Below are 64,874 nucleotides of genomic sequence, written 5' to 3'. Positions count from 1 at the left end.
GCATTATATATGGATGAATACGACGTTAGGTGATAACCATGGTTATGGATGACTTTGAGAGGGAATTGTAAGAATTGGATAATGGCTAACTTAACAAAGTTTATTGATTATGATATTGTGGGTGTATTGTTGATGTTTGGGAGTTGTTATATTATATGGAGAAGGTTGTAGAAACAAAGGAAGTGCTGCCCAATTTCTATCACCTTTAATCGCTTTAACTTAAGTTTAAGTATGTTATCGATTATCTAATCTTAACACGAATTCCCTTGAATGTAGAATTACGAACTTGGAAGGAAGCGTTTAGTCGGCAAGTTAGAAAGGCGAAAAGGTATGTGAGGCTAATCCCTTCTAAGGCATGATTCCTATAATATGATCTCCTTTATCTTTCCATGACTTTCTCATATTCCGGAAATTATAATCCTATGACTTTTAAGAACTACTCATGAGACAAAGATAAGGGATATGTTATGAATACGATAATAATGATGATGAGTCTAAGTCTAGAGATTCTAAAGCTAATGATATGATATTCCTACGAAGCTAATGATCCTTATATTATCCTTTGATGTTATTCATTGTTGCTAGACTCACCTTATGATGCTAGTTCCTTCAAGGTGAGATATGATGATCACAACTACTTCATAATGGAATCGGGGGTTCTCGACCTTACGTCACCCCGATAGAGTTGTAGCATTTAATTGATTTTAATGCATGCTTTGTGATAAGTATACAATGATGAGATTACACCGTGCCTAGATGGCCGGGCATGACACCGCTAAGGCGGGCGGCTTATGAATACACCGTGCCTAGGTGGCCGGGCATGGCACCGCTAAGGCGGGCGACTTAAGATAACACCATGCCTAGATGGCCGGACATGACACCACTAGTGGGTGGTGCGTGATAGTTACCCGGACGCGGGTTAACGATGATTGTATATGCATAACATGTGTTTCCCTTTAAAAGCTAAACAGGTTACACCTTCGCCTTATGTTTCATTGTTTCTTTATTATGTTAGTATTATTCATGCCTTACATACTCAGTACACTTTTCATACTGACGTCCTTTTCTTTTTGGATACTGTGTTAATGCCCACAGGTAGACAGGGAGACGGTGCAGACCCGTAGGAGCTTATCTTATCAGCGGATTCACAGGAGCACTCCACTACTCCGGAGGTGCTACTTATGGTCATACTATTTTGTGTATATATTTGGGTATGACGGTGTCCTGTCCCGTCTTTATGTCATAGTTCTCTAGTAGAGGCTCGTAGATACGGATGCGTGGGTAGTTGATGTCTTATGGATACATCAATGTATATTCTTGTATATCATTTTTGCAGCCATGAGGGCTTACGTATATTTATGTATTACCTTGGAGATTATATGTGTCCAGAATGAGTATGATGATTAGCGTAATGAGTGGTGCTCGGTAGTCAGCTCCGGGTACCCGTCATGGCCTCTAGTCGTGTCGTGACAGTATTATTGCATTTTCATTACATTCATCTCATATTTATTGTTCGCATTACTTTGGACTTGTTGATTGATTTTTGGTGATACGTGTACTTGATAGTAGTTCTTGAGATGGTGTTTTGGACTTATAGTGGACTTTGAGGTGATTTACTAGACTTGGAGATTTGGTACTGGATTCGATATTTGGACTGTGTTGAGTTTTATCTGATTGTGAGAATGCCTACTTTTTCAGTCTTTTTCTTATATATATGATTCTCTAACTGTTGTCGGCCTATGATGCCTACTCAACACGTGTTGTTGTACTGATTCTACCTTGCTGCATTCTTTCTGAGTGCAGAGTTTGTGACCGGATCGACTTCTGTGCCCCGTAACTGAGTCCTAAGGCCGTCTGACGAGTATTCCAGGGTGAGCACTTGGATGGATTCGCTGCTCGGATGCCTCTTCTTAGCTACTTGTCTTATTTTGATATTCTGAGACAATATTCCATTATCAGACATGTATTCATATTCAGACTTGTAGTATTTGTAGTAGTGGCTCTTGTACGGCCTTAGACCAGATTCCTTGGGATTGTTGTATTATTTTTCCGCACTTATTCACTTATCCTTATTATTATCTACGTTTGAGACTTACATTGATTGCCTTGATTATTTTACTGTGGTTGAATGAATGATTTGGGAAAGGGTTCGCCTATCGAGGTGGGAAATGGTAGATGCCCGCACGTTTCCCCTAGTTGGGGCGTGACAGTTATACTTCCGCATCTGTTTATATTACTTCAACTATTATTCAGTGTTTCCAATAAACTTAATTTTCGCACTTGGTGTTCTTAAAAAGAGTAAATGATTTGGGAATGGTTCGCCTACCAGGGGAATAGTGTAGATGCCACCACGACCCGCGATTTGGGTCGTGACATAAGGCATGTATTTCACACTTCTAAACTAGGACGAAATTATCAACTACACACTTAAGCTATGTGAGAGTTCTATTACCCCCCTGAACTTATTTTTTTCGTATTATTTACCCCCTTGAACTTATTTTTTCATATTATTTACCCTCTTCACTAATTACCTTGTAGGGAAAACAAGTAAAAACGAAGCATACGCTTATTCCATATACTTAAAAAATGGGTCTTAATGTCTTTTGGACCCTGCATGTTTTGATGATAGACAAGACGACTATACTCAATGAACCTGGTTCATTTTGTTACGTGTTCGATTCTAGAGTTCAGATGTGAAAAAACTCTTTAAATAAAGAGATCTCGAGATACAGACATAGCGGGTAAGATCTAGGAATCCTTGGAAGAATTATCTGGGATAAACTTTGGACCCTCATCAGGCATATCACAAGCGGTGCGATGGCAAAGAAGTTGCCTTCATCTCAAACACCATCTCTCTTCAAGGTCCTTATCTAAGAAAGTGTTTGTGACCAACCCGTTTGCTACTCACAGGCCGCTATATAAATATAAATGCAAGTCTTCTACTGAAGAAGGTTATGCACTTACATAGAGAGAAAAACATAAGTCAAGCAAATAAGTGGGAGCATATTTGAGAGACTTCTGATTGGCTACTGGTATTCTTCCTAATACGAAGGACCACATTGAAGACCCTATTTCATAGTCTTGTGCTTTACAGTTTTCAAGTCTAGTTGTTTTGTATTAGGAATGTTATCGAGTTGTACCTATTTCGAGCTTTCCTAGAAGCATTGTTTTGGGCAAAAACATTTGTCAAATGCATCTCCAAGTTGAGGGAAACTTGGAGTGGATTCAACAGTCTAAGTAGATTGTTGTATGAGGGATTAAAGTTAGTTCCTAGGTTGAAATTCTTGAGATATGAATTTGTTGAGACTCATAGATTTAGTGAGGTTTGAAACAAATCCTGCAGAGGTGTAGTCGTCGTTTTTCACCCTTGTGAGCCGGGTGCTTTCCACGTAAAAGTACTATGTTTTTACTTTACTATTTTTTATTATTCCGCAAGCTAATTGGAGGAACGAATAAAGTAACCTGGTCCATCACATAGGCAAAAATTAGGTATAAACCAATTCAGCCTCTCTTGTGTTATTTAATCGTGCAAAATATCAATTGGTAGCAGAGCAGGTTATCTTCAAGAGGCTAAAACCTTAAGAAAATATCAAAATGAATGTTGCACCACCAATTCGACACAGTGGATGTCAATCAACCCACAACCCTCCATCATTTAATGGAAAGTACTATGCCTGGTGGAAAGCTCACATGGAGGACTATCTACAAGCTGATGACTATGAGTTATAGGATAGGTCGTTGATGGACAAAATATCCTATGAAAAAGGATGCTGAGGGAAATGATGTAAAGAAGGAAAAGAGTGAGTTTGATAAGAATGACTATAAGATGCTTGGGAAAAATTTTGAGGCCAAAAACTTCCTTATCTTTTTTACACCCTTGACTAATTACCTAGTAAAGAAAATAAGTAAAAATGTCGCACGCACTTATGCTAGACTTTAAAAAAGGTCTTAATGTCTTTTTTCATTTGATTCTTTCAAACTCAAATGACTGGACCCTCATCCTCTGTCAAGCCCTTAGTTCTCCTTCTTTCACTGTTACGATCTCCATGTTTTTTTTTCTAATCTGAATAACCTGATGAGGGTTCGGTCATTTGGGTTTGAACGAATCAAATGAAAAAAAAGATATAAAAATCCTTTTTTTTTAGGTTAGAATAAGCATGTATTTGCACATGATACATTTTAATATTTTTTATTTACTAGCTAGGTCATTAGTGAACGGGATAAATAATGCGAAAAAATAAATCCAATGGGGTAAATAATACGAAAAAATAAGTTCGACTCCTGCATAGTTTAGATGTGTAGCTGCAATTTCGCCATATTTTGCGGGTATTTCTATATCTTATCCCTTTGTTTTATATTCTAAATTCTTATCTTTAAAATTAATTAATATTTTCAAGCAAGATGAATTTACTGGCTTTCACATGAGCAAGAGATACCTTTTAATTAACCATCTTGCATTTGCTGATAATATAATTTTCTTTTCTAGTGGTTACAAGAAATCTTTACGCTTGTCTCGTCACCAAGGTCTTATTTCAGGATAGCTTGTTAACAAAAGTAAATCTTGTGTTGTCCTTGCTCTAATTCAACTACAAAAGCAATATCCAGAATTGAGAGGATAACTAGAATGGAGCATAGAGATCTTCCCATTAAATATTTTTGGTGCCTCTTATTCATAGGCTAGGATCATGAATTTTTAGCCTTATTTCACATCTTTGTTAATTAAATGTTAATTGTACTTGAGCTATGATGTAGTATTTTACACTCATTATGTGTGTTTTCTTGTGTAGGACTTGTTCCCGAGTAAACGAGCATTTTTAGAGCTTAAATGGAGATTTTAGGACTTCAAACTCTGAGTAGAAGTCCAACAAATAAATTGGGAAGAGTTCGGGATTCAAGGACCGATTATGCATGCTAAAGAGTGAAGAAAATAGACAAAAAAATGAGGCTGCAGAATATTTGGCGGCGGTAGGCCAATTTCGGGTTATTTTATTTTTCAATTTTTTTAACGGTATTTTGGTCCGAGCACTTTTGGGGTATTCGTAACGAGTTTTTGAATGGACTTTTGATTTTTGACTGCTACATCTTAGGAGACAGCTTAGAGTTTTAGAGAAGACTTTGCTACTTTCTACAATCGATTCAATACGAAAGTTTGGATCGAAAGTTGGTTGTAATGACTTCTAGTTTACTTTCTTCTACTATTATGTTTACTTTTGCTATTATGGAGTAGTTTATCTTAGGGTTTTGACGGACATGGTGTCTTGAGACTTATTTATGGATTAACTTCGTTCTTGTTGGAATTCTCATTTGGAGTTTTGAACGTTATGCATATGTTTTACTTCTTTTAGTTAATCGAAAGAGAACTACTTTATTGAATATTTATGCTAGTATATTGTTGTTGAAATGAAAGTCTTTTGAGTAATCATAAGAGCTTCTTTGAATTGTTCTTGAATCAAGATAGGAAGATATTCGAGAGAAGTTTTCCTTTTATTAAATCCATTCGATAATTCTAGCATATGCTCTTGAGTTTTAAATTAGTCTATTTTGGAAGATATTTAGTTCATTCGAAAGAAGAGTTTAAATATTACATGTAGACTAATCATTCGTTGAAATCGAAAGAATCAGCGAACCTTCGAAAAAAAAAACCTTGAACGCTTATTAATCCTGAATATTTCTTTTGCACCTGTCTTGTCATTCGCCCTTAACTCTCCTATTGATAGTAATCCTTGATCAATTTCTAAGTTTTCATTATTATTTTAATTCAATAGTAAATTTATTACTCGTGGTTTATGATACGCTCAAATTACACCTATTAATGGTATAACGCGGACGTTGTCAAATATAGTAACCCAACAAGGTTGGGGTCGAATCCCACAGGGAATATGGTGCGAAAAGGTTACTAAAGTAGTGGAATGCTAAATTTAGGTCCAATGTCTTAATCCGATGATTTTGGTAAAAGTTGATGTTTCTATGACTAATTGCTATCTACTTGTTTTGGTGGAAATTAATGGTAAAAGAAACTAAGGTTGTGTCTCCGTTAGATAGAGTATATGATCATGGGTATTAATCTTGATATACTTCTAATGGATCATTATATGAATGCACTAAATTTCTATATGAATCTCTACTATTTCCCAATAAATAAAGATTATCTCTTTCTATGATTTTCCCAAATATAAGAAAGTAACTATGAAGAACGATTAATCATGCCAAGTAAATTCTTCTTATTCCTAAGTGAATTTATTAAACAAAGTTTAAAGCTTTGAGTCATTGTTATTTATTCTTACCAACCCTAATTATTTTTCCAAATAAATCAAGGTTTATGGCTTTAATCAATGTTTGCAACCATTAATTATGAATGAAGAATGAAGAATAAATAAACCCTAATAATCCATTATGTGTATATCAATCACAAACCCAATCACAAAACACCCATCATTGGGTTCACAACCCTAGTAAGGGAATTTGGCTACTCATAACAAAGAACAAGAAATAAGAAATTGAAGAATTCATAGTTGCTTACTTTGGAAGAAAAGAGGAATTGATAATACTTGAATTGATGTTTGAACCTTCAAAAACTAGAGAGTATTTAATGTTCTAAGTCAAGAGACAAAAATATAATAACTGATAACTATTAAAACCCTACAATGACTATTTATAGGTTCTGAAAACGTGAAAGTTGCAGATTTGCACTTTGGTCCCCGTCGATACGAAATACGGTCCGTAAAGTGAAATACGGACCGTAAACCAGTTTACGATAAGGTATTGTTTCCAGTTTTGAGCAACTTCAATCTCTTGAAATACGGACCGTAAATCAATTTACGGTCCGTAAACTGCCAAGTCGTCTTTCAACTTCCAAAACTTCGACTTTCTGCCAGATGCTTGAATGGTTAAATACGCTTTGAAATATGGACCGTAAAGTGGAATACGGTCCGTAAAATTTGTTCGTAGATCACCATTTCTTAGTCTGCCTTTCTGGTTCTGCTTATTCTTTAATACGCCCATGGAATACGGCCCGTATTTGGGAATACGGTCCGTAAACTGAGTTTACGGCCACTTCTGCACTTTTAACTGTTTTCATTCCAAATCTGTTCCGTTACCTGAAAAACACTAAAAACACATTAAATAGACACCAACTTGCTTAAAAACAAGTAAAACTTCTCGTAAGAAGGCCTCGAATGTGCCATAAATTCCCGACACATTAGTTTACACCACAAAAACTCAAAAGATTTGCTTTCCTGAATAATACTGAGAGAGACTTTGTTTGACTTATTAATAACACCAATCCCTATGGAGATGATCTTAAACTATATTATTTTTTACTAGCGAAGCGCTTAAGAAAATTATATTGTGTTTTGCGCTTGTCGCCTCTGTATGTAGACTGGAATGTGGGGGCATGGCTTGTATGCTACATAGCCTGGGGCCGTCAACCTTGATTTGATTGAGGGCAAGTGAAGTTGTAGGCTGGGGGATCGTCTAGAGTGGGTCATGTAGGTTATGTGTTGGACCGTTCTTCGAATTATGTCAGGGGATCATGTGTCCGGGGCATGCTCAGGGCACCGTATAATTTTTGCCACTACATAGGCCATCAAAGCATTTATGATGAATAAATTAAATATGCGTTCAAGTTTAAGATTACAGTTTATGATCAAGCTTAAAAGTCCTTATATTTATGTTTTGTATAGAAGAAACATAGAAATCATAGAGATTGTACTATTCACAATATTTTAAATAAAATACTATATTTATTATAATATTCTCCAATCTGGATATTTTCTCATGAGTGAAATTTATTATTTATAATAACATAAATAGGGGGATTTAATGCTTCTAATTGTCGGAGACATGTTCTTGGGGTTATAAGATTGATTCTATAAATTTTTGGAGGTTACACATTTGAGTGTCATTTGGACATCCACTAATATTAACTAGGGATATTGATACCTATATAGAACCTCCAATCGATATCGATATTTGCTTAGCTAAAGAATATATTTCACAACTGAAGCTCAAAAAGCTTACCATTGTATAGTCGTATCAAGCGAAATCAATTAGATAGGAGATTCAAAAGATTCTCCTCCTAATTTCACTCTTGAAATATATATCCCTTCCAAAAATTAACATAGCCCTTTTCATCTCAAATCAGAGAAACCAAAAGCAAAAATCAAGAGTAAAAAGCATATTTGAACATTATTTTCTTCTTGGGTGAGAGTGGGTAGTGTAGGAATTGGTTGGAAACACCAGCCCATATACAAAATTAAAGAAGATTACAAGTGATTTGGACTTTTTTCAAGTAATATGTCAAACCTATCCTTTGCAATGTGTGTATATCACATTGTACATAGTGTATATCTAAGTATATCATACAAGATTGTAATGGTCCTTATCCATATATCGTGTTGTATGTTCTGTATATCAGTGTATATATCACACAATTTTTCATGAATTTGCACAAATATACATGAGATGAACGGATATACAGTGTTAATATAAATTGATATACATGTGATACAATGGGGATACACAAATGGATTCTTCTTTAACCTCGAGTTTTCAATTTGAAATAGGATTTAAATCTGCTGAAAATCCTCTCCAATTACTTCCAATATTGATATTCATGCTCTCTAAGATATTTTCAACAAAACTCAATATCACCTAAATGAGACAAATCACAAACACGCAGATCGAAAAAATTGAACACATCTTCCATCCAACAAAACTCAACACCACCTAAATTAAGATGATCTTTAATGGTGTTTTCGGATCCTTACGTTCAAAAAGTCGATGGAGAACCCAAAAAATGAGCAAATATTCCATCCAACAACGAAGTTGATGAAGAACCTGAAAAATAATGGAAAACTTGCACTGCAATACGAAATCGATGAAGAACTAATAAAGATTTCTTAGCCAAAATAAGGAAATACAGAGTTATGGAAGAAAATATTGAAAATTTTGGCTGAAACTGCTATGAAAAAGAGGGAGGGTAGTAAATACTTTTTATTATTTTTGGGTGCAATTCTTTTAGATAAATTTAAATTTAGACTATCGAGTTACCAAAAAATAAAATCTTTTATGTCAAATATTGAACATACTTGTCATATAGTGCCAATTTGTCTGTTATTTATGGGAAAACTACGTTTTCCTTATTTACACAACATAACGATATTTTACTGGCTTGTGACGGATTTTCATATATTTTTTGTTTTTTAATTTTATTTTCAGAAAATAATTTTTTTTAAAAAAATATTTTTATTTTTAAAAATTATTTTAAACTTAAAAAAAATTGATATTTTTAAAAAAATTTACTTTTAAGATTTTTTTTTTTTTTTGGCTAAAAGGCTACCTCAAATTTTTGTGTATGAAAAATATATGAAATGTCTATGTGTAAGCAAAATTTTTAATATATTTTTTCATACACAAAATGTGAATGAAATTCTAAGTCTTGAGAGAGATATACACATTTCATACCATTCTCATACATAAAATTTTGAGCGTAATGTTTAAGCCTTGATCGAGATATACACATTTCATACACAAAATTTGAGCGAATTTTTTAAGCCTTGAGCAAGATATACACATTTCATACACAAAAATTTAAGCAATTATTTTAAGTCTTGAATGTTGTATCAAAGTTGTATACAATATTGTTGTAGTTGTATTAGTTATAGAGAAATCTAACATGAACTTTATACATGAAAATGTGAGTGAAATTCTAAGCCTTGAGCGAGATACAAATTTCATACCATTTTTATACATACAGTTTTGAGGTGATTTTTTAAGCCTTGAAGAAGATATATACATTTCATACAGTTTTCATACCGTTTTCATACACTAAATTTTGAGCGAACTTTTTAAGCCTTAAGCAAGATATACGCATTTCATACATCAATTTTTGAGCGAAAAAATAAAAAATAAAAAAATATTTTTAAAAAAAATATATATTTGTTTTAAAAGGTATGTTTGTTATAGGGTTTGTAATGTTATCTTTTGTAAATAGAAAACTATCGTCATGTTTCGTAAATATTTCTCCTTAATATATATATATATATACGTAATTTACCTATTATTTATTATAGCAATATTGCACTTTTTCATCTAGCGGAAAATTCCTAATAACCTGGTCGCATGGTTGGGAAGGTATTGGGCCTTGACACCCTCGAAGAGCCCTCTCCACGCACCAATATTTGGGCAATTTGCACGACTGTCCTTCTTTGGGGGTGATCTTTAATTTTTGTCTCTCAAATTGCTGGTCTTTAATTTAGGCCCTTCACCTAAAATATTTTAGAGGTTCTGGGTTCGAATCTCGATTTAGTCATAAAAATAAAATAAAAATTCGTAAGGCAAGTGGCCGCAAAAAAGCTCGCTTATGCGGCAGAACTTTGCGCTTAAAGATAACTAAAAGTACGTAGCTTATAAGTATACGTAATATCCGAAAGACTTTTCGATATGCATTAAGGCAACATCTACCGCATAAGGCACACTTTAGTTATGCCTTAATGCAAACTCTGCCGCATAAGGCAGACTTTTTGCAAAATCATACCTTTCAATTTTTTTTTTTTTTACTGAGCGGGGATTTGAACCCAGAACCTCGAAATATTTTCAGCCACTTTTTTAAGCGAAGGGAAAAAAAATTAAATACCAGTTCCTTTGAAGGACAATCCGCGCAAATAATTGGCAATATTTCAGATCCGAAATAGGGGAATAGAATGGGTCATTTGCAGTACTTTTGTCCCTGTTTTGCATTGATCTTTAATTTTTGTTTCTCAATGCACACAATCTTTTTGGGAGACATAGATTTATATTTTTGTATGTAATATTTCATAAATTATGTCTCACACTCTTAAAGAATTTATGCCTAACTAGGCAGAGTGGCGGATCAGAACTCTCATCAAGGAGACCAAAATACAAAGAAGTCAAGAGAATTCAACATCTACCGTATATATAAAAAAAAAAAAATTTACTCTTATATATATAATGTAATTTTTTGCCGAAAAAGATTCAGATGAACCCTCTGCCCCTAACTAAACATATGCTCGATTGCAATTAAAAACCACCCCATTTGAAGGCAAAATTACAAGGCAGCCCATTTGAAAGGCAAACCGTGCAATTTCTTCCAATAGAATAATTGAGAAAACTGAAGTGGCTCTAGAATTGTCCCACTCAATATAAAAGCCTAACACGTATGATGCAACGTGTTAATTCTCCATGCACCACGTAACTTCTCATGCCAACACTAACCTTCTTTGGACAAATGTCATCAAATCCCTTTACTCCTCATCAGCCTTCCCTATTTATTTTCCCCATCCAACAAAAAATCATCCATACCAATCTAAAACAAGAACTTAGAAATTTCACAAAGGGCGAAAAATGGCAAATGCAAGTGATGAGTTCAGGCTAGTGTCACCAAACATAAATCATGAAGGAAAATTACCAAGAAAATACACAGATGAAGGTCAAGGTGCTCAAAAGAAAATGTCACCACCATTAGAATGGTACAATTTACCAGAAGGGACTAAGAGTTTGTCACTAGTGGTACAAGATATTGATGCACCTGACCCAGATGGACCTATTGTACCATGGGTTATTTGGGTTGTGACAAATATTCCACCAACTTTGAAGGGTTTGCCTGAAGGATTTTCTGGTAAGGGAGAGGAATTAGGTGGAGATTATGCTCGTATTAAAGAAGGAAATAATGACGAAAAAGTCCCTGGATGGCGTGGACCTACAATGCCAAGTCATGGTCATAGATTTGAGTTTAGGCTTTTTGCTTTGGATGATGAGCTTAATCTTGGAAACAAGGTATATCCTACAATTTGTAATACTTTAATACTTCATCTCTTTTTTAATCTGTTGTTTATGGTTTTGGGCACATCCATTATAAAATTATGCGAAGGCACCCATTATCGGGTAGCTTAATTTTTTTATATGAGTATTAATTAATGATAAAGGGTGGAATTGCAAAAAATGATAATTGCAGTCTTGGTTTAATTTCTCAAGAGAAAAATATGTTGGGACCAATTTTTTATAGCTAAAGAGAGCAGAGGATCAGGAGAGTTCTTCTGAACTGGGAAGTTGGACAAGTTCCTACAAATAGGATGAAATATCACTCTTTTGTATGACCCCTAACCAGATATCTTTACATCGTACAATTATATGAAAATCTTTCTGAAAATGTTAGGATCGGATGTCTTGTGGAGCCACCAATTTTCCCCTTATTCAACAACTTGTGAACGTAGTATCCTCTGTATTATGTCAGATTAATTTGATCTAGTGAAACGACATGCTCCATTTTTGAGTCAATTCCTCATATGGTCACCCAATTAAGGAAGGAAATTACCTAGTAAAGTCACTTATCCCCCTTTTTTTTTTTTTTTTGATTCAAGTTTATACATTAAATATTTAAGAACCTCAAGTGGTTGACTCGCACACCTACAGACAAATAACGTAATGTGGTTTCTTGGATGCTTGGCAGGTGACAAAGGATAAGCTACTGGAAGCTGTTGAGGGTCATGTTCTTGGAGAGGCTGTTTTAATTGCCATATCTTGAATGTATATATAGCAGTTGCTATTTTCCAGATGTGACGATATTTTCATGCCGCTTTATGGCATGAACTTGAACTAGCTAGTGTAATAAACAAGATAATTAACCAGTGACAAGAGTTGTTCCTGCGTCTTTTTTTATTTTTACTCGTAAATTGTGTTTTGATAATGTCGTGTCATAATTCCGAGAATTTGTATACTGCTGTTTGAATGTGTGAGATATGTTTTGGTTGTGTTGTTTCCATTGTTGAGAATTTGTTGGGCACGATTGGTTGCTCACTAACTTGAATTTTATTATTCATTTGCAAGGTAAGTATCAGTTTCAATTTTACACTTCTTATGCTATTTCTTGCATTCACACTTTTAGCAGCTTCTATTGTTGCTCTTTCGCATTTCCCACTTGATCATTCACTAAACACACATGTTTTGGTTGTGCTGTTTCCATTGTTGAGAATTTGTTGGGCACGATTGGTTGCTCACTAACTTGAATTTTATTATTTATTTGCAAGGTAAGAATCAGTTTCAATTTTACACTTCTTATGCTATTTCTTGCATTCACACTTTTAGCAGCTTCTATTGTTGCTCTTTCGTATTTCTCACTTGATCATTCACTAACTGCTTGCTTCAACAACGTTCTTTACTTAAGACATTCACTCATGTGGTGTGCACACTTTCTTGTCTTGATTATATATACACTCCTTAATTGTGCACTCACTCTCTATTTGAGTATGCATACGAATCTTGATGGAAAGATTTATATTAAGAATATTTGCCACTAAATATTTTTAGTTATCTTTTGCTAGAATCACTTCAGAATTTTCATTCTAAATTTCCACTCTTTATTCTCTACAATTCTTTGGACATTCAAGATTGTTCATTCAAATATTGTAGATATCAATTAAGTTGGTGGTGGATTTTTAATATTGCCTCTTAATTGGATTTTTCTTTCATCCATTGTGAGTGATTCTTGAGATCCTCCAAACATCATGATGTAAGCCTTTTGCAGATCTCTCTCTTCGATTACTACTTGAAGTTTCTTCAAAGGTATAGCCTCTTTAAAACTTTGAGCAGCTCAATTAACGCTGCATCTATATTATATACTCGCTCCGTTCACTTTACACACTTCTTAGAAATAATACTTGATGTAATAATACTTGAAGTGCATATTTTTAACCTTTATTAGTTAATGTATAGTTGCATTGGACTTGGAAAATAATTTGGAATGAGTAATTAATGTTAATTGTAAAATAGGAAAAATAAATTATTTTTCTCTTGATATGGAAAGTGAACATAATAAAAGTGAAAATTAAAATAGTGGATAAGTAAAAGTGAACGGAGAGAGTACTTAGGACTTGTACGGCTATGAGAATTTTCGCCTTTTCCTGAAAATCTTCTCTCTCTATTTGAGAATCAGACATAAAAATTCAAATACAATTTGAAGTTGTATTTAAAATTTGAAAAACATTCAAAATTATATATTATTTTTTTTTCATTTTTAGTACATTCAAATAATTAAATATTCGTTGCAAAAAAATATAATCAAACACAACTCCCTGCTCAACTTCAAAATTTCAAATAAAATGAAAAATATTTGGTTTTCATGCCTAACGCTTACTTAGCGTTTAGATGTTGTGTAGACTATGTTTGGATGTTGTGTAGACCTCTTTTAACTGCAGTTGTGGCGTTTCTTTTGGATTTTTTCTTGCAACACTTCTGAAGTTTCACATATGAGCTTGCCATGAACTTATATTTTTCTTTTGTGGAGATACTTTTGGTGTGATTTGCTAGTGCTCAAGTAAGCAAGCAGCGTGAAGCGTGAGAGCATTATGACCTTTTCAATTTAAGCATTTCATCATTCTCGTAAGAGGAATGAGTGCACTTTAAGACTAAACAAGTTGTTCCCTCCCTGACAGCGCTGTCTTTGTTGTTAAGTTTGAATTTGTCATATGAAATTTGAGCTCTTCTACTTTATATTTATTTAATATGAATATTTCTTATAGAAATTTTGAGAAAATCTTATTTCAGATTCTGAAACTTATTTATGAATTCTGCTTCTTTTTGCTGCTCGACATTATTTTGTGGTGTAGGGTTTGAGTAGTCAATAATAATTTCTAATTGAAAAAATAATATTGTATCTGGGCTGTAATTGGAGAGATCTGAGTAAAGTACGCCAAGTTTTTATATATTATGCTTAAATTAAAATTAAATTATATCCTTGGATGAATTCTCAAGAATAATCACACTTCTTCCCTAAATGACGCTGTCATGACTCACTCATGCATGCACTAATATTGCAAAGAACATCATAATCTATAATTATAACACAAAAGATAAGCTCCTCCTTTCCTCCATTAACAAGGTTCTAAGCTCAGAGGAAGAACAAGGAATCAACGAGGTAAAAGAATGTTTTGTCGGCAAAGGAAAGAGACTGGACAATTATATTTAACCGGGCCAAAGCAGTTGGGCCTAGTGAATTAGTGACATAGGAGAAGCCCAATTGACAAGTATTCAGCCGACTAAGCCCAAATGAAAATGATTCCTGAAATAGCTAATATTTGTTGGGGTAAAGGACAAAACTAGCCATCCGGCCCAAACTATTGGCAACCGGATGGCCCAAATTTCCCCAAATCCATTTTGTAACCTTAAACTAATCCCAGACGCTAGCTGATACTTATTTATGTACCTTATTTAATCACTGCAAGTCACCTAATATAATAACCTGTCTTCTAGAAACAAGGACTCCCCGCACGAATATATATATATATATATATATATATATATATATATATATATATATATATATTTTTTTTTTTTTTCATTTCATTTCATTTCCTTGTTAATAATTGACTCACTCTTTTGCAACAAGTATGTGAAATTGAACATATGTTTTCATATAAAAATGTCAAAAGCAATTAGTCACCAGCCTCACACCCGCCGCCCTCCTTCCCCTCACCTCGAAACAAATAAAGGTACTTATTTATGTACCTTCTTTTCCAGTTTGAGTTTGATTGTCCATTTTCTGCTTCTTTTCATGTACATCAAAATGGAAAAAAAAACAGCAGAATAAAGGAAATAAAAAATATATAATATATATATCCTTATTTTCAAGTAGTTTACAATAATTCACATAATTAGATAAAGGAGGGCTTAGTGTCTTGTGCATCTCTATAAAATAAATATTTTTGTTTTAATACTTAGGTTTTCATTTTCTTTTGGTTAGTTTCAAGGCTTTCTAAGGTTTTTTCTTTTGTAATAATTTCCTCTTTTTCCCCCCTTTTTGGTCAATGATAACTTTTAGATTTTTTTTCTTTTTCAGAATATGTATACAAATTGTATCCTTGTAGTATAGAATATGTATCACTATTGTATGTGTATAGAAACTGTATCATACATATAGAAATCGTATCATTGATATATAGAATATGTATTCAGTATTATATAAATTGTATCATTGTTATATATAATATGTATCAATATTGTATATGTATAGAAACTGTATCATACATGTAAAACTGTATCATTGATGTATAGAATATGTATCCCTATAGTATGTGTATAGAAATTGTATCATTATTTTATATAATATGTATCAATAATGTATAGAAATTGTATCATTATTGTATATAATATGTATCAATACAGTATATGTATAGAAACTGTATCATTAATGTATAGAATATATATCTATACAGTATGTGTATAGAAATTATATCATTGTTGTATATAATATGTATCAATACTGTATGAGTATAGAAACTGTATCATACATATAGAAACTGTATCATTGATGTATAGAATATGTATCCCTACAGTTTGTGTATAGAAATTGTATCATTGTTGTATATATAATATGTATCAATACTGTATATGTATAGAAACTGTATCATAGATATAGAAGCTGTATCATTGATGTATAAAATATGTATCCCTACAGCATGTGTATAGAAATTGTATCATTATTGTATATAATATGTATCAATTGTATAGAAATTGTATCATTATTGTATATAATATGTATCAATACAGTATATGTATAGAAACTGTATCATTGTTGTATAGAATACGTATCCCTTTAGAATATGTATAGAAAATGTATCATGGGCCATTTAACTATAGGTGACTCTTAAGTCTTTTTATTGAGTGGAGGTGACTCAAGTTTTAATTATTGAGTGGAGGTGATGTTTTTTGATTAGTGATTAAGAGGTTTTGACCTTGCCCAAAAGTTTTTATTTTGATACTTTGACCCTTAACTTTATTTTTAATACTTTGCCCTCAAGTTTTATTTTTAACACTTTGACCCAGCCAATATAAGCCCTAAAATACCAAAATGGGTCCAAAAAAAAAAAGGGCGCCAATAGTCGCACCCGTTTTTGCTCTTTTCCCTCCACTGTTCTTCTTCTCCTTCCTCGGTTCATTCTTTCTCCTTCTTCTTCTTCTTCTTCTTCTTCTTCTTTTCCATCCGCCTGTTCTCATTCTTTTTCTCCCTCCATTCTTCTTCCTCATCTTCCATTGCTGCTTCCCCTGCTTCTTCTTCATCCATTGCTGTGCCATTTTGAAGAATCTGCTCAACAAAAGAAAAAACTAAACCACCAGATTTGTAATTTTTTTGGCTGGATTTCGTTAGTGTCTACATGGGCATTACTTCATAAGTATTGCTGCTTCCCTTGCTTCTTCTTCTTCCATTGGTGCGGCATTTTGAAGAATTTGTCAATAAAATAAAAAAAAAAAAACGAAACCAAACATTTTTGCAATTTTTTGGTAGGCATTACTTCAGAAGTAATTTCCGCTCATTTGGTAAGTAAAATATTGCTGTTTTGTTTCAATTATTTATCTGGGTTTTGCTGCTGATTTTCCAACAATTTACAGTAGCAATTGTACTTGTTGCAACAAGTGCTAAAGCTGCTGTATAAGAGCTTCTAAATTTTTGCAACAATCGTTGTAGTTTTAAGTATTTTATAGTTTATGCAACGATTATTGTAATTCTTTGCCACAATTACAACAGATTATGTAGTTATTGCAACTTCTATACTAATTGTTGTTAAATACGTAGTATGAATAAGTTGCAACAGATTTGTGTGTTGTTACAAGTAGTGTACTACCTGTTGCAACAGGTATCTTACTTGTTGCAACAACTCACTGATCCGTTGGATTCAGCTTCAGTCCAACAGAACCCAAAAACTAGACCTAAAAAACTGTAGCTGACTCCAACAGATTAGTTAGTTGCTGGAACAAGTGTATTACCTGTTGCAATAAGTAATATACTTGTTGCAACATTGCAACAACTCACTAATCTGTTGGACATCTTCAACTGTCTTTGGATTAAACAAAACTCAAAAAACTGAAGTGACTCAAACAGATTAGTTAGTTGGTGCAACAAGGATAGTACTTGTTGCAACAGGTAATCCACTTGTTGCAACACCTGATTCATCTATTCCAACAAGTCATTAAGTTATTGTATTTTATTACTATATTGTCATGACCTTTTTTAAAAAAATATATATATATTCAGGTAGCATTAATGGGGGACTCAATAACAATAGGTGTTGATTGCCATGGTGAATGGATCGAGAAAAACAATCGATATATTTGGCGATGGAAGGGTAGTCACATGTTAGAGACGATAGCGATGAGTGTCCAAAGAGATGTTGTGTTTGATGATTTTGTGAACTTAATCATCACCTGTTGTGAATAAACGATCTTGCCATCACTTACATGCATAGCTCTTTTGAAAACCAGAGGGTTTTGCCTTTTAAAATAACCGATCAGGATCGTTTGCGTACTTATTTGAATGATGTAGCTAGGCCCATTTTAAGGGTATACGTGGTTGGAAGCCCGGTAGAGAACCATAATTTAGGTAAGACCAACAAGATGTGTTAATTGATAAATTGGATGGGGTGGATATGGATATGGATATTCCAGATAATGGAAGTGGGGTGAGCCGATTCCTACACACGAAGTTGCGAGCAATACACCGTGTTCTACACAATCTTCACAGTGCAGCCATGTTCAAGATGATGAAACAGGCTTTTATAAAGGAATGTCATTCAAGAACAAGGAACAACTAGCAACTATGTTGAAACTTGCTTGCGTGAAGAAAGATTTTACACTCAAGAAGGTGATTAATTCGCGTACTGTGTATTGTTTTAGATGTGTACATCGGAGTGCAAGTGGTGGTGAGGGCTATGAAGCTTTTAAGTTCGACGAGATTTTGTATTACAACCTACGTAAAGTATCACACATGTGGTTAAGCATATTACTAGCCATAATCCACACGCCACAACGAAAGTCATTAGTGAATACTTCAAATATAGATTTCCCGACAGTAAAGGCCCATCTACAAAAGATATGAGCCAATCATTCCGCGTAATTGGGTTGTAAGGTAAGTTATTGGAAGGTCTGTAAGGGCATGGAGATTGCAAAATCTTTGACAAGGGGGACACATGAGCACGGGTATGCAGTGCTTGATGCGTACCGTTATATGCTTCGTTCCGCAAATCCAGGAAGTAAGACGACATTGAAGGTTGATGCTAATGGGAAGTTCAAGTACTTTTTTGTAGCCTACAAGGCTTGGATGCTTGGTTTTGCGCAAATGAGAAAAGTCATAGCTGTCGATGGGACATTCTTGAAGAGCAAGTACGAAGGAGTGTTGTTGTCAGCCGTGGCGCAAGATGCGGAGAATCATGTTTTTCTTGTGGCATTTTGTGTAGTGGACAAGGAGTGTGATGCCTCATACAAATATTTTTTGAACAAATGAGAAGCTTTGTAGATGATACCAAAGAGTTGTGCATAATTTCTGATAGGCATCCAAGTATCAAAAAGGCGATTTCAATTGTCTTCCCTTTATCTCATTATGGTTGTTGCATGAAGCACCTTGGGAAAATCTCCGACCACTTTCACAATACGAAGGTCGTATCTCGAGTTTTATAAAGCGGTAAAATCGTACAATATAGATGAGTTCAATGACCATTTCAATCAAATCGGAGATATACCGTCCCCCGGAGCCGCCGAACATCTTGAACGTGTTGGATTCCACGGATGGAGCGGGTATTAACCCGAAAATAGGTATTCATACATTACTTTTCCAACAAGTAACACATCTGTTGGAACAACTACCTCACTTGTTGCAATAGGTAATTTAGTTGTTCCAACAACTCACAATTAGTTGTTGCATTTTGTTATGACACGGAGATAATAAGCGAAGCTCTCTCCAACAAGTAACACATGCTTTTCCAACAACTACCTCAACTTTCAAACAAATTTAGTTGTTCCAACAACTCACTTAGTTGTTGCATTTTGTATACACAGACAATAATCAAGCTCTCTCCAACAAGTAACACATCGTTGAACAACTAACTTAACTTGTTACAACGTTAATTTAGTTGTTCCAACAACTCACTTAGTTGTTGTATTTTGTTATGACACAGAGACAATAACTGAAGCTCTTTCCAACAAGTAACACATCTGTTGGAACAACTACCTCACTTGTTGCAACAGGTAATTTAGTTGTTCCAACAACTCACTTAGTTGTTGCATTTTGTTATGACACAGAGACAATAACTGAAGCTCTCTCAACAAGTAACACATACGATTGGAACAACTACTCACTTGTTGTAACAGTAATTTAGTTGTTCCAACAACTCACTTAGTTGTTGCATTTTTGTTATGACACGAGACAATAATCGAAGCTCTTTCCAACAAGTAACACATCGTTGGAATAACTAACTCACTTGTTCTAACAGTGTCACTTAGTTGTTGCAACATATTTCCTAAAGTAACACATATTTAATGTTTGATATTTTCCAACAGCTATAATCGTTTGTACGTTAAGGATTACGTTATTGTTTATTTTCACAGTATAATCTTATGACGTCAAACATTGCTTTGAGTCGGTGAACTCAATGTTCAATGTTGAAAGAGAATTTCCATTCTTGCTTTATTTGATGCCATAAACAGGAGATTTGCAGAAAAATTTCATGAGAGGCGTATGGAGTTCATCGACTCACCAAACATCTTTGTTCCTTCAGTTGATTTTTTTTTTCAAAATTTGTCAACTTGGGGAACAAGTTATTAGCCCATCAAATAGCCAACTACAAGTTCAGCGTCATCGGTCACGGTGTAGTTGCGACAGTCGATCAAGCAAAGTAGATCTTATACTTGTAGAGTTTTTGACCTGGACAAAATACCTTGTCCACATGCAATGGCAGCGCTTCGTGTCCAATATGGTGACGACTTTGGAAGGCGGATTTATGACTACTCATCTCCATATTATAAGGTGGAGAATTACATAATTGCATATTGTGAGGAAATTTGTCCTGTGCCTTCTGAAGAATCTTGGGAAGTTCCTTTGGAGATTTTAGAGAGAGATACCTCCTCCATATGTTGATCCAAGCAAACCCGGAAGAAGGCGGACAAAGAGGAGGCGTGGAATCGGGGAATCATTTTCAACGAGGAAAAATAAATGCTCCTTATGCAAAACAGCTGGCGACAAAAAACCAACATGTCCAAGCCTAAATGCTCCATAGTTGTAAATTGCATTATGCTTTAATAATAGTTATCTGTTGAACTTTATGACATTTTAATGTTATTGTTTCTTAGCATGGTAATTTATGTTTAACTTGTTCAAATCACAAATGTGTGTATTTGTTAATAAATTATTGAATAGTTTCCGATCTTGTTAAATCAAAACAACTAAGTTACATGTTGTGTATTTTTGCAACTAAGTTATCTGTTACAACTTGTGTTTTATCCAACAAGAGTTAGGATTTGTTCAACAACTTACTCACTTGTTGGGTTTTATCAACAAGTAACGTGCGTTAGTAACTTGTTGCATTATCGGATACAAGAGTAATGGATTTGTTCAACAACTTACTTTGTTGCAACGATAAGTTGTTGAACATATTACAAAAAATTGGAGTTTTAATAGATTATCAAATCTTTGCTGCAACTAAGTAAGATGTTGGGGGTTTTTAACTAACTTACTTGGTTCACCCATATTTAGTGACTTGTGTTTTATCCAACAAGAGTTAGGATATTTAGTGATAAACAATGGAATACTTAATCAATTTTATATATTTTGAGTCAGCAAAGAGGATCTCCTAAGTCAGTATGCACTAAATCGAGTGATCATTAGAGTGAATTGATGTGAACTACCCGATTCACCCATATTTAGTGATAAATAAAGGAAATCAACCATATTTAGTGATAAACAATGGAATACTTAATCAATTTGATGTATTTTGAGTCGGACTCTAAGTCAATGCACCCATATTTAATTGATGTGAACTTCTTGATTCACCCATATTTAGTGATAAACTAAGAAAATCAACGATATTTAGTGATCAATGTTTAATACTTAAATCAATTTGATGTATTTTGAGTCAGCAAAGATGATCTACTAAGTCAGTATGCACTAAATCGAGTGATCATTAAATATGAATTGATGTGAACTTCTTGATTCACCCATATTTAGTGATAAACTAAGGAAATCAACGATATTTAGTGATCAATGTTTAATACTTAATCAATTTGATGTATTTTGAGTCAGCAAAGAGGATCTCCTAAGTCAGCATGCACTAAATCGAGTGATCATTAGAGTGAATTGATGTGAACTACTTGATTCACCCATATTTAGTGATAAACAAAGGAAATCAACCATATTTAGTGATAAACAATGTTTAATACTTAATCAATTTGATGTATTTTGAGTCGGAAAGATGATCTACTAAGTCAGCATGCACTAAATCGAGTGATCATTAGAGTGAATTGATGTGAACTACTCGATTCACCCATATTTAGTGATAAACAAAGGAAATCAACCATATTTAGTGATAAACAATGGAATACTTAATCAATTTGATGTATTTTGAGTCAGCAAAGATGATTTCCTAAGTCAGTATGCACTAAATCGAGTGATCATTAGAGTGAATTGATGTGAACTACCCGATTCACCCATAGTTAGTGATAAAATAAGGAAATCAACAATATTTAGTGATAAAAAATGGAATACTTATCAATCATATTTGTTGATAAACTAAGTAAATACTTGCAAGTCACATATGTTCAAGAACTTTATTGTTGCAACAACTAAGTAAATTGATGTAAAAGAAGATTCATATGTTCCAACAAATTCATTACTTGTTGCAACATCTTCAGATGGTTCCGGATTATTTGCATTTCCATATGTTCCAAGATCCATATAAATTCCAAAGATTCATATATTCCAATGATTCCTTACTTGTTGCAACATCTTCGAATTCTTTGGATTATTTGCAATAGAAGATCTATATGTTCCAACAGATTCGATATCTGGTGTTGTAACAACTAAGTAAATTGTTGCAACTTAGCTCCAACTTTTTTGCAACATCTTCACATCGCAATGTTTGCACTAGTTGTTTTATTTTTACCAACATATTAGGTATTTGTTCCAACATATTTGTGACTTGCGTAAAACTACTGAAACAACTTAAACAATATATAAGGGTACTGAGCATAGAATATATATTTAACAAAATTACATAAGACAAATTGTTTAATGCAAACATAGTTTAAGAGAAATTATTTGTCAAATTAGGGCTCCAACACCTTATCAATAATTCCATAAGCCCACCTCCATTGCATCTTCTCCACAGTATTGTCACTCAATAAGGTATCGGGCTTGGTCATATTCGTTTGGGTACGTAAAGCGTCAACAAAAGCAAGTGACCAGGAAGCACATGCCTTATTGGTCTCATTGCGGGGGATATTCTTCTTCCGATCAAACTTTCATGATTCATTCAGCAACTTTTCAGGCAAGTATGAGAACATGTCACTATGCTTTAGCAACTTAGGGAACAAATCCAATAACGGCTGCATGTGACAGAAGAAAGCACTATCTTCATTACATGGGATGTTGCAATCATAAGCATTTATGATACTCTCCTTAATGATGATCACAATAGTGACAAAATGGTTGTCATTAATATTCATGATAGATATGATCTTTTTGGTACCAATCCACTCGCAGCCACCTGGGTAGGGTACACTACCTCTGGGATAAGCGAGACCATCATCATCCCTCCTAAAGAGAGCAAGTCTTTGCTCATAGGGCACGGCACCCCCATGTGTAGACTCATCGGCCAACTCTAAGTACCTATTGCGAATGTGATGGTAGAAGTTGAGTTCCATGATTCTATCAGAGGAATCATAGTGCTCAGGGAAATTGAGTTGCTTCATACACATCAGCAACAAGATTTCATCCACATACTGCAGTAAAATTATCAAAACAGTCAGTCACTTGCTGCAACAAGTAATTAACTTGTTGGAACAACTAGTTAACTTGCTGCAACAGGTAGTTAACTTGTTGGAACAACTAGTTAACTTGCTGCAACAAGTTAGTAACTTATTGTAACAACTAGTTAACTTGGTGCAACAAGTTCATCGAATTACATGACTTGTTCAAACAACATACTGAATTATATACATATATATAAGTGTTGAAACTTACCCAATCCTCCCACCATTCGTGTATGTTTGTCATAACCTTGAAGTCTTCGGCCCCAAATTCATGCATTGAGTATAGTGCTCTCCCACTCTTTTTGGATTTGATCAAGGTTTCAAGCTTTTTCTTTTTTTGGGGATTTACACGCTTGAAAATATCTACTTTTTTTAGCACTTGTGGCACAACTTCAGCAGGAGGAGTAGCAATAGACTTCTATGGAGTACTTATTTTCCTTGCTCTACAATTATCAAGTGCCTTAGAAATTGTTTTGGCCCTCTTGAGAATCCCAATAGGAGCATAGGGTGAGCTAAGCTTTTTGGATGAATTGACACCCCTTTTAGACATCAAACTCTTTATAGCAGAATTTGTATCTTTTTGTGCCTGAACCAACTCTTCAATCTTGTTTATCAAACCATCCATTTTCAGGTTGCAAGTACTGCATTCACAAGCACAAGAAGACGCCTTGGAGGAACCGGCACCAACTGAAGAATATCTACCCAACCTATATGGGATATCTGTGGTCTGCCCACCACCACCACTTTAGGGAGTATATCCACCAACTCCATCACCACCATTATCATCATCTCTTCTTTTATCAGCAAGACCTTCCACTACTTGTCTTGCAACATCAACAAAAGTATTAATATCAACACCATCCCCAACACCATCACCATCACCATCACCAACAGCATCACCAACATCAATATCAACATCACCATCACCATCATCACCATTAACTATACCAGCCCTTGTGATGGTTGTGGCTCCAGTCAATTCTTCTTTTATCTGATCAATCAATTGATCAGGCACAGATTCCCCAAGCCTTAAACTAACAAGACATGGCATGTGCAACACTCGTTTTGTCGGGATAAGACGTGGGTGCACAACCTACATATATATCAACCAAAAAGTGTTGTAATAGGTTGAACAAGTTAACATATTTTCAAATAACTTCTGTTGTTGTCAAACATGTTCAATATGTTCTTAGCCGTGTGTAAAAACTAAACAACCTCCTAGGTTGTTTGCGGCCTATTTTCTTCATTGAAAAATCAAAATAATTAGCCTTCCCTCTGAATCGTTTTGATATTTTCCAATAGATTGTGAAGTTGTTGCAACAAGTTAGTAAGTTGTTCCAACATCTTAGGAGTTGTTGCAACATATTCACTATCTCGGAAAATATCGAATAGTTGATTCTTTGCAACTTCCTTAGAATCGTTTTGATTTTTCCAACATATTCTAAGGTTGTTGCGAACGGATAAATGTATCTATTGCAATAAGTAGTTACTTGTTATAAAACTATTCAGGGATATTTTCCAACAGATTCTGACTTACTGCTTCCTTGGGGGAGTTAAAAGGATCAAGATTCATTTTTTGTTGCTATTTTTGACAGTCAACCATCTGAGGATCCTTGGAAAACAAGTTTTTTCTGAGTAGTCCCTGACTTGACTCGGGAGGTGAGGAACGGCTTCAAAAGCCCAAGCCTGAAAAAAGTTATGCCCCCAAAAATCAGAATAATCAATGAAGGAAAAGAATTAAAAACATAAAACATTGAAGAAAGAAAGTTTACCATGAAGGCTACCATGAAGGCCCAAGGGAAGCCATAGATGTTGGAAGTCTTCACATTAGGGTTCCAAGCTTTCGACAAATATTCAACAGTCAACTTAAAACTTTTATGACCCCATGGATAGTTATTGAATGCCTCATGATCCTCCGAGATTTTAATCAAACCAAGTTGTATATTATTCTTTACATCCCTTGCCCAAATAATAAAATGCACAAACCAAACTAAGCGTAATGAGTCCTTGTGCTTTCTTGACATTTTTTTTGACTTCACGTCTTGTAGCAAATTCTCTACCTTGTAGCTCTTTCCAACAAGATCCATTAAATCCAAATCACCATCAACCTTGCTGTGCTTTTCTTGCCTTTCTTAGCTGCATTGGATGACTTGGGTGTCTTGGCTCCTTTCTTTAATGTAATTGTAGGAAGAGGCTGAGAAGGAGCATGACACCTCAGTCCGGTGATTATGGCAAACTCTTTGATGCCAAAACAAACTAGCATGCCGTAGTATTTTATCCATATCTCATCAGTTTTGCTGCAAATAATTCTTCGTTTGAGAAAACCTTACACAATGGTCATTTAAAACCTTGCATTGTTGTCCTCAGGAAAATCTAGGTATATCCCAAAACATTTGGCCCTGAAGAAATCCTCCAAGTCCTCCTCTTGAAGTATCTTCCTAAAATAATCAAAGGGCTTGCCCATGACTGATTTTACAACAAGATCACCATTCAAATCACCTAGTTTATCCATCGGCATCTGCACACGGAAATTTTCAATACTGAAAGTTTTGACAACTTCATCAGTGGAAGGTCTCACAATATCGATCCAATAGAAGAATCTCGAAATTCGATCGCCGACCTTTCAAAAGATGCGCTTTTATCCTCTTCATTGTCTTCATTATTTACATCATTGTCATCATTATTTTCATCATGTTCTTCTTCTTCTTCTTCTTCTTCTTCTTCTTCTTCTTCTTCTTCTTCTTCTTCTTCTTCTTCTTCTTCTTCTTCTACTTGATCTTCTTTACTTTCTTGGCCAGAAACTCCTACTTGAGAGGTTTCTTGTTCAACAATTTGTTCAGAAAGAATATTTGCCTGTTCAGCAAGATCATCTAATAATGCCCCGTTGGCTCTTTTACTAACTGTAGATGATTCCTCCCCTTTTCTTTTTTGTGGAGACATTTTATCTGCACAAAGGAGATAAACAAAAACACTTTCAATTGATTTGTGCATCATTCAAAGTAAACAAATAATGAATTTTTACAACGGCTAAAGCATATGTTGCAACAAGTGTGTAATACATTGGAATAACTCCATCATATGTTCCAATAACTTCATCAGTTGTGGGAACAGATTAGATATTTGTTGGAAAATATCAATACTGATTCTTGCTGCAAACTTCCTCAACAATCGTATTGATTATTTCCAACAGATGGATAATCTATTGCAACAACTGGTGAAGTTGTTGGAACATATGATGGAGTTGTTCCAACAGACTAATCTGTTGGAAACCATCATAATAGTTGCTGCAGCTTCCTTAGCAACTATTCTAACAATTTCCAACAGATTCACTTGCTGCAACAACCTCAGCAACTGTTTGCGTTTTTACCAACAGATTAGCAATCTGTTGCAACAGATTACTCAGTTGTTGGGTAAAAACAAAAAATAAGGCAAGGCCCTTTTTCCTAAGCCTTACAAGGACAACAACATGACAACAACATTTATTTCACTATCAGCAATATCAATGTATTACAAACACACAACAGTCAAAAATTGAACAAAATACACACCATTGAAGAGACACCCTACCCATGTTCTTCCCCTTCTTCTTTAACCAAAATTAATCATTTTCATACTTTTATTTCAAAACCCTAACTTTTGAACAATAAAAAACATTTGTTTCAATACAAACACACAACCATCACAAGTTAAACAAAATAAACCAACCTCAATCGTCAAACAAGTGCTGAAGTTGCTGCAACAACTTACTCAGTTGTTGAAAAAAATTCAAACCCTTTTTTCGAAACCCCAAGGAGAACAAGAACACAAACAGTACCAAAAACTATAATTTCACAACCACATACACTATTTAACAACACAGAAACCCCAACAAGTTGAACAAATAGAGCAAATAAGGGTTTTGTCAAGCCCAACAAGCCCTTTTTTTGAACTCCTAAGGAGAACGAGAACACAAACAACACCAAAAACCAGAATTTCACAACCACATACACTATTTACAAACACACAAACCCCAACAACTCGAACAAATACAACAAATAAGGGTTTCTCAAGCATTGAACAACAAAATAAACAACATTGCAGACAAACCCATGTTATTCTTCTTCTTCTCTGACCAAAATCATCATTTTCGTACTTTGATTTCAAAACCCTAACTTTTAAAAGAAGAAAAAGTTGAGCGATTTTACTCCGAGAGAAATGGAGAGCAGCAAAGAAGAACGGAGAGGCTTATGAAAGAGGTTGACGACGGTTTGACATTTAGCTTTTGAGATGGGTTTGAACTTGAAAGTTTCAGAAGGAGTGATTGAGATTAGTTCGTGTGTTTGAAGGAGAAGTTCGATGTGTTTTGATATGGACCGATGTTGAGTTTGAAATAAATGGGGGTTGGATTAAATGGTTTGGGGTCTTTTTTGTATTTTATAAAAGATTAACAAGTTTGGCAAAATATATTTTCAACCCCAATTTTCTTAATCCCAAATTTAATTGGATTTTGACTTAATGTGGTCCCTACAAGTCACCTCTAGTAATTTCCAAACTTAAAAGTCACCTAGAGTTAAATTTTTGATGTATCATTGTTGAATAATTTATGTGTAATAAATATAAAATCAACGTATACTTACTAATTATACAAATATACAATTATTATACAATATTATACAAGTCCTTAACCATAGTTCATAGCGTTATTGGAAAGTAAGAATTCCTTACTTGATCTAATTTAAATAGCTTAGTTTATGTCCAAAGAAGCATGCATGGGGGCATGTCAATATGATCAAATGATTTCTAAAAGTTGTTGACAAGCAGAAGCAAATTAACTTTCACGATTTGGTACTTTCATTCGATTACTACAAGATCCCATTCGCTTACAGTTTGTTCCTTAGATCTGTATCTGCTTATTACAATTTGTACACAAAATTGCAAGCAAATCCAATGGAAACTGGATTGAACTCAAACAACAAAGAGATCAGAATAAAAAACCCCAAACTAATAAAAGAAGCTGGAAGGAGATAAAACCGTGCTTGTACAGAAATCAATTGGAAAATGTAGCAAAATTGATGAAAATTTTAGTACGAAGGAACTGCTTGGTTTGAATTTGATTTAATTTCAGGTTTAGCTTCTTACGGAGACCGGAAGTACCAGGCTTCTGGCCTTCAAATGGCGTGGTTTCAACCGAAGATGGGTATACCAAGAAACACAGGTGGGGGAGGAGGATTATTAGTGGGTATTGATATGTTAAGTGAAAGAGCAGCAATGATGAGATTGGGCTTTTGGACGGTGGGCTATTTGTGTCAATAGTTTGGACTTAAAGTTTAATTCGGGGGTATTTGGGTAAAAGTTGGGCCATTAAAATTTGTGATGGCTACACAGTGTCCTTTTCCCTATTTGTTAGGCATATGCACGTATTTGTACTAGCTGTATCGTTCTTTATTATGTACTTCCTTAGTTAGTTAGTTTGTCATAGAATTAGCTACTAGAAATAGGACAAGTGTATAGGTAGGAAGGATTCTATTCCATTCTTTAGTTGTGTATAAATACATGTACAAAATGAGTAAACATCATCAAGTAATTTTTTCGACAATCTTCTCTAAATTATAATATGATATCGGAGCTTTAGGATACAGATCCAAGCTTAATTTTTTTTTTTCAATCTCAGTTTCTTTCTAGCAATCTCTTTGGGTGATCCAACAAACTCGACCACCCCTATCATTCCTGCTGCTCAAACAACTGATGAACAGTCTTCTGCTGGGAAGAGTGTGATTAACTCAATTCATCCTTTCTTCAATCATCCTTCTGACTTACTTGGAATGTCACTAGTGAATTCAATGTTCACCAAAAAGGGTTATGGACGCTGGAGAAGAGTTGTTCTTATGGCCCTCTCAACCAAAAATATATTGGCTTCATAGATGAAATTGTTTCTCAACTTGATGCCACCATTGATATTTTCAAATCTTGAAACTGATGTAATGCTATGGTGATATCATGATTTTGTACTCACTCTCAAAGGAAATTGATGAGAATGTGCTCTATTTCAAGAATGCGAAGGAGATCTGACTTGGTCAAAGTAATGGGCCTCAACTCTATCAGGTGCAAAAGAAATCAATGAGTTAGCACAGTCAAATCTAAACATTGCAGGATACTACAAAAAGGCGAAAAGGCTTTGGGATGAATTAGACAATGTAGATAAGTGCCAGCACTGTACTTTTCAATGGGAGTATGGAGGAAAAACCAAGGTAATGAAATCTCAACAGTGATACTGCTCGCGACCCAAGATTCTATTTTATCATCAATCCAATTCCCGTCACGTTTTTTTTTAATCAATGAATATATATCTTTACTTGTATGACTTAGATGTCTCATATTTTTTGAAAAAGTGATTCGATTGATAGGCTCATTCAATTCCTGATGGTATTGAAAGATGCTTACTCAGGTTCTAGAAGCAACCTACTCATGGCCTCACCTCTGCCTTCAGTCAACTATGCTTACTCCCTTCTCATTAGGGATGAAAAATAGAGGGAGGTTCAGATTTCACCACATCCAGGAGAGAGTGATTTTATGGATCCTAAGCCACAAAACGCAGGATACAAATTCACCTATGACAAGAGAGTAGTACCACATCCAAAGAAAAACAATCTATTATGCACTTATTGCACAAAAACAAACCACATGGTGAAAAACGCCTACAGACTAATTGGTTTTCCAGCTAACTTCAAGTTTGCTAAAACCAAAGGTACTCTACTGATGCAGAAAGTAATGCAGTGCTTTCAAGGGAATAGAATGCAAGACAATCCAGCAATGTAGGGGACAAGCCTATGACTTTGGAGCTATACCACATATCAGTTGATTCAGCATGTTAAGATTGGAACCCAGAGTGAGCAAGTTACTGATGATATTGCTGAACCTAATTGTGTCAGTATCCCAATTTCTGTTTTTTCTCCCCTACTTCTTTACATATCTCTTTGAATTCTATTTTGTGGATCTTATATAATGGTGCATCTGAGCATATGACATCAGATTTATCTCCACTCTTCAATATTTCAAATCTTTCTAGACATTTCTGCTACTTTACTAACTTCTCTGAAAGTTTCAGTTTACAATTTAGGTTTTATTCATCTTATGCGTGGTTTCACTCGTGCAAATGTGTTTTCTATTCCTAGTTTCAAATACAATTTGTCTGTGCACAAATTATGCATTCAATTCAACTCTTTTCAAACTTTCACTTCTTTTGGTGCATTGTTTCAGGCACCTTCAATGAAGTGGCCAATGGTCCTTGGTAGGGTTCATCAAGAAGTCTATTTGATGCAAAGTTCCAACTCAAATCAAGTCAAGCCTAAATCTACTACTAGCACTAGTGATAGGATTTTCATTCAGTCTTTATGTAATCAAGTTATTAAGAATTGCAGTTCCAATTCTAGTTTGTGTCTAGGTTCAATACTTTCAGATGTTACTTTGTGGCACAAAAGGTTGGGACATCTTCCCATTTTCAGTAGGAATAAAGTTTCTTCTGTTCCTATATCTACTGTAAATTCAAAGTATTTTCCTTGTAATATTTGTGCTAAAGCTAGGCAAATAATGACCTTATCCTTCTATTTCAATCACTTCAACTTATGTTTTTTATCTAATTCATGTTGATACTTGGAGACCTTATAAAACTCAAACTCATGATGATTTTAAATATTTTCTCACCATTGTAGATGACTATGGTAGAGCTACATGAACTTTTCTATTAAGCACTAAATCCAATGCTTTTAATATTTTCAAACAATTTTTGCCATGACTAAAAGACAATTCAACACCTCTGTCAAAATTCTTAGATCAGACAATGCACCAGAGTTAGGATCTAGTAACATCACTTCAGATTATCTTACTTCTACAGGTATCATACATTATACTATTTGTGGTTTCTCTCCTTAACAAAATGGTGTTGTTGGGAGAAAACGTAGGTATCTTCTTGAAGTATGTAGAGCATATCTGGGGGGAACGTTTGTTAACTGCTATCCATTTAATCAATAGGTTTTGTTCTACAGTTTGAAAACTTAAAACACCATATAAGGTACTGTTTGGGACTAAACCTTTATATTTGCATCTAAAAGCGTCTGGGTGTCTTGGTTATGCCACCACTCTTCCTGCCCACAGAAGCAAACTAGATTCTAGATCTATCAAATGCATTCTTTTGGGTTATCCTCCTGGGAAGAAAGAATATAAACTACTTTCATTAGAATTAAAATAGATTCTAATTTCTAGAAACGTCATTTTTATGAGAATATATTTCCATTACATCAACGACCTAGTCCTTCTTTCTTTCCTTTTGTTCCTCCTCCTATCTCCCCTTCTATTTTTCTGATGTTTCTTCTCAACTCTCATTTTTTCCTACCTCTTCTCCTTTTATTCCTCCTCTTTCACCCCATTCTCCTCACTAATCTTAGTTTCTTCCTACATCTTTTTCTTTCCTATTCCTATAGACATATTCCTTCCCATGCATCTCCTCCTCCTCACAATCCTATTCTAGCTCTTATACCTCCTATTGTTCTACTTTCTCCTAGTATTGCCCCTGTTACTACTAGAAAATCCAACAGATCATCTTATCAACCTAGATATTTGGATGATTACATTTGCAATTTAGTGTGTTTAACAAAAGTAACTATTGATTTCTTTTCTTCTCCTATTTTGGCACCTATTATGCCTTTTTCTGGTCTTTCCACTTCTAACCAGTCTCTTCTCAAGTCAATTTCTTACATTACTGAACCTACCATATTTTCTCAAGCTTCACTTCACCCAGGCTGGAAAGAAGCAATGTCGAAAGAACTTGCAACACTGGATACCAACAAAACTTGGGAGGTTGTGGTATTACCTCCAGGTTAGAAAGCTTTACCCTTTAAATGGTTTTACAAAGTTAAATACAAACAGGATGGTTCAGTTGAAAAGTTCAAATCAAGGTTGGCCATTAGGGGGCACATACAAATAGAGGGGATTGATTTTCATGAAACATATTTCATGTTGTCAAAATGACCACAATAAGATGTTTGTTGTCCATTGCAGTGAAGAAAAATTGAAATGTGTCTCAATGATATGTTAATAATGCCTTCTTGCATGGTGACTTGCAAGAAGAAGTATATATGAAATTTCCTGCAGGTTTTTCACCCCTACCCCTTTTCATGTTTGTAATCTCAAAAAATCCCTCGATGGTCTTAAGGCAGGCTTCTAGGGAGTGGTATTCTAGGCTATCTACAACTCTTAATTTTAAAGGGCACTCTCACTCATTCAATGACTATTCATTATTTTTTAAACATTCAGCAGATCAATTATTGCAGTTTATGTGGATGATATTCTCCTAACTGGAGATGATCCACTTGAACTTAATTTAGAAAAAGCTTTTCTACATTCTGAATTTCAAATTAAGCACCTAGGTGATGCTCATTACTTTCTTGGCATGGAAAGTTTATGGGAATCTCAGGAAATTATTTTGAGTCCAAGAAAGTTTACCATGGATCTTTTATTTGAGTATGATTGCCTGGATCTCAAGCCTACTTCTGCTCCTCTTGATCCCCCAAACAAACTTCTAGTGAAAGATGGACCTTTGCTATCAGATACTACTATCTTCAGAAGACTCTTAGGAAAATTGAATTTTCTTACTCACACACGCTCTGACCTCTCCTTTGTGGTTCAAAATCTAAGTCAATTCATCCAAGCACCTTGACAACCTCATTTTGATGCAGCTTTGAGATATCTTAGATACTTGCTACTTGATCCAGGTTTGAGAATTTTTCTTTCTTCCACTCCATCCCTCACCCTCTTAGCTCTCTGTGACTCTGATTGGGGTTTTTGGCCCAATACTCGTCGGTCCATTAGTGGCTATTTTATCACCCTAGGTGGCTCTCCCTTCTTCCGGGAGTCAAAGAAACAATCTTTGATTTCCTTATCATCTGCAGAAACGAAATATAGGTACATGTGTCATGTTACTACTGAAATTACATGGTTGGTTCGTCTTCTCCATGATCTTTTTATTTCACCCTCTCCTAGTACCGATTCACTCAGACAGCCAGACTGTGATTCATTTCGCCAATAACCAGGTCTTTCACGAGCGTACAGAGCATGTGGACTTGGACTGCCACTTAGTACGCCAGCAATACCAAGCCGGATTCATTTCTCTGAATTTGTTCCCTCGAATTCTCAACTTGCAGACATCTTCACTAAACCTCTGGTCCGCACCATCAATCAAATCTGGGCAAATTGGGGCTTGCTTTTTTGCCACCCTCCAATTTGAGGGTGGTGTTGGAGATAAGCTCCTTCTTTCCTCCAGCAACAAGGTTCTAAGCTCAGAGGAAAAAGGAGGAGTTAACGAGGTAAAAGGTTGTGTTGGTTGACAAAGGAAAGTGACTGGAAAATTATATTCATCCTGGCCAAATGCAGTTGGGCCTATGCGAAGTAATGACACAGGAGCAGCCCAATTCACAAGTTTTCAGTCGACCAAGCCCAAAGAAAAATGATTCCAAAAACAGCTAATATTCCTTGGGCATATGCACGTATTTGTACCGGCTGTAAATTCATATTTGTTTTTTATTTTGTATTTCCCTAGTTAGTTTGTTATAGGATTAGCTACTAGAAATAGGACAAGTGTATAGGTAGGAAGGTTCTATTCCATTCTTTAGTTGTGTATAAATACATGTACAGAATGAATATACATCATCAAGAAATTCAACAATCTTCTCTAAAGTCTAATATTTTGTCCGCAAAAAGAACTCGACTCCAAACGTTTACGGGAGGACATATTATCAGACGTTTTGCAATGCAAAATCGAAGATTAATGAAATACTGAGGAAGAGAAAGACAGAGTGGAGAATGAAACAAAACCAACGTTTGTAATGAGACAGAGTGGAGAATGAAACAAGACCAAAGTTTGTAATGATCGAGGTTCCGTGTGTAAAAAAATATGACGGAAAAACCAAAATGGTCTTTTGACGTTTACTTTTAAGGAACCAGTTATTGTTGCTCAACATTTCAAATGTTGGATACAACTTAAAAACCTTGTCGAAAACATACTAGCCCACGAAATTTCGACAAATAACCATATGATCCTTTCTTCTTTTAGTAAGTAGCAAAGTTCATAACATCATCAACTTTGTTGTTGATGACTACTTTTGAAACATATAGATCATCTCTTCGACTTATTCATGATGTATAAGTAATTTATTTTTCACAAGAAATTCAAAAAGAAACATAAAAATAAAAAACGTGCACCCAAAGCTAGCAACTGTCCTTCGTGTTAAGGGTGAATTGCAATTGACTAAAATCAGGAAGATATTCAGAAAATGAAGGAGGCTCTTGATAAATGATGGATGCTGCATGAATCAAAATGCTTGCTGTCAATCCGGCAATGCGGAAAATTTCTGGCTTCGACGATTCATATTCAAATATGTGACATACATATTTCCATATTCCATACTCCTTTTCCACACGTCTGTGATTCTCTTCCTGTATAGTAAAAAAGAAAAAAATTAAGTTATATAGAGTCAGTGGCAGAGTCAGAATTTTCTATGGGGTTCAAAATATAAAGAAGTAAATCCATGAAGAAGCCAAAGGGTGTAGATCTATCATATATATACACATAAAAAAATATTTTTACATAGCTACATAGCGTAGGCTTCGCCACTGTATACAGTTATATACTGATATTGTAATTGTTTTACATCATAGGTGTAATTTAATTTATAATATAATACCAGTTATTCCCTCCGTCCCAATTTATGTGTAGGTGTTTGATTGGGCACGGCGTTTAAGATAAAAAGAAAGATTTTTGAAACTTGTGGTCTAAAACAAGCCTAAGAAATGTTACTAGGTGTTATTCATTTTGGGGCGGACTTAAAAGCCAAAATGTCACATAAATTGGAATGGAAGGAGTATCATTTTAACTAGATTAAAGACCAATTAATGTATTCCAGAGATTTATATATAATTATCCTAGCTATTAATAACCTATAACAATATTAATTACATCTAAGTCACAAAAAGTCGGAATCGGCTATATGAATCATCATTGAACTTATTGCTTTGTTTAAATCCATCTCATGCCAACAAAATACATAACAAAATAAAAATTACTAAAAGTTTCTATTTTTTTAACTGACGATTACCTTTACCTGATAAGTGATTAAATTAACAAGAAAAATTACCTCAATTTATCTATCATGATTTCTAAAAATGATTATCTCAAATTATTTGTTGTTTCAGAAGTTCAAGACTAAATAAATTCAAAATAAATTATCTTTTCCCCATTTCACCTTTAGTATATTGTTCCTGAAGACTACAAACACCTCAATTATGAGGTGATGTTATGATTGTTCAAATATCAATGAAGGGTAAAATAGATTTTTAAGAAACCCCTTCTAATTATTACTCCCTCCGGATAAAAAAAAAAGGTCCACTTAGCCATTTGCACATCCCTTAAGAAAATACTAACTCCTAGATAAAAGTAGGTAATTTGACTAAACTACCCCTAATTAAATAAGCATTGAGATTTGATCATATAACACTTAATAGGGGCAAATCTGGAAAAATAAGGTTAATTCTTTCTTGATTTGATAAGTGAACACTTATTTTTACCTAAGAAAAAAAGACTAAGTGAACTCTTTTGTTAATCCGGAGGAAGTATTTTTTAAGGGCGCACAAAAGAGAATCATGATTCAATTCAATAAGGAGGAAGTATATCGCTAGTACATAAAACTTAAATCCTAAAATAGAAGAGCATTAATTACATAAATACCTTGAGAAACATATCCAAGGGTACATCAAAAATAGCATCAACTTCGTCGGCATTAAGTACGGGCTTAAATTCTTCTATTCTAGACAATAGCCCCACTACTGGCACAACCGTAAGTAGATGCTGCAATAATAAAAATTGTACTTATGGTCAATGCTTTTCAGTAACCAATTATTTGTCTACTTTAAAGTAGAAATGAATTTCGAATAGAAATTGTTAACTTATAAGGAAGTGAAATTAAATTATAGAAATATTTCAAAAAAGAACATGTAGTACCAATGATATGAATGGTTCAAGATTGGTAATGACTTGAACAAGACTTGATTTCAAACCAATCTCCTCCTTTGCTTCTCTTAGAGCAGTGGCAGAATCATCTAAATCTTCATCATCCATTTTTCCACCAGGCAATGCTACCTCTCCTTAATAATAAGAAATATCATATTATAATGTGTCAATTCCCTATTTGATTAATAACCATTAAATTAAACAAAGGGTTCATATGTGTTTTTTGGACAAAACTTAGTGAGCTTGACATGAAATTTTTGCAGCTAAAAGTGGATGTTCTCATGTTAGATCCCCTGTAAGATGCCGTAAGATATAAGTAAGAGTTTAACTTCTAGATGTGCACATGTAATGTATAATTTGTTTACATCTAATTAAAGTAATTCTCTATATAATCCTAACTTGATAACATAGAAAGCAACATAGAAAATTTGTTATAACAAATTAAAATACATGGAGAATGTACAAACTAATTCCAGTGTCAGTGAACATAACTTGAACCCCACATAAAATTTCACATTTCAACAAATATATGCCTACGTTCAATCTGTGAAAAAAATTGATTTTGTATAACATATTTGGAACTTGACAGACATTTTCTGTTCCAAGAAATAAAAGTAAAGGGATAAAAATTAATTGGCCATCTTTACAAATTCAAAAGTAAGATTAGCTTTATCAACAACTAATCCAAGATTAAATTAACCACATAGGGGCTAATGATACTTTACTTACTTTGAAGACCTATGCTATAGATGAGACTGATATTCAAATCGGATACTTTTCACTCCACAAATGTACTCAACATCATTACTAGTTAGAGATATTACCTGGATGAGTAGAAAGTTTCATGGATCTTTTGGTGAGAATTACACGAAGTTCACCTTCAAGGCCTTCAAAAAGGCATATTAAAACGGCTGCTCTTTTCTCTCTGGAAATGACCTTAGATAAATGAAGATTCCTATTTGTTATGTACTCTTTGATCCCAACAATGTAAGAATTTTCATGCAAATTATCAGTGTATTCAGTAATTTCTTCATCCTCAGTGGACGAAAAATTGATGATTGGTTGAAGTTTTTTAGTGAGTTTCTGATCAGCCTTGCAATTCATCAACTCTGAAGGAGCAATGCAAGCCATTTTATTTTGGGGGAGAATGTGTTTTGGTTGGAAAATGTGTAGAAAGTAAGTAGTGGATATAGTAGTACTTATTTTGAGTTGTATAAAGGTGCACTAGAGGAATGCCCAATTGGTTTAATTCTTGATTAGGAGATGCTACCTTTTTAAAAAAAAATTATCGTACATGTATTACTGCCCAACTTCTGCGTAGAGATTCTTTAAATGTACCATTCTCCTTTTTAGAGTTGGCAGATGGGTACTGATTGGGTAAAAGCTGGACTATTAAATGGTTACGATTCAACTCGTTCGAAGTTTACTTGAATTAAAATGGATTGGACTAATATGAATCAACTAATATGTAGAATTAATTGAGGTGGCCAACCAACTGAAGTACTACAATTCACCACTAAAGAATATGGTACAACGGATGAGACTGGTCTTTTCTTAACCAAAGGTTTTGGATTCGAACCTTGGGTATGGAAAAATTCTTAGTAAGGAGCGCTTCCCCAGAATAGGCCTACGCAGCGCGAATTTGGAATAGTCGGGCTCTAATGCGAAAAACATTTAACAAAAAAAAAAAAAAAAAAAAAAAAAAAACCTACAATTCATCCCCAACAAGACCTAATCTCCCATCCTCTTCTTTTTTGTTTTCTTTTTTAAAAAAATGAAGTGAAGGTGAATATGCTTTCCTAAAATTATTAAGTTATTTCAAATTTATGCATAATTTTCAATCTTCAGATTTCATTAAGTATTTGGGTGCGGTTACATTTTGACCCGCTAGATTACGCTATTTTGATCAAATAGTTCAAGGGACATTTCAGGTTCAACTTGTTAGTCCAGTCAACAATATATTCCAATCAATTTGAATATGGACACGTTACTAAAAGTCGGTTACTTTTACTACGTCTACTTCCTTTGTACTGCACTACTTTGTAGTCTGCATGAATGGGAGTCGTTTTTAGTAGTATAGGGTAGTCATTTTCAAATTGCGTAAACAAATATTCGTGGTTAGTTAGTAGGCGTTTGGCCATCAATTTTGAAATTTCAAACCAGCGTTTGGCCATCAATTTTCAGTCATGGTTTGAAACCATGGTTTGAACCCAAATCATCCAAAAAAGCATGGTTTGGGTTTGAAAACCACTGGTTTCAACTTTTTTAAATACAAAATTTAACCCATAAGTTAATATTTTGTAAAAAAAAAAACCCATAAGTTGGTAAATATTTTTAACAATTACCCCCAATCAATCATTTACCAATCTCATTAACTTCCACCAACCTTTATTTATGTCTACCAACCTTTAATTTATGTGGGAAGATTATATTAAATAGTAGTTACATTACTATTCATGTTAAATTTTCGATTTTATTGAAGTAAAGTTTGATTAATTGATGTTGCATTTTTTAGAAAAGCCTTCTAGTAGTGTACTAATTTTGTTATAAACTATGATTTGCTCATTTGGTAAGATTGTATAAGAATTGAGAATGTTTTGATAGTTTCGCGATTTGTGGGGTTTTTATGCTTTCAAACTACGTCCAAACGGGGCCTTAATCTTGAAATTAAAGGAGGGGCGAAAGAAAAGAAAATAGAGAATATATGAAGTGAAAAGTTAATCTCCATATCTCAAACTGGGAGGACATACATGCGAAGTAAAAAAGTTAAGTTCTAATTTTCTATCGTGTAAAAATTAGAATAATCTAATGGGTGGTCTTATAGATGCTAACCACACAAGGGAAGAACGGTAACTTGCATCCTTATTCTATAGTTTTCGAAAAAGGTTTTTTGGATGGTTTGAGCTTTAAAGTCGAAAAGTAAATACTATTTCATCTTTGCCATTTTATGTTCTGTAATTTGAAGTACAAAGATCAAGACATCTAATTTTCGATGTAATTTGAACATAGTTTTCTGAAACAAAATTAAAATATTTAAAAATTACATGAAAAAGCATCCTAACTCGACATAGTTAATAATTTTAAAAAATAAAATATAGTAAAAGAGAAAACAGTTTGACTTCAAACATAGTAATAACAGAACGTAAAATCGGATAGAGAAATTATAGTCTTTCTGTGCTTTTCACGGTTTGAATACTATACACTGTAATAATTAAATGTGGCCCCTTTTCTAGACAAATAATGTGCCTAAACAAGATTATAACATGTTGCTTTATATTTAGTATTTTCAGAATCCCACAAGCTCACCATGTAGGGATAATTCCAAATATACTACTATGTATTTTTGTAGAAATATCTTCTAAATAGGAAGAGGATTTTAGTACCACAATATTTTCACATGCTTGTGCGTTGATATTTTTGCTTTTACATGTCCTACATGTGACATGAAGGTTTATCAGACTTACTTATGTCTCTGTCTTGAAGACATTCTTTCTTGGGCACGATCTTATAATTGGTTGCCGCTATAGTACATTGGCCCTTAATAACAACCACCTAATGCTTACATAAATAACTATCACTACTAGAAAATCATGATTTTCCGATAGCTATTGTAGTCAGAATGTAGTTGGCATATAAGGATTTCCGACGCCCTAATGACCTTTTTCAGGTAGTCGAAAAATGGATGGTCGGAAAATGTTTTCCGACTTTCCTACAGCAGTAGTCGGCCGATGTAAAATAAGAGGCGACTATAGAAATTTAAACATCCGGACTATAGTAGTCGGAACAATAATAAAATAATTATTTAATAAATGTATATCTTCTGACTACGGTAGTCAAAATATTTAAATTATTAAATATTTGTTTTATTAATATTCCGACCACTGTAGTCAGAATATTTAGATTATTAATTAATATTCCGACTATTACAATCAGAAGTTTTAAATTTCTATAAATATTATTATGTAGCTTCCGACTACAGTAGTCGAAAATCTTAATTTTCTGGAATTTATTTTTGTAATTTTCTGACTACTGGAGTCAGAATTTCCCATTCTTTTTACAGCAAATTGTTGTTTATTAATTAGCTGCAGCTGCTTACAAACACAACACTATAGAACCTAAGAATCCAACCAAACAACTATAACAATTGAAGCAACCAATCAAACATGAAGAAATAGTCTAAACATTCAAATATTTGAAACATCCCAAACAAACATCAATTCGAAATACTTTAAACATCCCAAACCACAACGAAGAGAAATTTCAAGCCTAAAAAGTCTAAACATCACAATTAAAAACAATAATAAGCAACTACAATCTAATTGTCATCGGATTCGGTCTCTTCCTCATCATCAGATATTTGAGGCATGTGCTTCATCATAAACTTCTCGATTTTAGCAAGCTTAGCATCAGAAGTTTCACACTTTTGCTTCAGCTCTGCAATTTCCCTTCGCAAGCTTCCATTTCTTCTATATTTTATGAAGTAGAAGCATTGGACAACAACGGCGAATGCCTAGGCGAGGACCGCAGAACTCCAAGCCCGTAGACTCTACCTTTGCTTGGACCACTTGCCACATGTGTCCATATTGAAGTCATATACATGGGCGATGGTCGGACTGAGGTACCATCCTCCGAAGTAAGCTGGGTCTGACGCCAATCTTCCAAACCTTTTTGAAATCCTTCCTGAAAAAAATCATTATATAAAAACATTTTCTTAAGTTACTTACACTAAAGGCAAAATGAAGGCTGCAGAAATTAAATAGATTTTCTTAAGTTTCTTATGTGTGACAAAAGAAATATCAAGTAGAATAGCTAAATAAGCAACTAACATTTTCAAATTCTATACCAGCAATAATAAATAAGTAGCAGCGATTTGATAGAGCACCAACAGACTTCTTCATGAACTTTATAAAGAAATGCAGTGAGGATAACTGATTATACATTAATATGTTGTTCTCTTTTTGATATATATTTAATCCAAGATATAATTAAGGCAGCAGTATTTAAACAAAAAAGTTACCAGTATCATTTATAATAATAATAATAATAATAATAATAATAATAACCAAACAGGGAGACCAAAGAATTTCCCTTTACCAATGTATAAGTACCCGTTTCTTCATTCACTTAATAAGCAAAATGTGGACACTTGTATTCATTCATACAGAAGAGAAAACAAAATTGGAACCTTAGGCATTTAGACTCTGGTTAATTGTTTAATATGTATGAACCACCCTAGTAAATTCAGCTTAGTTTAAGAGTAAACCATGAACCTAACTTGAGTTTATGAATTGGATTGCCATTTTGTTTATAAGTATGGTGCCTTAGGGGCTGTTGTAGATTCTCATAAACTTTCTGAGTGTGCTTACCTAAGTTTTTCTCTTAAAATCATAGATACTAACATGAAGTTAAAAATATTGTAAGGGAACTTTTTGATGCCTTTGATCTTCCAGATTACGTTACACGTGTCATTGGTGTGCTGACTCCATCAGAAGCTTATTCAAAATATACTCAGAATGTTGGGTTTTAGTTTTCCAACAAAAATGGGCAATTTAAACTCAGAAGCCTATCTTTATTTTTTCTGGTGTCACGACCCAACCCGCCATGACTAGCACCCAACTAAATCCTAGTGAGCGAACCAACACACAAGACATCTATCCATTCAAATCCGATTTTATATTAACCAAGCTAATCAGTTATTACTCATTCAAACATCAAATGAACAAATAAGTCATGCCATAAAATACTGAAATAAGTGCGGAAGTTCTAACTATTACAAAATCCCCAAAATTCGAAAGTCATCGTACAAGACTCTAATCTAAAACATCTCTAAGGAATGAAATCTGACTAATAAATCCATGATGTCCAGAATAAGAAAAGACATCATAAGAAGAAGATCTTCGAGCGGCTTGGCATGGGAAGAAGCTCACCCTAAATCTATCAGCAAAAGAATGCAACAAGGTAGTATCAGTACAAACACTATGTACCAGTAGATATCATAGGCCGACTAAGATTAGTATCATGCACATTTCATAAAATCATTAGAATAAACAAGCCAGTCAACATACATGAATATCAATAAACTACAGCAAGTCAACCAAGGGTAATCACAATCAAATCACCAAGAATGTCAAGAATCACAATCACGTAAGCCACAACGAAAATAAGTTACCCCGATGACCACACTCACTGTACACACATGCTAACTAGTGTCATTGCTCAGTAGTCATGACCTGCAGGGGACTCATGGTGTCCATGTACCACTCGTTCCGGAATACTCCTCGGACCCGAGTACAAACCTCCGCTCAAGAACAAGCCTCATACGCGGGACATATCAACAAATCGCTCATTTTTGGAACTAAACTCGAACCACGAGCCCATGATCTAGGTCACATATGTGCCTTTCCATACCTCTTAAAAAACAATATTTCTTACCTTCTCAATATCAATACTCAAATCATCATTCCATGTCACAATACCCTCGAGAAGATCATATTAGCTTCTCATCACAATACATTCACTGCAGAATCAAACACACAGGAATAGTGGCACGAAGCCTACACATAATCACATAGGAATTTAGCCACACAATATCACGCATGAAAACTGGACATGCTTTCTTCTAGAGAATTCACAAACATACAATCAACTAACCAAAGTCTAACTCAAGTAGACCGTAACCTACCTCAATGTTGAGCTGAGACAACGCAAGTCTCTCCGCTACAACTTTCCCTTTCCTTAAAGCCTCAGAATTCTCAAAGTCTAGAAATAAAAGGTTCACTGAGTCACAATTACTCAAATTACAAGTACCAATACAAGAATACCCTTCCCTTTACCCCATTCCAAGGGGTGGATGATTTTCTTGGTGATAAACAACCTATCAAGGGCATTGGTAATCATTAATCGTCAAATTATAACAACATTCTATCAATATTACCATTACAACATTCTATCCTTAGCACGTGGCTCGACCCAACCTTCTCTTGTACCGTCCCCTTCTTCTTCTTATGTGTATATTCGAAGACCTCAAAAAGAGGCACAGTGTCTCCCCCGTTTAACTTTCGCTGCAAAATTAAAAAATAACAGTTGGATAAAACTTTAATCGTATTTAGACAATTTAAAAGAAGGAAAAATTATTAGCTAAATTACCAGTCTTCGTCGGGGCCCTGCGAAACTCATGGAACCTCCGGGGTGCAACGAGCCACCCTTTTGAGATGCTTGGGATTTGTTTGCTTTTTCACTCTTCTTCTTAAATTCAGGAGTGTCCCAATACACCAAAAAATTAGCTCACACATCAGCCCGCAGTCATTTAGGCTTTTTATTGAGATCTCTGCACTATATAAGTGTTCTTTAATTCGCAAAGTTACTTTCTTCTCGAAAATGGTATTTATTTCATTTTCATAACGAAGCTACCATGTACACTTTATCTGCAAAATACACTTTGGTCAGTTAGGTACCAGTCACCAACAAAAGATTCGAAGTAGGGGCCAGAACGGAAGAAGAAAGAGCATTTCTATAAGTCATATTTGCATAATACATCATGTTCTTTCTAATGTCAAGTGCGATGAAGAATCTTAAACTGTTTCTTTTAAATTCCTACTTCGCATTTAGGTACACTTGTCACAACCCATACCGGAGGGACATGATGGGCACCCGGGCCTTACCTCCTAGCACCGCTAATCATACATTCATATCATAATCTTAAACAAGAGTTGACCCCGAGGGTCATCAGATGGAGATCTGCTAAATCATAATGGGGATGAGCCTGAAAAGACATACTATACAACTATGCTGGACAAAAACGTATTGCAAGCCGACAAGGCCATCATGGAATAATATACAGCAAAAATATAGGCCGAGGGGTCCATACAACGTCTAACTATACCATGATTGTCTACAAGCCTCTACTAGAGTATATGACATAACAAGGTCGGGACAGGGCCCTGCCATACTCATATGTACATAAAAAGTATAACGTACCAAAAACACAACAGCAACTCCGAAACAAGAGGAGTGCTCCAATATCAGTTGAACAACAACCTACAGGGGTGGATCGTCAACCTATCTACCTGAACATGCGGGCATGAAACGCAGCGGCCCCAGAAAAGAGACGTCAGTACGGACAAAGTGTCACGACCCATTTTAGATAACTCGCGCGGGCACATACCTTTTCCACTTCGGTAGGCGAACCCTTATCCTAACCTTCACAAACATAAATAAAGTAGAAGAAAATAGAAATAATGTAAGTCTCACAATAATAATATAAAGTGTGAAAAGTAGTGAAATAAAACCCCAGTATCGTGGTTTGGTCATATAAGAGCTCTACTAAACTATAAGTCTGAATAATACATTAAAGTCTCAATTCATGTCTCGAAATAGGAAGTAAGACATAAGCAATAAAGGGGAGTCCTCGGGCAGCGAAGGTAATCATGCTCGCCTTCAATGGACTCGCTAGCAAACTCAAAAATTAGCCATGAGGATATGAAGTGAAACCTTGCAAGTACTCTGTATCCATAAAAGAATGTAGCAAGTGTAGGTTAGTACAAACAACAAGTGCTGGTAGTTATCATAGGCCGACTAAGAATAGCTACTGTATATGAAGACAATAAAGTAAGAATAACACGTAAACAGTAAAGTACAAGCCATTATTAGGCAAGTATCCACAATACCAATCACAACCTATGTTATAGCTTCTAAGCCCAAATGTACCAAGCTTTAGAATAATCACCCAAGACCAAACTGTCACTACAGTATCCCGTCCCCATTTAGTCTTTTTGGCATTTTCGCCCTTTTTCGGGCTTGGTTAGCTCACTTTTGACCCGAGGGAATAGTTGGCACATTTCTCAAGTTGTCTAGATCGGATTCGGGTAACTTTTTGTGAAATATGGGCTTAAACTGAAAAAGAGTTGACCCAAATTTGACTTTCAGGTAAATAGACCTCTTTAAAAAATTCATCGATTTTGAGAGGTCTGGATGGTCGTTTAGAACTTGTGTGTATATCTCATTCGGTTCCCAATGCACTCGGATGCATTTTGGGAATTGGGTTGGGAAATTAGAATTAAGGTATCAGGGGTTGACTCGATTAACGAGACATCCTTTAGGAATTCCGAGCCCACGAGTGTGTTCGTAGCGTATTTTTATGTGTGTCTATGTGTGTGGTATGTGAGCAGATGGCCTCGGGAATTAGTCGAAAAATCGAATTGAATTGTGAAACTTGGGTGGATTTCTGGTGTTTGGTGCCCGCTTTGGCTGCACTAGCACCGCAGCAGCTGTACCCCTGGAGAGGTTATGCTGCCGCTGATGCAGTTCAAGCCAATTGGGCTTGACTGCTGTAGCGGTCATGGCACCGTTGAAGCAGCACCGCTGGAGTGGCCTAGGTGCCGCGGAAGCGGGTGACGGGCAGTGAGTTCATTTAATGAAGTGTTAAAAGCCTTTAGTCCCTTATTTAATACCATTATTAAAATAGAGCTCTTGGATGTTATTGGTATAGATTCTTGGTGGTAAATTTTCCTAATCCTCTTTACTAATTCCTTGTTCCTAATCATCATAGATTTCTCTTTCCTTTGTAATTCCCTATTAATGGAAGATAAAAGTGGAGTTAAGGGATGTTCTATCTAGGCTTATTAATGATGAAATTGATGGAGTTTATGCTAGATTTTGATGAATCTAAGGTTGTTAATCATTTATCTTCCATTGTTAGAGTTGAATTTTTGAATCAAAGAGTTAGGGTTTATACCCAAAATTGGGGATTTTGCTTCAATTTCGAAATTAAGGGATTCCATGAGTATAATTAGCAATTAGTAGTTGGGTTATGACCACCTAGTGCTTAATTTGATATTTTACTCTCGAATTTCCCGTTTTGACCTTATGGGACCCGCTTTCCCAAATTCTAAGGTTGGATTTGACCTAAATTGAATGATAGAAATATTAGTATCATTCTTCATGATTTCTAATCTAGATTTCGAATATGTCTTGACTTTATTGATCTTGAGGCTCAGCGGAAGGGGAAGGCGAAAAAATGATTTGTCTGTGTTTGCTGTTCGGCAACCAGATAGGTTATGGCTTACCCTTGGTGAGACTTCGTATAGCGAAGCATATATTTAGATTATATCATCGGAGAAAGTATGTAAACCTTCGGGTGTGAAGTTCGGTTGGATATTGTCTTAGGTTGGGCCCTGTTTATTCTATTATGTTGGCTTGATGCCACATGTTGTTAGTAGATATTGGAATCTGTTGTTCCATCTTGATTATGATATTGTTGGCGTACCCACTGTTGGTACTTGTGACACTGATATATTGTTGGCGTACCCATTGTTGGTACTTGTGATATTGAGCATGATTATTGATGTTGATACATGCATTGCACGCACTCTCATTCTTCATGATATACTGTAGAGACATTGTTGGTACTTGATGAAACACTGTGATGAGCTGGGCTCGATTTTAAAATGAGAGTGACGTGAGAGTCCGATATCCGATGTTAGTTTCGAAATCGTGAATTGAGTGAGTGCATGGACTCCGCGGGTCCCCCAGGGTAGTGCCGGTGAAAACCCCATGTGGGCAAAGATTCGGGGTCTCATTTGTCTGATGCACAAAGATCCGGGATGAGTGGCACTTAGACTTCGCAAGTCACCTTGGGTTGTGCTACCGAGATATCAATATTTTTGTCCGGAGTACATGTGTACACAGCATTTGCATGGCATTGCATTGCATCCATACATTATTGCATTGCATCATGGCTTACATTGATATGATTTGGTGTTGTACTTGTGATGTTAGATTCAGATTTGATAAATTGAGACTTGGCACATTTGCGATTAGATGCTCTACTTACACGATGACGTGTACTTGGCTTCGATTATCTTTGACTTATGTTTGTTGTTTTATCTACCTATCTTGATTTATTGTTTGAATTATGTTAGCTATACTTAGTCGGCCGATGATACCTATAAGTACTGTTGTTTTTTACTGACTTGCACTTGCTGCATTCCTTTATGAATGCAGAGTATCAGGTTTGGTCCTTTCTATCTCTCGTGGCTGATCGTCGTCATCAGCATTGTTGTGAGTTTTCAGGGTGAGCACGGACATTCGCTGCCTTGAAAACTCTTCCTATTTTATGTCTTACTATTGCTATTCTGAAACATAGACAGATTTTGGTAATATTATTCCAGACTTGTATAATTTTCATTAAATGCTCTTTTATGACTTAGACTAGACCCTGGGGGTATTTTCCTTATTCCGTACTATTTTTATTATATATTATTGTAAGACTTACGTATATATTCTTTTTCGCTTGCTTGACCTATTTATTCACGTCTTTACTTATCGTTGGGTTGAGGGTTCACTTACCGAGGTGGGAAGAGTAAGTGCCTGCACGACTTAGTCCAGATGGGTCATGACAAGTTGGTATCAGAGCCCTAGGTCACTCAGTCTATAATACAAGAGTGTGTCTAGTAGAGTTTCGCGGATCGATACGATGAGCTCCGTAATTATCTACCAGAGGCTATAGCACATTTAGAAAATCTCACTTTCTTTCATTTTTTCGTGCTACTTTATTCTAATTGGTATCTGGAAAGATCAAATTGGTATCTGACTCTTATCTCTTCTCTCGCAGATGGTGAGGACTCGAGCTACTATGGCCGGAGTATGGTGCCAGAGCCCGCAGCTACAGCTGGCACTCGAGGGCGAGCGGGCGCCCGCAGGATGTGGCGTAATCCAGAGGCGTGGGTTGCCGCGACCGTGTGGGCAGGATCTTGCGGTAGACACGCGCGAGAGAGATCTCCGTCTCCCGTAGCCCGAGGATATGGCTCGACGCACACAGCCCCGAGTTACTGGCCGTGCCGTGGAGATATTATGGCCAGGGTCATACTTCATCTTGATGCCCAGCAGGCTACCACCGGTGTTACTACTCCTGGCGGGGGTTCACATTCCAGAGTTGGGGAGCAGACCCCTGAGCAGGGACCTACACGGGTAGCACACCCCGCTGCAGCTATGCCTCCCCACATTGATGAGATACCCACTCTTGGTGATGATCTTAGGCCCATGGAGGGCGCTATTATGGTCGTGTTCGATCAGGACCTTGTTGGAAGATTCAGGAAGTTAGAGCTGCTGAGGTTTTCTGGTACTTCTTTTGAGGATGCTTATGAGATTATCCTGGATATGCCTGAGTTGCTGCACCGTATAGGGATCGTGGCGACCCACGGGCTTGACTATGTGTCCTACCAATTTCGCGGCGATGCGAAGACTTGGTTGAGGTATTTTGTGGTTTGCAGACCTAAGGGTTCCCCTTCCCTGACTTGGACTCAGTTCTACCGAGCCTTCCTTGAGAAGTATGTGCCCCGGTCTTTGAGAGAGGTGCGTAGGGAAGAGTTTCTACACCTTGAGCAGAGGGGTATGTCTTTGGAGACCTATGTGACCCGCTTTCTATATCTGGCTTGTTATTCCACTCCTTTGATCCCTATTGAGACCGACAAGATCAGGCATTTTGTTGGTAGGCTAGTAGGCTCTTTACAGGTTCCTTGCCTTCAGATGGAGGCTATGAGGGCTTCCTTCCAGTCCATTATCGAGCATGATTTTATGGTTGAGGGCGCTAAGTCCTGTGCATTTAGTGGTGGTGACAAGAGACCGTGTCAGACTGGGTGTTATGATGGTTGTAGTTCGAGGGGCGCCAGTTGGTCTTCTAGGCCGCATCAGCCATATTTCGGCCGTCCTGCGCATTCGGCCTTTACGTGCCCCCGCGAGCCACCCGTACGCAGAGCTCTTGAGAGTTCATTTTCAAGACGAGTAGACAGGGTTGCTTCATCTGGGTCCTCTACTTCAGTGTATCAACCTTCGTTTCCTTTTACCCGTTATTCTTGTGGAGAGGTTGGGCATGTTTCTAAGAGATGTCCCCAACCCAGACGAGCTTATCAGCCACCGAGGACTCCGACATAACTGGCGATCGGCCGGGTACTTTCGGGCGGCGACGCCGGTCAAAGCCGCGCGCGGTTCTCGGGCGTTCCCAGGGTGGAACCTAGGAAGTTATAGGAGGGTCCCGCAGGCACAAGAGGGGATCTCGGACCGACACGGCGAGGCCTATTGTTACTCATTTTCGGGGTCGGCTCCGAGCGCAGGCCCTCGGCTTATTATTTCAGGTACCATTTCTGTCCGTCATAAAGCAACATCTGTGTTATTTGATCCTGGATCCACCTATTCGTATGTATCTGCATTTCATGCCGTTGGTTGGGATTTACCTTGTGATAGCATAGATAAACCTGTTCATGTGTTTACTCCGCCGGGAGATTCCGTGATTGTTGATGGGTTAGCCGGTCTTGTTTGGTTACTTTGCAAGGGGTATGACACTTGGGTAGGGATGATTCTCGACATGATGGACTTTGATATTATATCGGGGATGTCCTCGCTTTATCATGCGATTTTGGTGTCCGTCACGCCAAGACAGCTTTACCTTAGCCATCAAATTCTTAGGCTTGAGTGGAGGGGTTCTCCTAGTCCCGCTCCGAAGAAGATCATTTCCTTCCTGCAGGCGAAGAAGTTGGTCAATAAGGGATGTTTATCATATTTGGCTCATGTTTATGATACGACTGTTGCATCTCTAGCCCTTGAGTCTATTTCTATCGTGAGCGAGTTCGTGGAGGTATTCCGGTCGGACCAACCGGGTATGCCACCCGATCGTGATATTGATTTCTGTATCGACTTAGATCCGGGCACTCGCCCTATTTCTATTCCACCATATCAGATGGCATCTACTGAGTTGAGGGAGCTTAAGGAGCAGTTACAAGATTCATTGAGCAAGGGGTTCATTAGACCGAGTGTCTCCTCTTGGGGTGCTCTTGTGTTATTTGTGAAGAAGAAAGATGAGACCATGATAATGTGCACTGATTATCGTCAGCTGAATAAAGTTACTATTCGGAACAAGTGCCCTATGCCTTATATTGATAATCTGTTTAACCAGCTTCAGGGTGCTTTAGTGTTTTCAAAGATTGATTTGCGTTCAGGCTACCACAAGTTGAAGATCAGGGAAAAGGATATTCCGAAGATAGCCTTTTTGACAAGATATGGACACTATGAGTTTCTGGTGATGTATTTTGGGCTTACCATGCCCTGGCTGCATTTATGACTTTGATGAATGGCATCTTTAGGCAATTCCTTGATTCCTTCGATTGTGTTCATTGATGATATCTTGGTCTATTAAGAGCAGAGAGCACTGAGAGCCATCTTTCGTTCGTTCACAAGTTGTTAAGAACAGCCTCGTTTGCTAAGTTTTCTAAGTGTGAGTTACAGTTAGTCCGTAGCATTTGGTAGCGTTGGTGTCTAAGGACGGGATTACAGTCGACCCTGAAGACCGAGGCCGTGGCGGGTCGGGACGAGGCCCACTACTATTACTGAGATTTGTAGCTTTGTGTTATATCCCGTGTTTGGTACATTGGGACAATCCGAGTTAACCATGATAAGTTAAGGACAAGACTATTCCGGGAGACGAAGTGGAGACTTTTAACTACGATTTTGTTTTAAGACATGAGTTGCTTATTGTCACGACCCAACCCCGTGGGCCGTGACTGGTGTCCTACTTGGACACCCATACGTACCGCTAACCGCGTATCCGACATACCAAATGTTGTTCCGTTTAAACATACATAAATCCGCGCGTATATAAGGTGCGTGCGCATGAACATACATAACACATATACATACCGAAACCGTACGGGGGGGGCGCTAGGGCTATTATATCGTACAAAATCACATATCGCACGCGCGCGTCGGATCCGAATCGGTCAAGACAGATTCCGCCCGCACATCCGTGGGGGGCGGGGTGAACAATGCAACAGGTGCACGAATCACGTACACAGCGGGCGCGTTGAAGGAAGCATTATCGAGACATCCCGACGATATCCATGAGAAACCATATACATACGTACCGAAGCACTGCGTACGTAATCAAACCGAAGTAGTTCGGAAGATAAGTCGAGATCGATTAAAGTGGATCATACACGAGCCGTAGTATCGAGAATGAATCGTTGCAAGAGGTCGAATAATATTCAGATTCGAAAGACAACCGGTCATAATGCTCATTGGTTAGCGGACGAACATAATTAAAAAGTTATCTACGAAAAACGGGGTATTGCAACGTATCGACTTGGACACTTACCCAAGTTTCGAGGCATTGTGGGCTCCACCTCGGACCCAATCATAATAAAGTACGTAATTTATAGATAATGAACCATGAAAATTAGTCCATAATCATTTTAGAGTGTTTCGACTCCATTTATGAGGGAAGTTGCATACTTATAGGTCGATACGAAGGGAAATTGGGTTCAATCTTATTGAATGGTTTGGCGCTATTTTCAATCTTGATTCCGAGAAGTGTAAATACATTAGGGCTCGCTTTCAAGCTTTGTTAGACTCGAGAACATGCCAAAGAATAAAGGCGAAGGCTTTACATACCTGGATTGCGCTCACGCCCTCAAATCTCAATTCCCGTTTCGTCCAAAAAACTGCAAATGGTCATTCTTACTAATTACTATTCATGCAAGCTAATATTTCAACTCGGGGTTATTCTTGGCTACCAAATTCCTAAGAAGCACTTTACTATAATTAGGACACCCCCGAGATTCAACCTCGGCTCTCAAAACAATCAACAACCAACAACAACATCAACAAACCCAATAAAACGCAATATGACCTATTTGGTCATCTTTCCAACATAAGGTTACAACTTCCGTTTCCAACTTCGTATTTCCAATTCAATCTCAACATATTAATCAAGATCATTACAATTCCATTCGAAAACATATCATAACATTTCTACCACGCATATACAAAATATACATAAAATATACAAAGCATACAAACTTTCACCAAACCACAATTTATTCAAAACTTCCAACTTCCAACATAAACTCCCATGACATATTTTTATCTTTCAATTCCATGAACAACTATCCATAATTGCATCTTACAACTTCATTTCCATAATTACATAAACAATAATAAAATCGCATACTTTCCGCAACAACTTAACAACCAATTCTTCAAGTTAACTTAAACCATTATTCTTCCATTTTCATCACAAGACTTCCACAACACAATTAACATACTAACTAATTTAATTAGCTTTCATTTCATACCAAATACCCCACGCTGCTACCTTCCATAATTTCCAACTTCCATCAATTCATTCTACTTTCATTTCTAACATGAATTTCATCATAACCATAACTAGAATACAATGCAAAATTCAACTTACCATAGCCATGCACCACACACACACACACGGCCACATCACACCACACACACTACGTTACACGCTTACACACACAAAATCACAATTCCATAATTTCCATGCAATTCCACTTATTCCAACATTCATAAATCTTCCATAACATTAAAGAAACATGAGATTCTTACCTTCTTCCAATGAGTTCTTCTTGCCAAAACAAGCTCTTTCTTGCCTTAAAAATTATACCAACTTGGGAGAGCATCTTAAACTTAGTATGAATTCAAGAAGAACCAATTTTTGAGTCAACAACCAAGCTCCAAGAATTTTTTTCTTTTCTTTTCCCCTCTTTCTTTCTCTTGGCCGGTGCTTCTTTCCTTTTTTCTTGATTTTTCTTTGGTTTTTCTTGAAATTTCTGAGAGCTTATCCCTTTATATAATTAATCACATGCACAAATAATTAATTTCCATGGACCTAAGCCTTGTTGGCCGGTTGGGCCTCCCCTTTGGGCCTTTGTTTTCTTATTTTTTGGCCCAATTCATTATAATTTCTTGTTTTGAAATTCCGAAATAAATTTCCAAAATTCCAATTTGCCCTTAGGCCTTCTCCATTGATTCCGCATTCAAACTTCCATAACTAACATACACATACTAAGAAAATCCAAACTTGACCTCATTCCGTGCAAGTCAAGGTTACTTCCAAATTTTCTTTGATACGCAAAAATGCCGGATGCGATAACATCCTCCCCCTTTAAAACATTCGTCCTCGAATGTTAATTCCAACCTCGTGGTAGATCAAATGACGGTCGGGGGAGGTCTACTTGCCATTTACGTACTTACCCTGATCGAAGAACTCGTAACGCTAGCCCTTCATTTTCAACTTCATCCATCTTTCTTCGACATCGCCGTATTAGAGTTGTTCCTACCGTCTCGGAACGGATATACGGCGGACGAACCTTAACCGAACCCCGAAGTCAAACGGACATCGGACGGAGTCATGTCCGAATCGACACGAAGCGCGGCCAGACGAATCATAATCCGACGTCGTCGTAAAGCGGTTTCAAAATCGAGCCGGACGTATGGGGGGGTATATCGACGGATCTATAGTCGAGTCGGACGTATTGAAATTTGTCGATTTCGAAATCGGGGTCGGACATGTAGACACATACACCGGACAGTTTCACCGTCGAGGTCGGATGTACGAGACGCATGTCGAGGACGGTCCGTGATCGAGGGGCGGACATACGTAAATATATCGGACGTATTCGTGGTGTCGAGTCGGATGTGCGAAGTTATCGACGGTTGAAATCGGAATCGACGTGCGGGCGGATGTATCGGACGAGAATCATGATCGGAGTTGGACGTACGGTATGTTCCGCGAGATACGTAATCGGATTCGAAGCACGGAGTGTAGCAAAACGAGCTCCACCGAAAGCGGGGTGCGAGGAAATATGGCGTCGTAATTGCGACCATAGTCAAACTGCCTTTTTAGAATCTCTAATCACTCCACATACTCAAATTCCACTTAAGTTATCTCAAATTCTTATTTAGCCTCCATATCCATATTTGTGAAAAATTCTTGACATACTTCCCAGGGGGGGTCACCCATCCCAGGATTACTCTGTCTCGCGCACGCTTAACTCCGGAACTTCCGTACATTCGGATGCGTTATCGCAATATCACCGCGTCAATTGCCTCATACGATCTTTGCCACATAATTTAGTAAGTTCGGCTCAAACCTTAATAAATTTTTCGTAAATTTTCGTAGCGGGTCCCAATTCTCGGGCCCAAACCACACAATTACCATATTGCCCTTCTGGATCCCTCAATATCTACTTCCACTCGTACTCATGATTATCTTTCACCCGGGGTTTCTAGATTCATACTTCTGCCGGGGACATCTCAGTTGCCCTTACTGTTACTAAATAATATCTTACAGAAATCATACATACATAAGAAATTCTAGGAAACCCATATACTTATAAAATACTCAATTTCGAATCTGACCTGGGGAGTCGCCGGTGAGAGGTGTGTCCACCATCATCCTCGGCTCCGTTCGAAGGCTTCCCTACCTACCCGGTCTCCACTATAACCAAGATCCGAATCGAAGGGTATCGAGTGGACGACCGTACAAATCCCGCTCACCGGTGACCAAATCAAAGAGAAAGCGCAGCACTCTCCGAGGTAGCCGGCCGATAACAATGTGCTCACGATCGTAACAATCGGCGTACCATAGGAAATCCCTCCTCCGTGGTCCCAAGGCCCGACAGTTCCGCTCATAACTATCCTCCTCCGTGGAGGCAGCCCCGAGGGGGTCATCGCCCGATCCTCCGAAATATCCGTGTCATAACCATCCTCCACGGATCCTCTCGCTTCCGTGGACGGAGACTCGACAGAGTCATACGGGTCCTCGCACGGATCCGTGTCGTAGCTATCCTCCGGCGATCCTCCGAGGGGTCCGTATCGTAGCCGCCCTCCACGGAATCCCTCTCGCTTCCGGGAGTCAACATCTCCTCGAGGGATCGTCGCCGATCCTCCGAAGGATCGGTATCATAATCGCCCTCCGCGGGATCCTCCGATCCGATCCGTCTCGATCGAGTAACCGGCCCGCCGCCCCCGCCCGTGACATCCTCGTCTTTCTTGGCACCCCCATCCTCATCATCCAAGCGCCCTCTTCATTTTTATCAACCTACAATCACCGCAGAGAGGGTCGTAAGGGTCAACCTCCCCAAAATACCGACGTTGTCGCTCTTCGGAGCCTGGTACAGACATACAGCAATTCGTTGGTAGACCCACCCTATTACATACGGCTCTCTATCGCACGATCTAAGATTCCAAGAAAGCGTGAGAATATAACATCCTAGATGTCTCGTAGCTTCCTCGTTTATGGATGTGGGGCCCAACACACCGATAAACAAGACTCTACTAGACACGGCTGCGCGTACATTCCGAGAACCGACCGCTCGATACCACTTTTGTCACGACCCAACCCCGTGGCCGTGGATCGGTGTCCTACTGACACCCATACGTACCTCGCTAACGTATCCGACATACCAAATGCTAATTCCGTTTAAACATACATAAATCCACACAGATATAAGGTGCGTCGCATGAACATACATATACACATATACATACTGAAACCTGTACAGAAGCCGCTAGGGCCATTATATCAGACAAAATCACATATCGCACATAATCATAATCGGATCCGAATCGAGATACGAACGTATCCCGCCCGCACATCCGAGGGACGCGGTGAACAACGGTGAACAGGTGCACGAATCACAGAACCGGCCCGGCGCGAAGAAGGAAGCATTGAGACATCCACGAACAGATCCATGAGAAACCATATACATACGTACCGACATACGTACGTAATCAAACCTCCAAGTAGTTCAAGATAAGTCGATCGAGAATAGGCGATCATATCGCACGTAGTATCCGTAATCGTTCCGCAGGTCGAATAATATTCGATTCGTAAAGACAAGCCATAATGCTCATTAGTTAGCGGACTTAACATAATTAAAAGTTATCTACGAAAAGTACGTAAACGTATCGACTTGGACCTTACCTAAGTTTCATTGTGGGCCCACCTCGACCCAATCATAATAAAGTACGTAATTTATAGATAATGAACCTTAGGGGAGTCGTCCATAATCATTTTAGAGTGTTTCGACTCCATTTATGGAAGTTGCATACTTATAGGTCGATCTAGAGGAAATTGGTTCAATCTTTATTGAATGGTTTGGCGCTATTTCAATCTTGGATTCGAGAAGCAAGAATACATTCGGGGGCTCGCTTTCAAGCCCGTTAGACTCGTAACATGCCAAAGAATAAAGGGCAAGGCTTTACATACCCTCGGATTGCGCCTTACGCTCCTCAAATCTCAATTCCCGTTTCGTCCAAAAAACCGCAAATGGTCATTCTTACCAATTACTATTCATGCAAGCTAATATTTCAACTTGTTATTCTTGGCCACCGAAAATTCGGCAAAGACTTCCCCTATAATTAGGACACCCCCGAGATTCAACTCGGCTCAAAACAATCATCAACAACAACCAACAACAACATCAACAAACCCAATAAAACGCAATATGACCTATTTGGTCATCTTTCCAACATAAGGTTATAACTTCCGTTTCCAACTTCGTATTTCCAATTCAATCTCAACATATTAATCAAGATCATTACAATTCCATTCGGAAACATATCATAACATTTCTACCACGCATATACAAAATATACATAAAATATACAAAGCATACAAACTTTCCACCAAAACCACAATTTATTCGAAACTTCCAACTTCCAACATAAACTCCCATGACATATTTTTATCTTTCAATTCCATGAACAACTATCATAATTGCATCTTACAACTTCATTTCCATAATTACATAAACAATAATAAAATCGCATACTTTAGAGAATAAACTTAACAACCAATTCTTCAAGTTAACTTAAACCATTATTCTTCCATTTTCATCACAAGACTTCCACAACACAATTAACATACTAACTAATTTAATTAGCTTTCATTTCATACCAAATACCCCACTTGCTACCTTCCATAATTTCCAACTTCCATCAATTCATTCTACTTTCATTTCTAACATGAATTTCATCATAACCATAACTAGAATACAATACAAAATTCAACTTACCATAGCCATGCACCACACACACACACACACGGCCACATCACACCACACACACTACACGGCTTACACACACAAAATCACAATTCCATAATTTCCATGCAATTCCACTTATTCCAACATTCATAAATCTTCCATAACATTAAAGAAACATGAGATTCTTACCTTCTTCCAATGAGTTCTTCTTGCCAAAACAAGCTCTTTCTTGCCTTAAAAATTATACCAACTTGGAGAGCATCTTAAACTTAGTATGAATTCAAGAAGAACCAATTTTTTTGAGTCAACAACCAAGCTCCAAGAATTTTTTCTTTTCTTTTCTCCTCTTCTTTCTTGGCCGAATTGCTTCTTTCCTTTTTTTCTTGATTTTTCTTTGGTTTTCTTGAAATTTCTAGAGAGCTTATCCCTTTATATAATTAATCACATGCACAAATAATTAATTTCCATGGACCTAAGCCTTGTTGGCCGGTTGGGCCTCCCTTGGGCCTTTGTTTTCTTATTTTTTTTTTTTTGGCCCAATTCATTATAATTCTTGTTTTGAAATTCCAAAATAAATTTCTAAAATTCCAATTTTGCCCTTAGGCCTTCTCCATTGATTCCGCATTCAAACTTCCATAACTAACATACACATACTAAGAAAAATCCAAACTTGACCTCATTCCGTGCAAGTCAAGGTTACTTCCAAATTTTCGGATACGCAAAAATGCCGGATGTAACACTTATGATTTTGTTGGCATGGAATATTAAGGAAAAATTTGGGGTTAAAAGTGAATATTGGAAAGCTAAAATTCATGAAATAAAAATGGCCAAGTGGCGGCACATGGGTGTGGGCCATGGGCCACATGGATGTTTTATATATGTGATTAGAAGATGACTAATTAAAGCACCTTCATCATTCTCACCCTTAGAAAATTCAAGAAACTTGGAGAAAACCAAAGGAGCCATATTCGGCCAAGGCAAGCTAAAATGGAAGACCATGAATAGTGATCACAAAAATTATTTTCTTCTAGCGAAGCCAACCAATTGGAAGGTCCTTATTAACGTGCTTAAAAATTGACAATCATGTTGTTGCTTCATAATTTAAACTCACGTTGACAGTATTGTATTTCGTATTTTTGTACGTCGGATTATTCGCAAGCTGAGGTGGGGCCCACACATTGAGATTTTTTTGGGACATGCGACAATTTATATGAATCACATATGTGAAGTTAAACATAGCTCGAAGGACCCTTGAGCCAAATCAAAGTGGAAGTCCTCCAAGCAAATATTTTTAAGTAACGTTTTCGGGTGATCTAACTTGAGGGCATAAACGGTATTATAAGTTTGGAATTTGGAAATATACCAAAGATAGAAGTTGTATATAATTGAATTAGCTTTCCAACCATAGGTCGTGGGCCCACAGGTGACATCGGGATAAGGAGATATAGACGTTTTAAGACGAAAAGGTCAGTGGGCTAGGCCCAAACCGGGCCCAATCGGGTTAGGCTCATGACCCATACCTATTTAAGTGAAATTTCAGCCCTTGCCTCTCATTTTTCGGACGAAGAACACACGAGAAATTCTGGAAAGAGAGAGAGAGAAGAGCCTTGGAGAGAAGAAAAACTAATTTTGACCAAAATCGAGCCCCGAATTAGAAGCCCATGAAGAGAAAAGTGTTGTCTGTACGCCGCGTTGTCTTCAATTTGAGCTAAACATCAACCAAGGAGAAGAGTGATAACGTGGGGGATGCATGCTTAAGGTATGAATACGGTTCCTTTTCATTATTAACGAGTTTATTTAGAATTTTAACGGATTAGCACGGACGGAATAGTACGATAAATTCGTGTGTTGGTGTTGAATTATGGAAGGAGACTTGAAGAGAATTTTGGATGAAAATAAATGTATTTACCTTGTAAAATGTGAAGGCTGTTGTTATTGATGTTGTTCATATGAATTTCGACTCCTTTACGAAAATAAAATTATTAAATAGTTATATCGCAAATTTGGTTGGTTGAGAAATTTAGAAAATAGTGTGCGGGCTGTTTTATGGCATACGTCGGTATTGGAAATGATGTTAATACTATTGGTATTGTTGTTGATGTTATTGGTTCTTGAATTGAGAATTCGGGCTAGGCATATAAACGGGGAAATGTTGCCCAAATTTACGTAGACAAATGCTAACTTAGGATTGAATTCCTAAGTTCCTATAGCTAATGTTTGGTATTTATTGACGTATTGTAGATCTTGGGGAGCCCGAGACTTGAGTTTGTATTAGCTTAGGAAGCGGACGAGGTATGTGAAGCATACCCTTTCTTTCTTTTGGCATGTCTTAGTGTAAGTAAGCTATGATACGATCCTCGGGGTAACTCTACTCTTATGATCCGAGCATGTTTACGATCCTTATCCACCTCTTAGTGTTAGCATTCTTAATGTGGTAGAACTATGGTCTTTATGTCTTTGTATGATTGAATTCAAATGTGGTATAAAGAGTTTTGCTCCAAAAAGGATTTTTATGTTAAAAATGTCCGTAACTTTCATAGACGGAACCGGATTGCTTTGATATGCTCGCAAATGATTCTATAACGTGTAATGACGTTAACTTTCATGGGCGGGCCCGGATTGGTTTGATGCATATCCGTGGTCCCCGAGATTTTCCTTTGTATAGTCCTAACGACTTTTTTTTGAAAGAACTTAATATGATTTCCGTTTTAACTCTCGAGCGCCGACTACTTACTTATCCATTGAGTACCGTAATGATGATGTGTGTGCATATGGTTTCTCACTACTACTCTGCTCGTGCAAGCCTCAATATGTCTTTAATCGAGTCCCGGGCCCGGTATGTATTCGTGCACGAGTTCTTGCATTATTCACCGAGTCCCTCATAGGGGCGGGTACGGTATATATATGTATGATGATGCGATGATATGGGGATGGCGGCCATGATGGCATATGATGATCTCATTCACCGAGTCCCTCATGAGGGGCCGGGTACGGTATATATATATATATATATATATATATGATATGACGATATGATGATATTATGATCTTATTCACCGAGTCCCTCGCTACTAGGGTCGGGTACGGGTATATATATATATATATATATATATATATATATATATATATATGATGACATGATGATATGATATTGACATGCATGATATATGTCTCTACGGCAAGTCATTTGATTTTCTGGTTATCATACTTGTTCCTGTAATGCCCAGTTCGGTTATGATCCTGTTTACTGTATTCCATGCTTTACATGCTCAGTACATATTCCGTACTGACCCCCTTTCTTCGGGGGCTGCGTTTCATGCCACGCAGGTGTATACAGACGAGTAGAAGATGTTCCAGCTGGATTGGCGAGCTCCATTTCCTCCGGAGTGCTGCCGAGTCAGAGTGCTTTTGTTATGGTATCTGGAGTTATGTTAGAGACTTTGCAGACAGTGTCATGTATATAAGATGTCAGTTTTGTAAGCGGCTATGTAAGCCGATGTATTATTATGCATTGTGTTACAAGTTTCATATATTCTGATTTTATTTGATTTGAGAAAGATGAAAAGCATATTGTTCTTCGAAAAGCTTTCCTTGTGCATTCGTATGATTTTAAGGGCCCGCATGGTTATGAGTATAACGAGAGTCAGCGGGTTCGCTCGGCCCTAAGTAAGGGTCGGGTGCCCATCACGCCCTATCGGAAATTAGGGTGTGACACTTTGTGGGTTTAGCTAGCTATTACCATCGCTTCGTGAAGGGTTTTGCTGCTATTGCTTTATCTTTAACCAGATTGACTCAGAAGAAGGTTCCCTTCCAGTGGTCAGATGATTGTGAGGAGAGCTTTCAAAAGCTCAAGCTTCTTTTGACTTCAGTCCCAATCTTAGCATTACCCATGGAGGGTAAGGATTTCACAGTCTATTGTGATGTCTCCCGTGTGGGTTTGGGTGCTGTGTTGATGTAGGAGGGTAGAGTGATAGCTTATGCTTCCTGTCAATTAAAGATTCATGAGAAAAATTACCCTACCCATGATTTGGAGTTATTGGCCGTAGTCTTCTCTTTGAAGATTTGAAAGCATTATTTGTACAGTGTTCATTATGAGATTTTCACCGATCACCGTAGTCTTCAGCATGTGTTTTCCCAGAGATATCTTAATTCCAGGCAGCACCGATGGATGGAGCTCTTGAAGGACTATGATATCTCTATTCTTTATCATCCCGGAAAAGCCAATATGGTAGCTGATGCCTTGAGTCGCAAGGTAGTGAGCATGAAGAGTTTAGCTCGATTGATTGTTTCCGAGCGTCTGTTGGCCATGGAGGTTCAGACTTTAGCCAATAGTTTCGTTCGCCTTGATATTTCAACCCTAGGCAGGATTTTGGCTTGTGTAGAGGTGAGGTCGTCTTAATTGGATCGGATCAGGACTCATCAGTTTGAGGATGCTCAGTTGAGCAAGATTTTAGATAGAGTTTTGAGAGGTGAGGCCAAAGCCGTGACCGATTCTTAGGTAATTTTGAGGATTAAGGGACGCGTGTGCGTTCCTCGTGGTGATTTGATTCAGTTGATTTTGTCTGAGGCTCATAGCTCTCGCTATTCCATTCATCCAGGGGTGACTAAGATGTACTGTGATTTGAGACAGCACTATTGGTGGCGTCGGATGAAGAGAGATATAGTTGATTTCGTGGCTAAGTATGGTAATTGTCAATAGGTAAAGTATGAGCACCAGCGACCCGGTGATGTGCTTCAGAGGATGCCCATTCCCAAGTGAAAGTGGGAGAGGATTACCATGGATTTTGTTGTGGGTCTTCTGAAGACCCTGGGCAAGTTTGACTCTATTTGAGTAATAGTTGATCGGTTGACTAAGTCCGCTCACTTTGTTCCTGTTCAGGTTTCCTATACCATAGAGAAGTTAGCCAATTTGTACATTTGGGATATTATGAGATCGCATGGGGTTCCTATTTCTGTTGTATCAGATCGGGGTACTATCTTCACTTTCCAATTTTGGAGGGCGTTTCATGAGGAGTTGGGTACCCGATTGGATCTCAGAACAACTTTTCATCCCCAGACCGATGGCCAGTCCGACCGGACCATTCAGGTGCTCGAGGATATATTGAGATTGTGTTATTAATTTTGGTGGTTATTGGGATCAACACTTACCATTGATAGAGTTTGCGTACAATAACAGTTATCATTCGAGTATTGGCATAGCGCCTTTTGAGGTTTTGTATAGTAGGAGATGTAGATCTCCGGTTGGCTGGTTTGATGGGTTCAAGGCTCGACCTTGGAGTACGGATCCGGTGAGAGAGTCCCTTGATAGAGTGAGAGTTATTCAGGCTAAGCTTTTGGCAGCTCAGAGTCGGCAAAAGATGCATGCGGACCGAAAGGTCCGGGATTTAGAGTTCTTGTTGGTGACCTGGTTCTATTGAAGGTTTCACCCATGAAGGGTGTTATGAGGTTTAGTAAGAGGGGCAAGTTGAGCCCCAGGTATACTGGTCCATTTGAGATATTTGACCGTGTGGGTGATGTAGCTTATGAGTTGGCATTGCCACCAGGCTTGGCGGGAGTTCATCCGATTTTTCATGTTTCAATGTTGAAGAAGTACCATGCCGACGGTACCTACATTGTTCGTTGGGATTCTATATTATTTGATGAGAATTGGACTTATGAGGAGGAACCTATCGCGATCTTAGATAGGCAGGTTCGAAAGTTGAGGTCGAAAGAGATTGCTTCTGTGAAGGCGAAATGGAAGCACCGTCCTGTTGAGGAGGCTACTTGGGAGATCGAGTCCGACATGCGTAGTCGATATCCCCTGTTGTTCACTGATTCAGGTATTCCCGTTTCTTTTCTCTTCTTCGCTCGAGGACGAGTGACGGTTCAATTGGTATCTGATGTAACGATCCGTTTGGTCGTTATAGTCTTTTTGGAATTTTCATCCTTTTTCGAGCTTGGTTAGCTCACTTTTGACCCGAGAAAATAGTTGGCACACTTCCCGAGGTGTCTAGATCGAATTCGAATAACTTTTTGTGAAATATGGGCTTAAAGTGAAAAAAAGCTGACCCAAAGTTGACTTTTGGGTAAACGGACGTTTTTCATAAATCTATTGATTCCGAGAGGTCCGGATAGTCGTTTAGAACTTCTGTGTATATCTAGTTCAGTTCCTAATGCACTCGGATACATTTTGGGACTTGGGTTGGGAAATTGGAATTAAGGTATCGGGGATTGACTCGATCAACGAGACCTCCGTTAGGAATTTCGAGGCCACGAGCGCGTTCGTAGCGTGTTTTTATGTGTGTCTATGTGTATGGTATGTGAGTAGATGGCCTCGGGAATTAGTCAAAAAATTGAATTGAATTGTGAAACTTGGGTGGATTTACAACGGTGTCGGCTTTGGCGGCACTGAAGACGCCGGCAAATGTGACCGCTAGAGCGGTCCCCCGTTCTTTGGAGCGGTTCAGGCCAATTGGGCTTAACCGCTGGAGCGGCACCGCTGGAGCGGCCTAGGTGTCGCGGAAGGGGGTGACAAGCTGTGAGTTCATTTAATGAAGTGTTAAAAGCCTTTAGTCCCTCATTTAGTACCATTACGAAAATAGAGCTCTTGGGATTTGTTCTTAGAGGTTATTGGTGAAGATTCTTGGTGGTAAGTTGTCCTAATCCTCTTTACTAAATCCTTGTTCCTAATCATCACATATTCTTCTTTCCTTAGTAATTCCTTGTTAATGGAAGATAAAAGTAGAGTTAATGAATGCTCTATCTAGGCTTATTAATAATGAAATTGATGGATTTTATGCTAGATTTTGATGAATCTAAGGTTGTCAATCATTTATCTTCCATTATTAGAGTTGAATTCTTGAATCAAAGAATTAGGGTTATACCCAAAATTGGGGGTTTTGCTTCAATTTCGAAATTAGGGGATTCCATGAGTCTAATTAGCAATTAGTGGTTAGTTTATGACCACCTAGTGCTTAATTTGATATTTTACTCCTGAATTTCCCGTTTTGACCTTGTGGGGCCCGTTTTCCCAAATTCTAGGTGTTACATCTCAAAGATTTTGGATTTGTTGCATTGTGAGTAGACCAACGCGAGCTTAAGATGAACATGAAATCCTTACGAGATAAAGGAGAGTATTTGATAACCTTAAGTGCATAGCATGAGATTTTGAAGTCATACGAATCGGTGGAACTAAGTTCGTCAAA

The 64,874-nt window shown here is 36.9% G+C and overlaps 2 protein-coding genes across 3 annotated transcripts; one reads left to right on the top strand and one right to left on the bottom strand.

Moving 5' to 3' along the window:
* The first annotated feature begins 11,292 nt into the window (after positions 1 to 11,292).
* LOC132056935 (uncharacterized) lies at positions 11,293 to 12,779 on the top strand. Its single transcript, XM_059449347.1, has 2 exons — positions 11,293 to 11,796; positions 12,470 to 12,779. Exons 1-2 carry the CDS (start codon positions 11,365 to 11,367, stop codon positions 12,542 to 12,544), a joined length of 507 nt encoding a protein of 168 aa, XP_059305330.1. The 5' UTR covers positions 11,293 to 11,364; the 3' UTR covers positions 12,545 to 12,779.
* Positions 12,780 to 34,854: 22,075 nt separating this feature from the next.
* On the bottom strand, positions 34,855 to 38,094 carry LOC132058431 (nudix hydrolase 15, mitochondrial-like). 2 transcript variants are annotated; one of them, XM_059450931.1, is made up of 4 exons: positions 37,669 to 38,094; positions 36,836 to 36,978; positions 36,563 to 36,682; positions 34,855 to 35,274 (listed from the first exon to the last, which is right to left on the bottom strand). In XM_059450931.1, the coding sequence occupies exons 1-4, from the start codon at positions 37,973 to 37,975 to the stop codon at positions 35,047 to 35,049; spliced, it is 798 nt and encodes a 265-aa protein (XP_059306914.1). In that variant the 5' UTR covers positions 37,976 to 38,094; the 3' UTR covers positions 34,855 to 35,046. The 2 variants fall into 2 exon arrangements, with proteins under 2 accessions (XP_059306914.1, XP_059306915.1); XM_059450932.1 differs by lacking the exon at positions 36,563 to 36,682.
* Positions 38,095 to 64,874: the final 26,780 nt, after the last annotated feature.

Source organism: Lycium ferocissimum, chromosome 5 (assembly GCF_029784015.1).
Source record: "Lycium ferocissimum isolate CSIRO_LF1 chromosome 5, AGI_CSIRO_Lferr_CH_V1, whole genome shotgun sequence".
NCBI lineage: Eukaryota > Viridiplantae > Streptophyta > Magnoliopsida > Solanales > Solanaceae > Lycium > Lycium ferocissimum.
Note: the sequence above shows the minus strand (reverse complement) of the source record. Positions and strands in the feature narration are given on the sequence as shown.

Bases quoted from the DNA above. Each gene is read 5' to 3' on its own strand.
- LOC132056935 (XM_059449347.1), top strand. From the start codon at position 11,365: ATGGCAAATGCAAGTGATGAGTTCAGGCTAGTGTCACCAAACATAAAT. The intron at 11,797-12,469 runs GTATATCCTACA...GATGCTTGGCAG, and splicing joins AGCTTAATCTTGGAAACAAG to GTGACAAAGGATAAGCTACT.
- LOC132058431 (XM_059450931.1), bottom strand. From the start codon at position 37,975: ATGGCTTGCATTGCTCCTTCAGAGTTGATGAATTGCAAGGCTGATCAG. The intron at 36,979-37,668 runs GTAATATCTCTA...CTTATTATTAAG, and splicing joins GAAACTTTCTACTCATCCAG to GAGAGGTAGCATTGCCTGGT. The intron at 35,275-36,562 runs GTATTTATGTAA...TTTACTATACAG, and splicing joins CCTTGGATATGTTTCTCAAG to GAAGAGAATCACAGACGTGT.